Source organism: Anolis sagrei, chromosome 2 (genome assembly GCF_037176765.1).
Source record: "Anolis sagrei isolate rAnoSag1 chromosome 2, rAnoSag1.mat, whole genome shotgun sequence".
NCBI lineage: Eukaryota > Metazoa > Chordata > Lepidosauria > Squamata > Dactyloidae > Anolis > Anolis sagrei.
In genome coordinates, this window is record NC_090022.1 from 18,897,225 (window position 1) to 18,958,172 (window position 60,948).

At 42.6% G+C, this 60,948-nt stretch overlaps 4 protein-coding genes and 1 non-coding gene across 5 annotated transcripts; 4 read left to right on the forward strand and 1 right to left on the reverse strand.

The window, feature by feature from the left end:
• The first annotated feature begins 436 nt into the window (after positions 1-436).
• Positions 437-15,317, forward strand: LOC132765692 (zinc finger protein 436-like). The gene is made up of 8 exons (XM_067465308.1): positions 437-553; positions 4,151-4,233; positions 4,693-4,819; positions 6,095-6,193; positions 7,245-7,327; positions 8,692-8,818; positions 11,069-11,167; positions 12,313-15,317. The coding sequence occupies exons 1-8, from the start codon at positions 523-525 to the stop codon at positions 13,488-13,490; spliced, it is 1,827 nt and encodes a 608-aa protein (XP_067321409.1). The 5' UTR covers positions 437-522; the 3' UTR covers positions 13,491-15,317.
• Positions 15,318-22,400: 7,083 nt separating this feature from the next.
• Positions 22,401-32,914, reverse strand: LOC132765258 (zinc finger protein RFP-like). Its single transcript, XM_060759518.2, has 7 exons — positions 32,498-32,914; positions 31,048-31,137; positions 30,137-30,367; positions 28,567-28,589; positions 27,685-27,800; positions 25,754-25,786; positions 22,401-22,925 (listed from the first exon to the last, which is right to left on the reverse strand). Exons 1-7 carry the CDS (start codon positions 32,912-32,914, stop codon positions 22,408-22,410), a joined length of 1,428 nt encoding a protein of 475 aa, XP_060615501.2. The 3' UTR covers positions 22,401-22,407.
• Positions 32,915-35,725: 2,811 nt separating this feature from the next.
• Positions 35,726-42,123, forward strand: ATP6V1G2 (ATPase H+ transporting V1 subunit G2). Its single transcript, XM_060759468.2, has 3 exons — positions 35,726-35,883; positions 38,342-38,442; positions 39,964-42,123. The coding sequence occupies exons 1-3, from the start codon at positions 35,802-35,804 to the stop codon at positions 40,135-40,137; spliced, it is 357 nt and encodes a 118-aa protein (XP_060615451.1). The 5' UTR covers positions 35,726-35,801; the 3' UTR covers positions 40,138-42,123.
• A 2,787-nt stretch (positions 42,124-44,910) lies between these two features.
• On the forward strand, positions 44,911-59,972 carry DDX39B (DExD-box helicase 39B). The gene is made up of 11 exons (XM_060759467.2): positions 44,911-45,018; positions 49,018-49,257; positions 49,390-49,517; positions 49,678-49,770; positions 49,930-50,113; positions 51,427-51,545; positions 53,216-53,347; positions 54,240-54,349; positions 56,470-56,614; positions 57,075-57,222; positions 59,132-59,972. Exons 2-11 carry the CDS (start codon positions 49,047-49,049, stop codon positions 59,146-59,148), a joined length of 1,287 nt encoding a protein of 428 aa, XP_060615450.1. The 5' UTR covers positions 44,911-45,018; positions 49,018-49,046; the 3' UTR covers positions 59,149-59,972.
• On the forward strand, positions 54,391-54,460 carry LOC132769554 (small nucleolar RNA SNORD52). Its single transcript, XR_009630879.1, has one exon. It is a non-coding gene; the product is annotated as a small nucleolar RNA SNORD52 (small nucleolar RNA).
• Positions 59,973-60,948: the final 976 nt, after the last annotated feature.

Here is a 60,948-nt window from a genome sequence, read left to right on the forward strand (position 1 = left end):
AAACAGAGGCTGGATGGCCATCTGTCAGGGGTGATTTGAATGCAATATTCCTGCTTCTTGGCAGGGGGTTGGACTGGATGGCCCATGAGGTCTCTTCCAACTCTTTGATTCTATGATTCTATACTATGATTCATTGGCTTCTTTTGCTGCTGCATCACACAATTGGCTCCTTTTGGCCCAGCTCTCCAGTCTGTTCAGATCTGTTATGGCTATGAAAAAGATCACAATACAACCTCCCCTTTCTCTCCCCTTTGCAGCTGGAGCAGCCCCCCAATGCCCTGGAGTGGATGAGCATGCAGGAGGCTGCCAAGCAGAAGCAAGCCTTAAGGTGGAAAGCCTGCAGCTGCAAGCTTTGCAAAGACAGCCACCCAGATCTGCAGTACTCCTAGGGTTAAAGGACTAGAGCTTAGCTTGCTAGAAAGGCCAGATCTATGCGGAAGGCTTGGTGCCTTGCCCCACCTCTTTTAATTTTCCGGGAAGAGGCTTTTCTCCCCCTACTTCTGGTGGAGGAGTGGAAGGCCCATGTTGCTGCAAAAGGGCAGGAGGGAGAGAGGTAAAAGGATATGCATCCTGAATGCTGGGGGACAACATATGAAGAGACACCTTAAAGCTTACCTGGTTTATTTCAGCAGATGCCTTGCTGGACTGCAGCTTGCTTTCAGAAAGGAAATCTAGGTGGATGGAGAGAATTCAAAAAGGGGCAAAATTAGGGACAAGTTTGGAGACCCTTCCCTAATTTGGGAGAGAGGGAGATGCATGCAAACTAGCTGTCAAAGTGGAGCTTCCTGGCATGTTTTCTTTCTCATTAGCATCATCATTTATATATTAAATGTATATTATTATTAATTTGTATTTGATTTATCTATATGTATGAGCCACTTTGAAGCCCCGTCTACACTGTCCTAATATCCCAGGATCTGATCTGATCTGAACTGGATTATATGAGTCTCCACTGCCATATAATCTGGGATAAGTACAATATGGGATCAGATTCTGGGATAGAAGGACAGTGTAGAAGGGGCCTGAGGGCCCTTCCAGAGAGGCCCTATATCCCTGGATCTGATCCCAGGTTTCTGCTTTAAACTGGATTATATGAGTCTGCACTGCCATATAACCTGGGATAAACACAATCTGGGATCAGATCCTGGGATAGAAGAAGAGTGTAGAAGGGACCTGAGGGCCCTTCCAGACAGGCCCTATATCCCAGGATCTGATCCCAGGTTTTCTGCTTTAAACTGGATTATATGAGTCTGCACCGCCATATAATCTGGGATAAGAAGATAATCTGGGATCAGATCCTGGGATAGGACAGTGTAGAAGCGGCCCGAGGGCACTTCATTTGTTGTCCCCCAGCATATATCCCTGGATCTGATCCCAGGTTTTCTGCTTTAAACCGGATTATATGAGTCCGCACTGCCATATAATCTGGGATAAGAACAATCTAGGATCAAATCTTGGGATAGGACAGTGTAGAAGAAGGGGCCTGAAGGCACCTCTGAACAGACACTATATCCCTGTATCTGATCCCAGGTTTTCTGCTTTAAAATGGATTATATGAGTCTGCATTGCCATAGAATCTGGAATAAGCAGATAATCTGGGATCAGATCCTGGGATTTAAGGACAGTGTATAAGGGTCCTGAAGGCACTTCCAAACAGACACTATATCCCTGGATCTGATCCCAGGTTTTCTGCTTTAAGACTGGATTATATGAGTCTGCACTGCTATATAATCTGGGATAAGAATGATCAAATCTTGGGATAGAAAGACAGTGTAGAAGGGACCTGAAGGCACTTCCGAACAGACACTATATCCCTGGATCTGATCCCAGGTTTTTTGCTTTAAACTGGATTATATGAGTCTGCACTACCAGATAATCTGGGATAAAGAGAAAACTTGGGATCAGATCTTGGGATATAGGGCCTGTCTGGAAGGTTTCCGGGTCTTGTTTAAGAGAGGAAAGTTTGGTTTAAATATAATAATGATAACAATAATAATAATTCACAAACATGCATGACAATACAAAAAAATAAGTAAAAATAGTTATGTTGGTAAGGTTAGTCCAGAAGATGAAGCAATACAGTTGTCAAAGTATGGGATGGTTGCATGTCTTCTTTATCATCATTGGTTATGTTGATTGATTTATATTGATTTATATTATTATTAATTGTATTTGAGCCATATATGTGAGCCACTTTGAGCCTTGTTTACGAGCGGAAAGTGTGATATAACAATAATGCACAAACATATATAGCAACACAAAAAATCAGTAAAAATACTGGTATGGTTGGTCAAGAAGAAGAAGCAATCCAGATGTCAAAGTGTGGGATGGCTGCGTGTTTTCCTTATTATCAGCATTCATTTATATTTCATTTATATGTATTATATTTACTATTAATTTGCATTTGATTTATCTATATGCATGCCTGTATATTTGAGCTGCTTTGAGTCTCATTCCAGAGAGGGAAGTAGGGTGTAAATAAATATAACAACATTATTACTATGCACATACATACACGTTCCATGGTTGTATATTGGCAGATTTTAAATAGTATTGAAATGCTTTTAAAGTGAGTTGCGTTGACTTGCCTTGCGGAGAGAAAGAAAAAAATAAACACGATAATAAATACATGCTTTGAGTCCCCCCAAGGGTGAGAAAGGCGGTCCTCCATATAATGACACTAAAAGCAAATCAGTAGAAATACATAAGTTGGTATGAAGGGATGCAATGCAGCTGTCAATGAGGGGGCATCTTTGTATGTTTTATTTATTCTCAGTCTCATAATTTTATTTATTAATTTATTTTATTCATTACTAGCTTGGGTACCCGGCATTGCTCAGGTTATTAGAAGAAATCATTTTTTTTTTTTTTACAAAATGCATAAGGTTGTGAGTGTACTACAACTCACATCATGCCAGATTAACCCCCTGAAACTCCATCTACACAATGTATTGTCGAAGGCTTTCATGCAGAGGTGAGAGGATCCCTTTTGTCCTTTGCTGAATGTAGCATTTGTTGGATTTTCTTGGTGGGTCTGTAAGTGGTTTGTATCTACACAGTCAGGAAGAACTTCCTGACTGTGAGACCTATTCAGCAGTGGAACTCTCTGCCCCGTAGTGTGGTGGAGGCTCCTTCTTTGGAAGCTTTTAAACAGAGGCTGGATGGCCATCTGTCAGGGGTGCTTTGAATGCAATATTCCTGCTTCTTGGCAGGGGGTTGGACTGGATGGCCCATGAGGTCTCTTCCAACTCTATGATTCTATGATTCTATATTGGGCAAGCTTGCTCTAGAGCAGAGGTTCTCAACCTGTAGGTCCCCGGATGTTTTTGGCCTTCACCTCCCATAAATCCTAACAGCTGGTAAATTGGCTGGGATTTCTGGGAGTTGAAGGCCCAAAACACCTGGGGACCCACAGATTGAGAACCACTGCTCCAGATGTATCATTGGTGGGGTTTGGTATGATCTCTGGCTGCAGGATAAACTACAGCTCCCACCGTGGTGGGTCAGTCCCCTCAAATCCATCTGGTAGGTTCAGTTGGTCATGGGGGTTTAGTGTGCCAAATTTGGTCCAGATTCATCATCGGTGGTGGTCACAGTGTCTCTGGATGTAAGTGAACTGCAGCATCCAGAAATGAAAGTCAGTTCCCCCAAAACCCCTCCAGTATGTTCAATTGGTCATGGTGGTTCTGTGTGCCAAGTTTGATTCAGATCCATTGTCGGTGGGGTTCACAGCTTCTCTTGTTGTAGGTGAATTACAACTCCAAAAATCAAGGTTACTCCCTTCCAGTATTCAAATTTGGGCATTTCAGGCATGTGTGCATCATTGTTTGGGTTCATGGTGCTCTATGGATGTAGGTGAACTACAACTCCTCCAAATCAATCTGTATTTTATATGGCAGTGTAGAAGGGGCCTCAATTAACTGTCAGCCATGGAGGATGGGAGGCCCCTTTACGCTGCCATATACAATCCAGATTATCTGCCTTGAACTGGATTATATGGCAGTGTGGACTTCAACAACCCAGTTCAAAGCAGGTATTGTGGGATTTTCGGCCTTGATATTCTGGGTTATATGGCTGTGTGGAAGGGCCCTGAGGTAGGAATTCCAGGTCTTGCTTTGTTTGTACCTCTGTTGTGTCTCTTTCTTCACAGACGGTGCAATGGCGTTGGCGATACAACCGGGCGCATATTCATTCAATGGCAGAGTGAAAGGCATCACCAAGCAGAGACCACAGGTAACAGAAATGATCGGAGATAGCAAAGCGAAGGGGAGAACAGAGCTGCTTTTCATTGTGTTCATTGCAACATTCACACTTGCCTCAAGCGGGCAAGAGTTTTTTCTTCCACCCTGGACATTATCCCACAGACAAATAAACCTCACTTGCCTAGTTTCCAACAGACCTCACAACCTCTGAGGATGCCTGTTATAGATGTGAGTGCAACGTCAGGAGAGAATGCTTCTGGAACATGTCCATACAGTCTGGAAAACTCACAGCAACCCAGAACCTATATCTCTCAGCAGAATCAACTAATTATTATACATAACAGTATTTTTTAATGTTTTCAATAACAACTGAAAATGTGTTTCTTTCTACTCCTTTTTGGGGCTCATTTCTCCGCAAAATCTTAAACAGTCCAATAGTAAGACCACTTAAAATATATTAAGGAAGATGTCCTTCTTTTTCTTATTATAGTTTCTGGCGTCTTTCGAGAAAGTGGCGGTCTATTTCAGCAAGGAAGAGTGGGATTTCCTGGATTCATCTGAGAAGGCTCTCTACACGGAGGTGATGCTGGAAAACTACGGCAACGTGACTTGGCTGGGTAGGATCTGCTGAACGAAACGCTGTCTTCCTTCTGTGTAACGGGGCAAGCAATTCGGAAAATTAGCAATCCACCATCATGGACGTGGGCAAACTTCAGCCCTCTTTCCAGGAGTTTTGGACTTCAAGTCCCACAATTCCTAACAGCTGGTAGGCTGTTAGGAATTGTGAGACTTGAAGTCCAAAACACCTGGAGGGATGGCTGAAGTTTGCCCAATCTTGCAATATAGTCTGCAAAAACTCCTCAATAGTTTGCAGAACCAACTCGAGGGCAGCATAGCTTTGTATAGAGGACTACAGTAATCCCTCATTTATTGCAGGTATTCCGTTCCAGGATAAGTGAAAATCCACGAAGTAGGAGTGAGGCTTCTCTCCTGTGTGGAGTCTTTTGTGGCTCACCAAATGTGAACTGCGAACAAAACATTTCCCACACTCCTGGCATTGATATGGCTTCTCTCCTTTGTGGAGTCTTTTGTGCCTTGCCAGGAACTGTGAGCAAAATATTTCCCACACTACTGGCATTGGTAAGGCTTCCTTCTTGTGTGGAGTCTTTTGTGGCTCACCAACGCTGAAGTGTGAGCAAAACATTTCCCACACCCCTGGCATTGGTAAGGCTTCCTTCTTGTGTGGAGTCTTTTGTGGCTCACCAACGCTGAACTGTGAGCAAAACATTTCCCATGCTCCTGGCATTGGTAAGGCTTCCTTCTTGTGTGGAGTCTTTTGTTGCTCACCAACACTGAACTGTGAGCAAAACATTTCCCACACCCCTGGCACTGGTATGGCTTCCTTCTTGTGTGGATTCTTTTGTTGCTCACCAATGCTGAACTGCGAGCAAAACATTTCCCACACCCCTGGCACTGGTATGGCTGACAGTTTTGTGAGCCACAAAAGACTCCACACAGGAGAGAAGCCATACCAATGCCAGGAGTGTGGGAAATGTTTTCCTGTTTTGCTGTGAGTTCAGCCTTGGTGAGCCACAAAAGTCTCCACACTCCCCCTGCCTAGCTCCTGGTGTAGATCATCAACGAAGGCGACCAAGACTGTCTCTGTTCCATGTCCCGGCCTAAAGCCAGATTGCGCCGGATCCAGATAATCGGTGTCTTCCAAGAATACCTGGAGTTGTGAAGCCACCACACGTTCCAGGACTGTATAGCACCAAATGCTGAGAATCTCATGTCTAGAGGAGTAGGAACAGTAAAGGTCAACTAGAAAATGAAAGAGCAAAGGAGTGGTTGGATGTTTCTAGTCCCTAGCTTGTTGTCTTTCTCTTTGCCAGAATTTCCCAAGCCAGTCCTCATCGCCTGCCTGGAAGAAGGAGAGGAGCCATTTCTCCAATGCTCTGAAGACGAGGAGAGATCAGGCATTGTCTGCGCAGGTACAGACAATGGAGATATTCATTATTTCAGAACTGAAGGGGTTGCAGGGTGAACTTACTGCATAGCTTGTGTGCATTCATTGCAATTAATCTGCGTCAAAGTATGTCTAATGGCCGGATCCGTCCTCTGATTCACATTTAGGTCCCATTTACATTACGAATCTTGAAGGAAGTTGTACCATGAGAGACAATACATCAAAGAGCAGGAAATAGTATTAAACAGTATGGTTCATATATATTTCTCCACATTTTATGGTTTTGACTTTTTGTAGATTTGATTGTTCATGAATGTGGAGGGCTAACTGTAATTGAATCTTGATCTTCCAGGATTAACTTTGGTGGATTTAAATATTCATGAGTTTGCCATCAATACTTAATGGGAATTTCGTGGCCTACTGAGGAAAATTGCAATGGCACCTGTAGACCACAAACTGTAAAGAAAAACAGTTTAGTAAATTAGAAATTCATAAAATATATGTACTGTACTCTTTATATGTTTATGAAAAATGGTCAACAGTATTAAGAGTCAAGGCTTGGCATGTTTTATCCACTATCATGAGGGCCCACGACTGAACTCATAAACACACATGGATGGATGACTGTATTGGTTATATATGAATTTCCTCTCACATGTTCCTCTCACAAGTCTTTGCAAATCCTATATCGATATAATTACCTTTTCTACTTGCAGAGCTAGTTTACTAGTTTTCTTTGAAATATGGTAAATATTCCAAAACATTTAGCCTCCTGATGCCTCAGTTAATGTAATTTTATTGGTATCTATTTTTATTTTGAAATTTACCAGTAGCTGCTGCGTTTTCCACCTTCAACTTATGCTCACATCAATAAGTTTCCCCAGTTTTTTGTGGTAAAATTAGGTGCCTAGGCTTATATTCGGGTTGGCTTATACTCGAGTATATACGGTAGTTTCCCTCTGTGCTGCCTTGAGAGACAGGACAGGATATGAAGGTTTTAATAAAGAAACAGCTATGGAAGCGAAAGGAATTTGCAAGATGATCTGGTTTATGCCTCGTTTTTTCCCCCCCAACAGACAAAACAGTGGAAATGAAGTCAGGCTTTGGATCACTTCGTTTTGGTGTTGGGATAGAAAGAACTGTCCTGCAGCGGCCTCAGGTAAGTCAGGGAAATAACCCGGCTGATTTCCTCTATGTTGTAGTGTTTTGCTATCAGCCGTATTGTGTGTGTTAACTTGAGTAATTGAGTGCAAAAGTGTGGGACTCAGGGTGTTCATCTCAGAGAAGTCGCAGAGCTAAAAATGCTTGATGGTTTTTGTGTAGCTGTCTATTGTATTTTGCAATTATTTATTATTATTATTATTATTATTATTATTAATTTTATTTATACCCCACAAAATCTCCCGAAGGACTCGATGCGGCTTACAAAGGCCAAGGCCACCAACAAACAACAACATACAGATACAACAGTAAAACTCATAAGCAAATAATAAAACATCAAGCAAAAACAATAAAACACTAAAAACAATGACACCATGACGCATTAAAAACCTTTGTTTGCTTATTTAATTTAATATACAATCTGTGCTGCATAGAATTGCCCAAACGTATCCACAAAGAAGCTTATACAAGTGTTGAATGAAAAGTAATGCCTCCACCTTCGTTACTTGGGTTTGGATGGGAATATTTTAATAAATCAAATACAGAAATAATCCTTAGAATGTGCTCCTTAACTACTACCACTATTCACTTTTCCACATAATCACCAGACAATTGGATACATTTCTGCCAATGTTGAACAAGTTTTCTGAAGCCGTCATGGAAGAAGTCGACACTCTGCTTCCGCAACCAGCATCAGCATCCTGGGTACCCATCGTGCACAGATATTTAGATAGCCAAGCAAAGCAATAATGTGACCCACATGTTCTTGTGAAATGCCGATTATGCTTGAAATTTCTCTCTGAGTGATACGACGATCATCCTGAATCAATCTGTCAACCTTTTGCTTGTGAAACTCGGTGGTTGCTGTCACAGGACATCCAACTCTTTGTTTGTCACGCAAGTCAGGTGTTCCCACCTCAACATCTTTAAATTTACTCGCCCAACGACGCACAGTACTCACATCAACACAATCACCATAAACAGCTTGCATTCTCTGATGGATCTCCTTTAGGGTGACACCTTCTGCTGTCAAGAATTCAATGACTGCACCTCACTTAAGTTGCATTGACTGATCGTCTGTGCCAGGTTCCGTACTTTGAACTTTAACAACACAACCATTCAATGCTAAGGCTTCCTGCCAAATTGGAACTGTAGAGGAGAGTCTACTGAACAGGCCAGTACCTGCCGCATACCAGTACTGCCATCTGTTGAGGAGTTACGAAGGTGGAGGCATTATTTTTCATTCAACCCTCATATTATTGGAATGGCTTGATCTCACAACCATATTAATATAACTCTGAACCCTAGCTTATATGTAAATGGAATATTACAGACTGAAACTCTATCACTCCTTGTTTTCAGTGGCTGACGTCCTTTGCAGAGGTGGCTGTGTATTTCAGCAAGAGAGAATGGGATCTACTGGATCCAAACCAAAGAGCTCTCTACAAGGAAGTCATGCTGGAGAACTATGGGCTTGTAACTTCTCTTGGTAAGGAGGCTGTTTTCCTTGTTTGATGCTGGAGAATTTAATTCCTTCTCTCGGCCAGCTGAAATGACTAGCTCTAATACATTCTGTTGTAATTTAAACTCCAAATGACCAGGATTCAAATCTCCACTAAGCTCTTAAAATCAGAAAGTTCTTCCTAATTTTTAGGTGGAATCTCTCTTCTTATAATTTGAATCCATGTCCTGGATTCTAAAGCAGCTGAAAACTAAGTTTTTCCCTCCTCAATGTGACATCCTTTCAAATATGTAAACATAAGGTTGCTGTGAGTTTTCTGGGCTGTATGGTCATGTTCCAGAAGCATTCTCTTTTGGCGTTTTACAGGCATCTTCAGAGGTTGTAAAAGGGCGAAAGATTTCTACGATCTGAAGATAAAACAGAGTATAGGCATCCTCAGAGGTTGTGAGGTCTGTTAGAAACTAGGCAAGCAAGGTTTATCTCTCTGTGGAATGTCCAGGTTGGTTCACCATGTGCTCTGCTATGGCTGACTTCTCTGGACATATTATTTGAGAACACATAAATGCTGGATCACTCTCACAACCATCATGTCAGACTACACAGAGAAGCCATTGAAATCCACAAACATGTGGACAATTTCAACAGAAAGGAGGAAACCATGAAAATGAACAAAATCTGGCCACCAGTATTGAAAAAAACTCTAAAACCAGGGCAGTAAATAAAGAGCAACACTAAAAAAACATGGGAATTCCAGACAAGAATCAATCAAGGCCAACTAACACCTCCCAACAAATTATCCCCAGGCAGGAAGCAGCCAGGCTTTGAAGCTGCAAGGCAATTAAATGCTGATCAAGGTGGTGTGGCCATGTTCTAGAAGCTACAACAACCCAGTGATTCCGGCCTTGAAAGCCTTCGACAATGTACTAATCAAGGTGGTCAGTTTGCAACATTTAACACATGCCTCAAGCAGTCACATGGCTCATGTTTAACTTGTTGTCCACAAGGACCCCAAGATCTTTTTCACACGTACTGCTCTCGAGCCAGGCATCGTCCCCTATTCTGTGTCTTTGCATTTCCTTTTTTTCTGCCAAAGTGGAGTATCTTGCATTTGTCCCTGTTGAACTTCATTTTGTTAGTTTGGCCCATCTCTCTAATCTGTCAAGGTCGTTTTGAATCCTGCTCCTGTCCTCTGGAGTATAGGTTATCTCTCCCAATTTGGTGTTATCTGCAAACTTGATGATCATGCCTTCTAACCCTTCATCTAAGTCATTAATAACTCTATGTTGTGGGAGGGGCTGCAGACTATGTGATCAGATCTGGGATTGTTCAGGACTCAGACTCCATTTTAGAAATGGTATGCTTTCAGATATTAGTAGAAACAGTACATTTAGAAGTCATGTTTTAGAGAACAGAGACTCTATTAGACTTTCAGACCAGAGAGATGCTTTGAACTGTTAAAATTCCAAGAAAGATGCCCTGTGTTATCTACATAGAGAAAGTACTTCAAATTCTTTCTGTAACTGGGCTGATAAGCAATGTACCTGTATGCTGAATACATGGAGTTTGTGAGTAAACCAACTATGTCATTTTAATGAAGACTACTTTATTTTGGTCTCATGAGAGCATGATTTAAACCAAGATGTTTTTTGGGCAACAGAAAAGAACACTTCTGGAACTCTGGTATATACATATGTCTTTTGTGCATTGGCATGTCTTTCCCTAACAGTTCAAAGAGATATCTAGGTATATCAGTTTAACAACGGAGATACCTTATTGTCTTACATGAATACTAGTCAATATCTACCACTAAAGAGAAGGTTGACTCAAATGTGTTTTTGACTCTTCTTGAGGAGATTCCAGATTTTCCCAAATGGTAATCATAGAATCATAGAATTGGAAGAGACCTCATGGGCCATCCAGTCCAACCCCCTGCCAAGAAGCAGGAATATTGCATTCAAATCACCCTTGACAGATGGCCATCCAGCCTCTGTTTAAAAGCTTCCAAAGAAGGAGCCTCCACCACACTCTGGGACAGAGAGTTCCACTGCTGAACGGCTCTCACAGTCAGGAAGTTCTTCCTCTTGAAGGCCATTTTCCAAAAGGTTATGGAGATTTCCATTTCCCAAAAGGTTATGGCACCATTTTTCGAAAACCACTTCTTATAGAAGTTGACTTTCACCCTAGATTAACAGGTAATTGTAAATAAGTAAAGCAGCAATGAATGAACCTGGAATGATAAATGTATTGTGGTTACCAACCTCTCTCTTGTTTTCAAAGAAATACCCCAATCAGACCTCATCTCGTGTCTGGAAGAAGGACGAGATCCATTCATCCAGGAATCCGAGGAAAAGAAGAGATTGTTGGACACCTGCTTGGGTGAGTAATGAGACTATTGAGGGGACTCAGTGAAGTTTTGAGCTTGTTTTAAATCAATCAGATTAATTAGATGACTAGAATTAGGTGCAAGAATTGAGCATCTTGTAGATAGTTCAAATAGGAGATGCAGTGAATCAAGTTCCTACTCTGGTGCACAACGCCCCTATAAAAGCAGCTCCACTGGCTACTGATAAGTTTGCGATCCCAGTTCAAGGTATAGGTTATGACCTACAAAGCCCTAAATGGTTCAGGCCCCACCTATCTTTGCCCAGCTTATCTGTCTGAACCTGTCAATTTGTCAAGTGGTTTTTGAGTTATGTTAATCCCACAAATGAACATTACATTTTTATTTATATAGACTAGCCGCCCCCTGCCACGCGTTGCTGTGGCCCAGTCTGCTGATCTTGAAAATAAAGTAATGAGAAAGTTGGTTTCTAATATATGTCATTTCTTTATGATTGTGGGTAAACAGTATTTGAGTAAGTTTTCTTGCCCTGGTGAAGGGGGTTGAACTGGATGGCCTTAAGTATTTTCTATTAGTCATGGGGGTTCTGTGTGGGAAGTTTGCCCCAATTTTATCGTTCGTGAGGTTCTGAATGCTCTTTGATTGTAGGTGAACTATAAATCCCAGTAACTACAACTCCCAAATGTCATGGTCTATTTCCCCCAAGCTCCATCTGTGTTCCTAGTTGGGCATATAGAATATTTGTGCCAAGTTTGGTCCAGATCCATCATTGTTTGAGTCCACAGTGCTTTCTGGATATAGGTGTACTACAACTCCCAAACTCAATGTTAATGCTCACCGAACCCTTTCAGTATTTTCTGTTGGTTGTGGGAGTCCTGTGTGCCATGTTTGGTTCAGTTCCATCATTGGTGGGTTTCAGACTGCTCTTTGATTGTAGGTAAACTATAAATCCCAGCAACTACAACTCCCAAATGACAAACTCAAATTTTTGAGTGATGGTCACTCCTTGGGTTAGTAGGTGTCTTGTGGCCAAATTTGGCAGCAATTCATCCAGTGGTTTTTGAGTTATGTTAATCCTACAAACGAACATTACATTTTTATTTATATAGATTGCAGCCTTTGTTGAAACTCTGTATCACTATCTATCTAAATCTATCTCTCTTGTTATCTCCCAAATCAGGTTGGGACAGTGAGAAATATAAGAAGCCTCCTCTGCAGCCAGTGCAATTTTCCAACTCTGGAGAGGAGAAAGAGTTATTTGTGAATCCACGGAGAAGCAATCCTCACGAGCCAGTTAAGAAAGGGAAGACACCATCTCCGCAGGCCTACTTTGCTGAACTTTTCGCAGAAGACGATGATGAGCAAGGAAAGGAAAAGAAGAAAGTTTCCATTGTTGGGAAGCTACAGAAAGATAACCCTAAATTAAGTAAAGATTGTGGAACGGACACAGGTGAGAAACCCCAGGAACAAACGGAGCCTGAGAGTAAGCATTCGAGTAGCGGTGGAACGGATGGTAAACAACAAAAAACTCAGACTGGGGAGAAGCCATATAAATGTTTGGAGTGCGGAAAGGGTTTCAACCAGAACTCAAGCCTTACCGCCCACGTGAGAATTCACACCGGGGAGAAACCATATAAATGCCTGACCTGTGGAAAGAGCTTTTGCCGTAGCTCCCACCTTACGAGCCATCGGAGGACTCATACGGGCGAGAAGCCTCACAAGTGTGCAGAGTGTGGCAAGAGCTTCAGTCAGCGCTCACACCTTACTAGCCACCAGAGAACCCACACCGGGGAGAAACCCTACAAATGCACCGAGTGCGGAAAGGGCTTCAGTCAGTGTTCAAGCCTTACGAGTCACCAGAGGACTCACTTGGGGGAGAAGCCGTACAATTGTGCGGACTGTGGGAAGAACTTCAACACAAAGTCCAGCCTGACGGTCCATCAACGAACGCACACTGGGGAGAAGCCATATAGTTGCACCGTGTGTGGGAAGACCTTCAGCGACGGGGGGACGCTAATTAAGCACCAAAGGACTCACACGGGGGAGAAGCCGTACAAATGCACAGATTGCGGGAAGACCTTCACCCGGAAAGTACACCTCACTCGACATCAGAAAGTGCATACGTTGGAACTGCCGTATATATGCATGAAGTGCGGAAGGATCTTCAGTAAGAACTCAGGCCACGTGACATTTCAAGGTCCGGACACAGAAGGAAAACCGTATGAATGCATGGAGTGTGAAAATAGCTTTTGGTTCAGCTCCGATCTTAGTAATTTTCAAAAAAGCACACAAAATGAAGGAGCTGCGCCGATGCATCATGTTTGGAAAGGTCTTCAGCATGAACTTCAGCCTTATTGAACTCAACAGAACCTCCATTAGAAACCAGATTCAGTTCATCTCCACATTTGATGTAGTTAGGAGTGGAAAACCCATGATTTTAACAAAAATACTTTTTTTAACCCAAAATAACATCTCACTTGGAGTCTCTGGTAATCCAGTGTCACTCTTTGACCAACTTCCCATAGAATTGCTCTAAGGATTTATTATCATAGAGTTGAAAGAGTCCTCGTGGGCCATCCAGTCCAACCCTATTCTGCAAGAAGCGGAAAACTCACATTCAGAGCACCCCCATCCAGCTTCTGTTTAAGAGCCTCCAATGAAGGAGCCTCCACCATACTCTGGGGCAGAGAGTTCCACTGCTGAACAACTCTCACAGTCAGGAAGTTATTCCTAATGTTCAGGTGGAATCTCCTTTCTTGTAGTTTGAAGCCATTGTTCCATTGTGCCCTAGTATCCAGGGCAGTAGAAAACAAGCCTGCTCCCTCCTCCCTCACATGGCACTCATCATGTCTCCTCTCAGCCTTCTCTTTTGCAGGCTGAACATGCCCAGCACCTTAAGCTGCTGCTCATAGGGCTTGTTCTCCAGAGCCTTGATCATTTTAGTCACCTTCCTCTGGACACATTCCAGCTTAAAGTCAACATCTCTCTTCAATTGCGGTGCCCAGAACTGGACACAGTGTAATTCCAGATGTGGTCTGACCAAGGCAGAATAGAGAAGTAGCATGACTTCCCTGGATCTAGACACTAGACTCCTATTTATGCAGGCCAAAATCCCATTGGCTTTTTTTGCCGCCGCATGACATTGTTGGCTCATGTTTAACTTGTTGTCCACGTGGACTCCGAGATCTTTTTCACATGTCCTGCTCTCGAGCCAGGCATCGTCCCCATTCTGTATCTTTGCATTTCATTTTTTTCTTCCTAAGTGGAGTATCTTGCATTTGTCCCCATTGAACTTCATTTTGTTGGTTTTTGGCCCATCTCTCTAATCCGTTAACATCATTTTGAATTCTGCTCTTTATACATACCTAGATGAATGTTCTTACTAGGGATTGGAGAGTTTTTGAGCTTGACTCTATTATATTAAACATGAAACTCATGGAAGTGAAATCTGCAAATGTGGAGAGCTATCTGCAATCTGTGTGGTCTTGCATCAGGTCAAAGGTTGATGCATCTGGCAGACCTTGGAGGTCCTTCAAGAGCTCTCCGAACAAAACAAAACTTGGGATTTTTCAAAGTACCGTTTCCGCAGAAGCAGATATTTCAAAGAACTTCTGTTTTCTTTCTGGGACAAGTGCCATACATCCTAACTAAAAACAAAAGTAAATGTGTGAAACAGACCAAAAAAGTGGGGGGAGGAAAATAGACCTTTCGGTATGGGTCTATTTCTTCTTCATAGAAAGCCCCTGTACTATTTTATTTGATTCCTTTGTTTTTGTGCTGCTAGTAATTTAAGGACTGCTTCTTTGATCGTGTTGTGCTGACTGCCGAACAAGAATTTTTTTAGGGACCAGTTGGACTCGGGTCTCGCTTATGAATATAAAAGTACAATTGTCTTCATGATGCAGATCTGAACTATCAGCTCAGCGATTTGAATAGTATTGATACAAACAAGCTCCAAAGAAAAAGTGAAATGTGGACAAAAATGACAAAGAGGGGGATTGTTTTGTGGATGCTAAGCACTGAAGGATGACTCTGGAGTCACCATGTTGTAGAAGGCCTTCCATTTTTCCTTGGGCAAGACTAGTAAGAAACAGACAAGTGAGGAATGGATTTTTGACTCTCCTAGGATTGTATTTTTTTCTGAAAATAGATCAATGGTACAATGCAGAAAAGACCCCCCCCCCCCCCCCCACAAAAAGCCCTTATTTGTGGTTTGAACTACATGTATCCTTAGCCGATTTTCAACTCTATAACAAGGGGTATGAACAAAAGCAAAACACTATGTTTGACTGTTTGGGGTAATGTGTGAACATCCAGGGTAGTGTTTCTCAACCTAAGAGTCGGGTCCCCTGGGAGTGGGAGGGGGGTTGCGAGGGGGTGTCAAAGGGGTTGCCAAAGACCATCAGAAAACACAGTATTGTCTGGGTTGTTTTAGGTTTTTCTGGGCTATATGGCCATGTTTTAGAGGCATTTTCTCCTGATGTTTCGCCTGCATCTATGGCAAGCATCCTCAGAGGTAGTGAGGTCCCCACTACCTCTGAGGATGCTTGCTATAGATGCAGGCGAAACGTCAGGAGAAAATGCCTCTAGAACATGGCCATATAGCCCAGAAAAACCTAAAACAACCCAGTGATTCCGGCCATGAAAGCCTTCGACAATACAGTATTGTCTGTTGGTCGTGGGGGGTTCTGTGTGGGAAGTTTGGCCCCATTCTATCATTGGTGGGGTTCAGAATGCTCATTGTTTGTAGGCGAACTATAAATCCCAGCAACTGCAACTCCCAAATGTCAAGGTCTATTTTCCTCAAACTCCACCAGTGTTCACATTTGGTCACATTGAGTATTCGTGCCAAGTTTGGTTCAAATCCATCATTGTTTGAGTCCACAGTCCTCTCTGGATGTAGGTGAACTACAACTCCAAAACTCAAGGTCAATGCCCACCAAAACCTTCTAGTATTTTCTGTTGGTCATGGCAGCCCTGTGTGCCAAGTTTGGTTCAGTTCCATCATTGGTGGAGTTCAGAATGCTTTTTGATTGTAGATTAACTATAAATCCCGGCAACTACAACTCCCAAATGACAAAATCAATCCCTCCCTCCAACCCCACCTGTATTGAGATTTGGGCTTATTGGGTATTTGTGCCAAATTTGGTCCGGTGAATGAAAATACATCCTGCATATCAGATATTTACATTACGATTCATAGCAGTAGCAAAATTACAGTTATGAAGTAGCAACAAAAACAGTTTTATGGTTGGGAGTCACTACAAGATAAGGAACTGTATTAAGGGGTTGCAGCATTAGGAAGGTTGAGAAATACTGCTTTAAGGGAGTCGGGAAAGATGGAAAGATGTTGAACACAGTTTGGAGCCTCAATCTGGCCCTTAACTTGCACTTTCTCCAACTATAAAGTCAAGTATGGCCATTGTAATCTTTCCTTATTCTGCTGTGGGAAGTAAAACAACTCTTGGGCTTCCATGTTACAACTATGTTGAGACCTTTAGGACCGACTCACATCATGCTGTTATAACCATAATGGAATTTGATGTCATAGATGGTAAAAGCCACACTGTTATATGTCTTCAGATAATCTCTTAAAGGAAATCTTAGTTCAAATCAAAATCAGTTTCTGACTGGAACTTATGTACATGCCATGATAACAACATTTTATTTTTAACCTCTCTCCCCGAAGGGATTCATCCCTATTTATCCCTAATTGAAGTTTGGGTGTATAGAGGGAGGGCTATGATTTTTGGGCTGCTATTCATTTGTGGGTAATGCCTGATACATTCCTTAAAGACACCAGACCCTGTCTGATTTTAGAAGCTAAGCAGGGTCAACCCAGGCTAGTACTTGTATGAGATATCACCAACAACGATGAAATATTGCATAATATATATTATGTTAAGCCACTTAGAGTCTCCAGCAAGAAAGATAAGGCGGTGTAATAATAATAATAATAATAATAATAATAATAATAATAATAGAAGAAACTGGAAAAGCCAACACAATATGAGGATTTAAATATTGAACTGAAAAGACTGGCACAAGCCAGTAAAGGTGAGCCCAGTCATGATCAGCACACTGGGTGCAGTGCCTAAAGACCTTGGCCTGCACTTAAAAACAATTGGCACTGGCAAAATTGCCATCCGTCAGCTGCAAAAGACCACCCTACTCGGATCTGCATACATGATTCGCCGATACATATTGTAGTCCTAGACACTTGGGAAGTGTCCGTCATGTGATCCAATACAACAGCCAGCAGAGTGATCTTGTTTGCTGTGTACTAATCTTGTTGTGTATCAAATAATATATTATAGGTGGCCGAGTATGCTTGTCTTCCAAGGGTAGAGTCTTAAAAGTAAGTCCATAAGTGGCTGTAGAGAGATCTTCATGGTCCTTCACATTGAAGCCATAGGTTTCCAGGTGGAAGCCATTCCAGATAAGGGTTTGCTTGACATGCCTTCCTCTTGGCACATTTCTCCCTTTCGTCCTCTATTTGGGCCTCTTGAAAATCCATGGCACTGTTGGTACCCACTGCCCATAAACTGGTCTGTAGCTAGGGGCAATCACCATGGGACTTGCGTTGTCCATTTCCAGGAGATGAAGGTGAGGGATTTCTGCTCAACCTGTGAGGTCCATCCTATTACACCCTGCTACTTAATATCTACAATCAGCCCTTTCGTATCCGCGGATTCTGCATCCAGAGATTCAACCATCCATGGCTTGAACATATGTCCTATATTTTGTTAAAAATCCCTGTGGATTTTGCCATTTTCTATAGAGGTCCCCATTTTATTATGGCATAGTATATATTGGAATCTGAGCATCCACGGATTTTGTTGTCCATAACCAAACTCCAGTGGATACCAAGCGCCCACTCTACATGCAACTGTGTCATAAGTAGGGGTGTGATATTATCACTGTTGTTGAACTGATTGCTGACCAAAAAATGGCTTAAATACTTCGGAGATAATGAAACCTTTGCTAAAAATAAAACCTCACCTCTAACATTGGACCTTGGGCATATTTTTCTGGCATGTTCCTCCTGCCTAGACTGCTTTGGCCCTTACTCATTGCTTGAGCTCCAAAACATCGATCTAGAACTCTTGGGAAAATTATTAGTTCTACTGCTGTCTTGATACCCACAAACTCCCAGTATTAACTTCTCTCTCTTCAGACAATTCGCTTGTTTAACCAGTTCTGCATTGACATGAGTTGAGTCCAGTATGGAGCAGGGCACCTTAAGTGTTTGTTTGTTACCAGCTTTGGCTGGATTCTGAACTACAAATCCCATTGGTTGGCAGATAACTTGGCTTTAGCGATCCTTTCCCTAGGTACCCCCTTTGGATTACAGCTACCTCAAGATGGTTTGGATTTTCACTTGTAAAACCTTGTACAGTTTGTGCATCCAGGATCCAGAAGAACTTTTCTTCCATTACTTACCTCTCCATGCCTTAAAAGCATTGGTGGAAGCCCTTCCAAGAACAACTCTCAAATGCCTGATGAATATGGGAACTAGAGACAAAGCCTCTTTAGTGGTAGTTCCCTGGCATTTGATATTCTTTTCAGAGAGATCGGTATTGGTAGGGATATCTTTTGAGTGCTGGGCAAAAGCCTTTCCCCTCTTTTCATGTTTTCAGTATTGATGGTATAATCCCTGATCAATATTTGGTTACGATATAATCTTCCATATTTGTAACAATTGTACCGATGTAGTATGTGATTTTATTTGAGATTTCCTTGTATTCTTATGTATTGCTGTTTATGTTGATTAGATTTCTGTATGTTGCCAAGAGAACTATATTACTATGTGGCTAATAAATGTGGATGGCAAAGTAATAGTATTTCATGTTCCTGGATTTTTCTAGACGCAACTGCATGCTTTCCCCCCTTAACTACCATAGTTCTTCAATTCTAAGATGCCATCAATTGTGAGACGCAACAAGAGAAAAAACTTCGATTATATACATAAAAAGCACCCACTATTTTAAGGCACACCACATTTTTAGAGATGTTTAAATGGGGGGAAAGCAAGTCTTAGAATTGCAGAAATGAGACTAAAACTCCTAGATTTTTTCTTAGGCTGTTGACTTCTATTTCTACCAACTGATGAGTGAGCAAGTTCAACCAAAAGGTTGGCAGTTCAAGCCTGGGTTGGGGTGAGAACCCACCACCAGCCCCAGCTTCTGCTCAGCTAGCAGATTGAAAACAGAAATTAGATAAATAGATAAATAGGGAGGTAATAAAAGGCACCCATAAGGACATGTTGGTAATTTAATCGGGATGATGTCTATGGACAACAAAAAGCTCATCGGCATGGAAGATGGAGCAACAGCCTCGAGCACCATCTCCAGGTGCCAGAAATGGAAAAGATGGGAAAAGCTTTTATCTTGTTTATATATTGTCTGTCCCTGTAAACTGTATAATGGCATTGAATGTTTGCCGTATATGTGTTCTGTAATCCGCCCTGAGTCCCCTTGGGGAGATAGAGAGGAATATAAATAAAATTTATTATTATTATTATTATTATTATTATTATTATTATTATTATTATGGATGACAGAAGTTTTAAGCCAAGGCATCAGAAAGTACCCCTGACTATATCTACATCTAACTTAATTTGCTAGACTGTTGTGAGATGAAATAGGAATAACATCCTGAGCCTTATGTTAATTGCAAAAAGAGTTGTGTAGATATCTGGCTGTTGTGCCTCATTGGAACAGGCACAAATACCATTGAGCCTTTAAAATACAATAGTTAGACCAACTTTTAAGAAGGTGTCCATAGATTCCTAGGTATTGAATAACTATCAGCCAATTTCTAATCTTCCCTTTTTGGAAAATTATCTTGATCCATCACAGTCTGGTTTTAGACCTGGTCATGATATGGAGATGACCACAGAGAGCTCGACACGGGGGAGTGTGTCCTTGTTTGTTCTCTTGGATATCTCAGCTGCTTTTGATACCATCAACCATGGTATCCTTCTGGTGCGGCTACTTGGAATAGGTTTTGGGGGCACTGCTTTGCAGTCGCTCTGCTCCTCCCTGGAGGATTGAACTCAGATGGGGGACATCTGCTCAGACCCTTGGCCATTGACCTGGCCATTGAGCAGATGGGAGAAATCTTCTCAGACCCCTGGCTACTGAGCAGATGGGGGACATCTGCTAAGACCCCTGGGCACTAAGCAGATGGGGGACATCTACTCAGACCCCTGGCCATTGAACAGATGGGGGACATCTGCTCAGACCCCTGACCATTGACCTGTGGGGTCTCACAAGGTTCCATTCTATCTCCCATGCTTTTTAACATATACATGAAACCACTGGGTGAGGTCATCCAGAGTTTGGTGCCATCTGTACGCGGATGCCACTTAGCTCTATTACTCCTTTCCACCGAATTCCAAGGAAGCTCCCGGATCCTGGACCAGTGCATGGCAGCTATGATGGATTGGATGAGGACTAACAAGCTGAAGCTTAATCCACACAAGAGAGGACCTCCTGGTCAGTTGTGGGGCCAATCGGGGTATAAGGTGGCAACTCCCCCTGAGGACAGAGGTCCCCAGACTGGGTGTCCTAGACTCAGCACTGATGCTTGATGCTCAGGTGTCATAGAATCATAGAATCAAAGAGTTGGAAGAGACTTCATGGGCCATCCAGTCCAACCCCCTGCCAAGAAGCAGGAATATTGCATTCAAATCACCCCTGACAGATGGCCATCCAGCCTCTGTTTAAAAGCTTCCAAAGAAGGAGCCTCCACCACTGTCAGGGGCAGAGAGTTCCACTGCTGAACGGCTCTCACAGTCAGGAAGTTCTTCCTCATGTTCAGATGGAATCTCCTCTCTGGTCAGTGTTTCAATCTGCAGAAAGGCACAAGACCAACTGAAAAAAATACATCTTTAATAGAAATATATGTGTCAAAACATTTAAAAACATTGTCCAAGGTGACCAAGCATAATGTATAAAATGGTTAAACAAAAGCACTATCTAAAAACACCAGTATCTAACTGGTTGGTAGCAAACTTTAGGTCTTCACGTTAAATAAAACTATATATTTCTGTCCTTGGGGGGGGGGGGGGCATTCCCTGGATTGGTTTATAATTTTCACATTGCAGCTCCATAAATTCTAGATTTTTGAGAGAATTGTTAAAACAATTTGGAACATATCTCTTTGAATACACACCGTTTTTTAAGCTTAAAATATAGTATCACCTTTCCTGAGTGAATTTTGCAATCTGCATCTGTTCAGCAACTGAGAAAAAAAGGACACATCGCAGATTTGTATTCCTGAGGGGTTGATTTAGGATTAAACCACACTAGACGAACAGCAAAATGCAGTCCTTCAGAGATTGTAATCACAACTTATGACAATCCTAGTCAATAGATCAACAGGTGAAAAATGCTAGGAGTTGCAATTTTCAGAGCAATAGCATGTCAATTCCTGATTACACAATGTTAAAAATTATATTGTCCAGCCAAAGATACTCCTTTTTGCTGCAGCGAGTTTAAGTGATCCATATTTAGAGCAGAACCAAATTGTACGGGTGGGGAAAACTTCAGTGTTCATTCTCATATTTGCTTTTGCCTTTGTGCCCGTTACTCCTCTTTTTAATTTAAATCTTGCCACTAAGAGGGTGTGCACATTATTATTAGAATTAGATTGTGAATACGTGTGTGGAAGTGAGGACAGTGGGAGATTCATGACTCTATGATTCTATGCTTTGCACATCCAAATTTCGGGCCTGTTTGTTTACTAGGCGCTAAATAAAGGACAGGATGTGCTAATGACATATTCTATGGTTTGCTCATTTTTGGATATCTTAGTGGTTGCTACTGCACTTTGAAATTTGGCAGGGCTTTGTGACTTGACACAGAAAACCCAGATTTACAAAACAATGATCTGAAATGGTGGTCAGGGACCTAAAGGACCAAACAGTCACTGCTGTGCAAATGTGGCTTCCTGAAATAAAAGGATGCATTTGCTGCTATGGAGGTTGCACATCAGGCATGGGCAAACTTTGGCCCTCCAGGTGTTTTGGACTTCAACTCCCACAATTCCTAACAGCCGGTAGGCTGTTAGGAATTGTGGGAGTTGAAGTCCAAAACACCTGGAGGGCCAAAGTTTGCCCATGCCTGATGTACATCCATCAAAACAGCAGTGAGTTCCCTTTATTAAGGAAATAGGACACATGAACACCCCGATATTATAGTACTGCAATTCCTCTTGTTCTGGATTGGAGCTCATAGAAGTTATCCAGAAGGACATACATTCTTCATTTTCAGTCGGAGAGTGTCAGGTGTGCTCTCTTGGCCACATAAAACCATGGACGAAGTATTTCCCTGTCAAATGATGTCTCTGTGAACTCACAAAGCAGGTTTGCTCGATCTGCATCATAAAAGGCCACTCGTCTCCCCTCACAGTTTAGAGTCACGTAGACTTTTCTGGGCTTGTCCCGCAAAGAGAGGACAGGGTCAGCGGGTGGGTTGAAAGTCCGATACTCGCCAGCCCAGACCCCCATTTCCCAGATCCCTTCCGCAGGACCACAGACGACATCGCCTTTCCTCTTCACCGACTCTTTGGCCACTCCGACGGCCCACTGCTCCTGGTTCCCCACGTGGACCTCCCAAAAGTGCCTGCCTGTTGTGAATCCCTCCTGGGCCAAGACAAAACTGCACGTGTCAAACCTCTCAGGGTTGTTGGTCAAAGCTTGGTACCGGTCTCCCTCTGACATAGTTTTACAATCCGCAGACAGGATGACCCAAGGGCCTGATGTGAGTGGATCAAAATGGAGGTTTGCTGTAAGACAAGACAGGGGTAGAGGAAGATTTTTTTAAAGCAGCATCAGTTGGGATCTATACCAAAGGTACAGTGCCATCATTATGGTTGGCATCACAAAAGGCTGAGGGAATATGCTTGTCCACTTTCCCCCAGTGTATTTCCGTGGTCAAGTGAAGATTCAAATCTGTACAGCCAGTCTTAACAGGATCAAGTATGTGTGTGTGTGTTAAAGAAAACCTTATGCTGTTAGTTATTATGTGCAGCTGCTAATGTAGGTCAACTGGTAAGTTTGGACCACACCCGGTGGGGTATGACTGCATGGTTTTTAGAATACAGTTCAGCTTTTGCTCTGAGGAGCCTTTGCTTAGGTATTTTGCTCAACCATTTCTACTGCTCTCTCATTTGGATGAAGAAGCCTTATTCTGTATTACTTACAAAGACTATGTAAGTTTGTTGCACTGTTTCTAACATTGCAAGTGTATGTTTTAACTCTGCTGATAAGAATAACGTTTTTCTGTTCTTTTTCCTCTTTCCTGGGTGCAATGTTATTGTGTCTTCTGCTTTGGACCAGAATAAATTCCACTTAAATGCAACAAAATCCTCATCTCCAGAGTCATAGTTCAGTGTTCAAACATAGGTAAAGGTTTTCCCATGACATTAAGTCCAGTTGTGTCCGATTCTGGGGGTGGCCCCTCGGCTATGGAACATCCTCCCCAGGGATATCAGATCGGCCCCCACCCTCCTAACATTTTGCAAAAAAGTTAAAACATGGCTTTTTGAGCAAGCATTCCCAAATGCAGTGTAGCAGACAAACTCTGATCAATGGAACGACTGGACAATGCGATTGGATAATGATTTTAATAATGAGACACTGAGGATTCGTGTTTTTATTGGTTTTACTGTTTCATGTGATTTTATTTATGCTAATATTTTAATTGTTTTTATGTTGTTGGGGGCATTGAATTGTGCCATTTGTAAACCACCCTGAGTCGCCCTCGGGTTGAGAAAGGCAGTATTATAAATATGGTAAATAAATGCGGTAAATAAATAAATAAACTCTATGATTCTGTGACCAGGGACCACTCTCCAAAATTAGTACCAAATTGGTTTTTGGTCAACTTTAGATTCGTTTGGTTATTTGAGGTGCTGATTAAGAAAATTGCATTGAACAGATCGCATCAGCTACAGTTTCTGATACAGAAATATAGCCATCCAGTAGTCACCATCTGCTCACCCACAGAAAACCATATTTAATCATCTAGAGCTGCGGATCTTATTTTAGGTCTCGCGGCCCACAGGTTGGGAACCAGTGATAGAAACAGTTCCACTTTTTGCTACAAGAAGCACTGCCTGAACATCAAGCAAAAAGTGGGCGCTAGAAACAACATCATACGAAAGCTGACTGGCACAACCTGGGGATCACAACCAGACACAGTGAAGACATCTGCCCTTGGGCTATGCTACTCTGCTGCTGAGTACGCATGCCCAGTGTGGAACACATCTCACCACACTAAAATATAGTGGATGTGGCTCTTAATGAGACATGCCGCATTATCACAGGGTGTCTGCGCCCCACACCACTGGAGAAATTACACTGCTTAGCCGGTATTGCACCACCTGACATCCGCCGGGAAGTAGCAGCCAATAGTGAAAGGACCAAGGCAGAGACACCTCCAGCTCATCCCCTGTTTGGGTATCAGCCAGCATGTCGACGACTTATATCAAGACATAGTTTTCTTAGATCTACAGAAACACTCGCTGGAACACCTCAGCAAGCAAGAGTCCAAAAGTGGCAGGCCCAAACCCAGCACCTCAATCCATGGGTGATACCAGATGAGAGACTCCCCCCTGGGCACATAGAAGACTGGGCGACTTGGAAGGCGCTGAACAGACTGCACTCTGGCACCACGAGATGCAGAGTCAACCTTCAGAAATGGGGCTACAGGGTGGAATCCACGGCATGCGAGTGTGGAGAAAAACAAACCACTGACCACCTGCTGCAATGCACCCCGAGCCGTGACACATGCACAATGGAGGACCTTCTTGCGGCAACACCAGAGGCACTCCAAGTGGCCAGATACGGGTCAAAGGACATTTAACCAACTACCAAGTTTGCAAAATCTGTGTTTTTGTTTTTGTTTTTAATCTGTGTGTTTGTTTTGCTCTGTTAGAAATGTAATACAATGGTATGGTTGCTGATGACACGATAAATAAACTTTTTGCTAGCCATAAAGCAACACTGGAGGCACTGAAGAGATTTTAGGCTATCCAACAATCTCCATTTGAAATGGCCACTTGGGATTTACAGAAAGGTACAAGTCCCTTAGTTATGGGGAGCAAACTCCTTGATCTGTGGTTTGGATAGACGATGTACAGTACAAGCTCCGTATCCATGGGGGATACCTGCCAAGGAGCCCTTCAGAGATACCTGAAGCTGTGGATAATAATAATTTTATTTCTTACCGGTCCCTCCCTGTGGCTCAAGACAGATAACAGTGAAACCTATATTTTTTGTTATGATATGCAGAAAGCATATCATAGAATGCTCTGGAGAACCTAGAGAGTGTGGTTAAGTGAAACCATTGATACTAAGGGGGTCATGCTGTATATTATTGGTGAAAACACTCTACCTTGAAACAGGATAGTCAAGTATACTCAAAATCACCACAAAACCCTATACTTTTAATTACACAATGCAGGAAAAATGGGATGCATCCCAGATACTATTCCCTAAGAGAAATGTCTAAGCAAGGCTTGGAAGTCCTCACCAACACCAATGGCTTGATATGTTTAAAAATATATCCTATACCTTTAATCAATTAGGACAAGTAAACCTTGGTATTTACCTCTCCGTAGGCAAAATCCAGATATCAGGTGGTCTGGAGAAGAAGAAAAAAAGGAATAGAAATAAAGCATCACACTTTTACACTTACTCTAAAACATGAATTAAGGAGAAATTACACCTTGTTACAAAATTTGAAAAAAAAATCTGTTCTTGGTTTGAAAGTGTTATTTCTTGGGTTGCTGTGAGTTTTCCGGGCTGTATGGCCATGTTTCAGAAGCATTCTCTCCTGACATTTCACCCACATCTATGGCAGGCATCCCCAGAGTTTGTGAGGTCTGTTGGAAACTAGGAAAATGGGTTTATATATCTGTGGAATAATGTCCAGGGTGGGAGAGAGAACTCATCTCTGTTTGAGGCAAGTGTGAATGTTGCAATTGGTCACCTTGTTTAGCATTTAATGGCATTACAGCTTCAAAGTCTGGCTGGTTTCTGCCTGGGGGAATCCTTTGTTGGGAGGTGTTACCTGGCCCTGATTCATTCCTGCCTGGAATTCCCCTGTTTTCTGAGTGTTGCTCTTTATTTAGTGTCCTGATTTTAGAGTTTTTAAAATACTGGTAGCCAGATTTTTGTTCATTTTCATGGTTTCCTCCTTTCTGTTGAAAGGATCCCCCCAGGCAGCAACCAGCCAGGCTTTGAAGCTGCAAGGCCATTAAATGCTAACCAAGATGCCCAATGGCAACATTCACACTTGCCTCAAGCAGACAAGAGTTCTTTCTCCCATACACAATGTTATAGCATGTGAGAGTTAGGGTAGGAACAAGATCGTTCTAGGTTTATTAGACCTTATCACACAAAGCCGGCGAACCAGTATCGCTTTACATGTTATAGTTTTCTTTGATGGTTTGTTTTTAAAAGGGGAATCGAGCCATTACAAAACCTTATGCTATCAACTTCTTTCTCTCAGTCTCAAAGAGCCCTTTGCAGTAAAGGAGAAGACAAGGTGAAAGAAGAAAATGCAAAAGCTAAGTTGCAGTTGAACATAAACAAAAAACGAAAAACAAGATTATGGCAACCAGAATGATTGATAACTGACAAATAGAGGGAGAAAACGTGTTGGGAGTGACAGACTTTATGTTTTTAGGCACAAAGATTACTGCAGATGCTGACTGCAGCCAGGAAATCAGAAGACATTTAGTTCTTGCAAGGAGAGCAATGACCAATCTTGATAAAATAGTGAAGAGTAGAGACATCACATTGGCAACGAAGATCCACATCATTCATGCAATTGACTTCCCCGTAGTCACCTTTGGATGCAAGAGCTGGACAATGAGGAAGGCTGAGCAAAGGACTGTGTTGCTGGAGGAAAATTCTGAGAGTGCTTTGGACCACAAGAAGATCAAACCAGTCCATCCTCTAGGAAATAAAGCCTGGCTGTTCACTGGAGGAAGGATATTAGAGGCAAAGATGAAGTACTTTGGTCACATCATGAGAAGACAGGAAAGTTTGGAAAAGACAATTATGCTGGGGAAAATGGAAGGAAAAAGGAAGAGGGGTCAACCAAGGGCAAGATGGATGGAAGGTATCCTTGAAGTGACTGGCTTGACTATGAAGGAGCTGGGGGTGGCGATGGCCAACTGGGAGCTCTGCTGTGAGCTGGTCCATGAGGTCATGAAGAGTCGGAAGTGACTGAACAACCAACCAACAACAACACAAACATAGTATTCTCATAGTGTGTTTGTGTAGTGTATTGTTTTGCTGTTTATATGTCAGCAAAGACTTTTCAAAAAGATTTTCTCTCAAAATACCTATCTTGTGGCTGTAAGTGTTTTCCAGTCTCAACATGTGCAGTTCTCTAAGTCACAACAAAATAATACTTTGAACCTAGCTAAATCTATTTTTTGTCCTGTGCTTCCTTACCTTACAAATGACATGGAGCCACACATACATTTAGACCAGCAAAAGTATAAAATCCTTGCAGCTTTTCTAAATTACCTTTGAATTGTTCAATTACATTCTTCAGATACGGTGTTATATCACAGATGTCCCAGATGCTCCATTTCAACTCAGGGCCGAAAGCCACAGGATTCGCCAGCTTCCACTTCCGACACCTTGTTAAGAAAAATCAGAACCAACTCAGCACTCTTGGTTGGAGTCCTGTGTATTGTTATTCTTGTAAAGAGGCATATTAGCCAAGGGCCAGAAATGTAAATATTAACCATTTATTATTCAAAAGTCAAAAGATATTACTGCTTTGTATTGGTCTGTTTGTGCACCTTCAAGCCACCTGTTGACATGAATTGCATATGGTTTTCAAGAAATATTCAGAGATGATTTGCCCAATCTTTCCTCTGAAATAGAGTCTATAGCAGGCATGAGCAAACTTCAGCCCTCCCATTGTTTTGGATTTTAACTCCAAGAATTCCTAACAGCCAGTAGGGCCAAAGTTTGCCCATATCTGGTCTATAGCACCTAGCATTCTTTGGAGGTTCACCATCCAAATACTAACCAAGGCTGACCTTGCTTACCTTCCAAGATGAAACAATTAACATACACATTGAGCCTTTGGTACCTGCTCAGGTTTGATTTCAGGACCCCATCATAGATACCAATATCTGGATACTTATGTCCCATCAGACACAATAACATAGTAAATTGGTGTCTCTTATATAAAATGGAAAAATCAGGGTTTATAATTTATATTTGGGGTGGTGGTGGTAATATTCTCAAGCAAGTCATTGAAAAAAGAGAGACGCTTGTATTACACTTTTCAGATGCCCTATATCTTAAATTCTCTCCCAGAAGTCTGGAGAAAAGATATCTGTTTTCACACATGAAAAGAAGACTTCTTACTATCATGATAAAGGTGTCACTTACCTCTCCAAAGCATTTCCAATATCCTGGAAGAAAGGAGGGGAAAGTGTCAACAAAGCTATTCCTGAAAGGTGTGTTTTAGAGTCCAGGAGGCCATTTTCCCAGGACTGGAGAACAAGCCCTATGAGGAGCGGCTTAGGTTTAGCCTTCAGAAGAGAAGGCTGAGAGGAGACATGATGGCCGTTTAGAAATATGTAAAGGGAAGTCATAGGCAAGAGGGAGCAAGCTTTTTTTCTGCTGCCCTGTAGACTAGGATGTGGAACAATGGCTTCAAACTACAGGAAAGGAGGTTCCACCTGAACATTAGGAAGAACTTCCTGACTGTGAGAGCTGTTCAGCAGTGGAACTCTCTGCCCCAGAGTGTGGTGGAGGCTCCTTCTTTGGAGGCTTTCAAAAAGAGGGTGGATGGCCATCTGTCGGGGGTGATTAGAACACAATTTTCCTGCTTCTTGGCAGGGGGTTGGACTGGATGGCCCACAAGGTCTCTTCCAACTCTGTGATTCTATGATTCTAAGGATGGACTAAGCACTTGCCTTTTGCCATTATACTCAGATAAGGGAAAGGGTCCTTTGTTGACATTGAACTTCAGATTAGGTTGACCCTATTATTTTACTGAAATTTCTAGATTTATACATATATGTGCTCCCTATATAGGGAGCAGATGTGCCTTCTTACTTTGAATTTGTACAGACTTAAGGTATCAGGGAGGGCCCCCTGGTAATTCAATGAGTTAAACTGCTGAGCTGCTGAACTTGCTGACCAAAAGGTGGGGTGAGCTCCTGCTATCAGCCCCAGCTCCTGCCAACCTAGCAGTTCAACAACATACAAATGTGAGTAGACCAATAGGTACCACTCCGGTGGGAATGTCATGCCAGCCACATGACCTTGGAGGTATCTAGGGACAATGCTGGTTCTTCAGCTTAGAAATGGAGATGAGCATCACCCCTCAGAGACGGACTCCACTAGACTTATTGTCAAGGGAAAACCTTAGCCTTTTATACAAGGTACATTCCTCACTTGTTGGACACTTTTGTTTGTTTACATGGCACACTGTGCAGCTAGATTTGATTCCAAAAAGATGACACTACTCGAGCCACTCGCTGTGTCATTACAAAGTTCCTCCCTAGGTGTAATGCAGATATCCTGTGACCCTCCAGTTCAGTGGTTCTCAACCTGTGGGTCTCCAGATGTTTTGGCCTTCAACTCCCAGAAATCCTAACAGTTGGTAAACTGGGATTTCTGGGAGCTGTAGGTCAAAACACCTGGGGACCCACAGGTTGAGAACCGCTGCTCCAGTTGTTTGGACCTCTAACTCTCAGAGACCCTAGCCAGCTTTTGAGATTGATTAGGAATTCTAGGAGTTGAAGGCCCAAGCAGCTGGAGTGCCACAGTTTGAGGATGCCGGGTCTAATGTTTTGGCCCCCAAATCCTAAAATCCCAGGCAGTCCTAAACCTGGCAACCCTTCCTCTTGATATTCCAGCTGTTTTCTTGTCACTGGCTATTTATTTTGAGGGCATCCTTTGACTTCAGTCCAAAGTTGGTATCCTCAACTTCTGGAGAATCGGGTCTTACCTCTAGGGGTTCATCCGCCGGCTGCTGCTGCTTCTCTTCCATCTCTCGGATGAGAGTCTCAAGAGAAGAAAGTTCCTGAGACAGCCTTGCCATGTTCTCATCTCTTTCCCTGGCAATTTCCTCCTCCACCTCGTCTATCTGGGACAGCAGATGCTTCTTTTGCTCCTCTAGAAACAGGTGCAAGCTTTGGAACTCGACAGCGGTCTCTGTCCTCTCAGCTTTTGTTTGTTTCTTCAAAGGAAGAATAGAAAGAGAAGAGATTTAGTCCATCCAGGAGGGACTACAGCAGTTTGTTTTTGCCCGAGCCTACTGGGAAGGACAAAATTTTACTCTTCCTCTCCTCCCTGCTGAATTAATCGAGCGCAAACTACTTTTGCACTTGAACTCAGTTTGCAGAAGCCGAAGTAAGGCGAGGACAAAGTGGAAGGAGAAAAGAAAAACTGGGACATGTTCAGATTAGCTGAAAAAGTGGGATGACAGAGGGTTAATCAAAGAGTTGGAACAGACATGGGCAAACTTCGTCCCTCCAGGTGTTTTGGATTTCAACTAACATAATTTCAAATTGTGGGAGTTGAGTTGTTGTAGGTTTTTTCGTGCTATATGGCCATGTTCTAGAGGCATTCTCTCCTGATGTTTTGCCTGCATCTATGGCAAGCATCCTCAGAGCTGTGGGAGCTGAAGACTAAAACACCTGGAGGGATGAAGTTTGCCCATGCCAGAGTTGAAGGGTATGTGGCTAATGGTATGCTTATTGGGGAAGGTGAGAGTTGGAGATCCAAAATATTTAAAGGCACGCCGTTGCCCATCTTCGCTTAAAAATAAAACCTTTGCATTACATGTTTGGTTTCTGAACATCACTTTTTTTCTGCAGTGCATTTCCTCTTTCCCAACATAATAATGGCAACACATACCAGTAGATCTTGGCTCTCCTTTTCTATGAGTGTTTTGCATGCCATTATTTTGTCTCTTTCTTCTCTTAGAGTCTCCAGGCAATTCCAGATCTGATTGCAAAATGAGGGATTGAAAGATAGAGAAATGTAAGTGCAATCTTAAGTACCCAACATGATGGGAGTTGCAGTTTACACAGATCCTTATGCATTTTCTAATGCAGTATTTCCCGACCTTCCTAATGCCGCAAACCCCTTAATACAATTCCTCATGTTCTGGCGACCGCCCAACCATAACATTAGTTTTCATAACTGTAATTTTGCTACTGTTATGCATCGTAATGTAAATATCTGATATGCAGGATGTATTTTCAGTCACTGGACCAAATTTGGCACAAATACCCGATATGCCCAAATTTGAATACTGGTGGGGTTGGAGGAGTGACTGATTTTGTCATTTGGGAGTTGTAGTTGCTGGGATTTATAGTTCACCTACAATCAAAGAGCATTCTGAACTCCACCAATTATGGAAATGAATCAAAGTTTAGCTTTCTCTGCCAATGAGTGTTGTTGTGGCCTCACCAAACTACAAATCCCAGGACTCCATAGGACTGAGCCATAGCAGTTAAAGTGACATCAAACTGCATTATTTCTACAGTGCAGATGCAGCCCATCAAACCTGGCACACAAAACTCCCATGACCAACAGAAAATACTGGAAGAGTTTGGTGTGCATTGACCTTGAATTTTGGAGTTGTGGTTCACCCACATCCAAACAGCACTGTGGACTCAATGATGGATCGGAATCAAACTTGGCACGGATACTCAATATGCCTCAATGTGAACACTGGTGGAGCTTGGGGAAAATAGACCTTGACAGTTGGGAGTTGTAGTTACTGGGATTTATAGTTAACCTACAATCAAAGAGCATTCTGAACTCCACCAGTGATGGAAATAAACTAAACTTGGCACACAGAACTCCCACGACCAATAGAAAATACTGCAAGGGATTGGTGCTCATGGATCTTGAGTTTTGGAGTTGTAGTTCACCTACATCCAGAGAGCACTGTGGACTCAAAAAATTATGGATCTGGACCAAACTTAGCACAGATTTTCAATATGCCCAAATGTGAACACTGTTGGAGTTTGGGGAAAATAGACCTTGACATTTGGGAGTTGTAGTTGCTGGGATTTATAGTTCACCTACAATCAAAGAGCATTCTGAAACTCACTGACGATAGAATTGGGCCAAACTTCCCACACTGAACCCATGACCAACAGAAAATATTGTGTTTTCTGATGGTCTTTGGAGCCCCCTGACACCCCCTCGCGACCCAACCCCCAGGTTGAGAACTGCTGTTCTAATGGGACAATTCGTAAAATCCAAATCAAAACAATATTGATTGTTCCAAAATACCCAACCTGGGCATTGCTGGGTACCTAAAGTAGTTAATGCATAGAATGTCTGCCTTTACCTTGTATTCCTGGTCAGCCTCCTCCATTGGAACAACGTGATGTTTGAGGTGCTGCTTAGACCTGTCACATACCAGGCAGATGGGGGTTTTGTCATCTTTACAGAAGAGCTTCAGGGCCTCCTGGTGCTTCTTGCAGCATTTTCCTCCATCTCCTTCTACTTTGATCTGTTTGCCCAATGCTCTGGCTATCTCCACCATGTTTGCCAGCTGCAAGTTGGCTTTGAAGTTTTGCCGATGCACCACGGCCGTGCATTGGGGGCACCTGGCCATCACTTGGGGCTCCTTCCAGATGTGGGAAATGCACCGGAAGCAGAGGTTGTGGCCACAGTCTAGGATCATGGGGTCGATGAAATATTCCAGGCAGCTGGGGCACGTGGCTTCTGTTTGGAGCCTCTTTCGTGGGCTCCTTGAAGACATGGCTCAAACTGCAAAGAGGTAACAATCTAGGGTTCCTCAAAAAAGAGAAAAGCTTATGGGGTTTTGAAACAATTCCCAACCCTTAGATCAAAAGCAGCCAACTAAATCACAACTAAAGAACAAACCTTTGTTCTTTTTAAATAAATATATAGCAATGCAACTGAGAAGCACTGTTAGCTTACTTTCTCTGCTCACCTCTTTTGTGGATAATGAGCCCACTTGTGAAGATTATATAGCCAGGAGATTTGGGATAGCTGTAAGAATCAAAGCTAGCAAGGTTCACGAACCAATCACTACCAAATTCAGGTATATTTAAAGGCACCTATATGTAAAGAGGCACATGTGGTTGCACATGCTGGTGTTTTTTTTAAAGCAGCAGCTGAAATGAATGAACTACAGCCTAATTTTGGCTGCAATGTTGCCTTTAAAATAGTTATACAATACACTCTCAGTTAACCAGCACTCATGGGCATTGGTAGATGCCGATAAATGTAGTTTTTGGTTGCTTGAGAGTTGAGTAAAAAAGGCTTAATTTATATTATAACCCAGGCATGAACTGATGCAGACTGGTTTTGGTTTTCGATTTTAATGGATGTGTCTTAATTGTTTTGATTGCTGTTTTAATATTTTTAATATTTTGATTGTACTGTTGATAGATGCCAGCATCATATCATAGAATCATAGAATCAAAGAGTTGGAAGAGACCTCATGGGTCATCCATTCCAACCCCTGCCAAGAAGCAGGAATGTTGCATTCAAATCACCCCTGACAGATGGCCATCCAGCATCTGTTTGAAAGCTTCCAAAGAAGGAGCCTTCACCACACTCCGGGGCAGAGAGTTCCACTGCTGAACGGCTCTCACAGTCAGGAAGTTCTTCCTCATGTTCAGATGGAATCTCCTTTCTTGTAGTTTGAAGCCATTGTTCCGCATCCTAGTCTCCAAGGAAGCAGAAAACAAGCTTGCTCCCTCCTTCCTGTGACTTCCTCTCACATATTTATACATGGCTATCATATCTCCTCTCAGCCTTCTCTTCTTCAGGCTAAACATGCCCAGCTCCTTAAGCCGCTCCTCATAGGGCTTGTTCTCCAGACCCTTGATCATTTTAGTCGTATGATGCATATGTTAGGCTGCCCTGAGTCCCCCTTTGGGGAGGGGAAGGGCGCAGTATAAGTATAGGAAATAAATTAAAAAAAATATCTGAGTCTGCACTGCCATATAATCCAGTTCAAAGCAGATAATCTGGATTTTATGCAGCTGTGTGAAAGGGGCCGTGGTGTAATGACCTGAATGATGGGATACTACTGTGGAGATCAGAGTTCGAATCAACATTGTGCCACAGAAATGCATGACGTTGAGTAAGTCACACTCTCTCAGCCTCAAAGGGTGGCAAAAACAATCCTTCCTCTAGACAAATCTGGCCAAGAAATCCTCATGATAAGACTGGAAGGCACACAACGACTTGCTTTTGGCCACAAGATGGATACAGGATAAAGTGGAGAAGCGAGCCTCACTGCAAATCAATTATGTCTTGCCAAACTGTTGCAGCAAATCGATTAAGTCTTGCAGAATTATAGCAAATAGCTGCTCTCGTATTTTGCTGGAGGTTTCATAGAATCATAGAATCAAAGAGTTGGAAGAGACCTCATGGGCCATCCAGTCCAACCACCTGCCAAGAAGCAGGAAAATTGCATTCAAAGCACCCCTGACAGATGGCCATCCAGCCTCTGTTTAAAAGCTTCCAAAGAAGGAGCCTCCACCACACTCTGGGGCAGAGAGTTCCACTGCTGAACAGCTCTCACAGTCAGGAAGTTTTTCCTCATGTTCAGATGGAATCTCCTTTCTTGTAGTTTGAAGCCATTGTTCCTTGTCCTAGCAGTAAACAAGCTTGCTCCCTCCTCCCTGTGGCTTTTTCTCACATATTTATACATGGCTATCATATCTCCTCTCATCCTTCTCTTCTTCAGGCTAAACACGCCCAGCTCCTTAGGCCGCTCCTCATAGGGCTTGTTCTCCAGACCCTTGATTATTTTAGTCGCCCTCCTCTGGACACATTCCAGCTTTTCAATATCTCTCTTGAGTTATGGTGCCCAGTTGGAGATTATTCACAAAAACTGGAGATTCAGGATCTGACATCAGTAAAGTGGACATAGCAAAATGGAGAGCTGTTAAAGTAGGGCTGTTTTAGACTTGCTACTTATTTATCGTGTCATCAGCAACCATACCATTGTGTTACAATTCTAACAGAACAAAACAAACACAGAGATTAAAAGGAAAAAGAAAAAACCCCACAGATTTTGCAAACTTGGTTGTTGGTTAAATCTCCTTTGACCAGTATCTGGCCACTTGGAGTGCCTCTGGTGTTGCCGCAAGAAGGTCCTCCATCGTGCATGTGGCAGGGCTCAGCGTGCATTGCAGCAGGTGGTCAGTGGTTTGTTCTTCTCCGCACTTGCATGTTGTGGATTCCACCCTGTAGCCCCATTTCTTAAGATTGGCTCTGCATCTCGTGGTGCCAGAGTGCAGTCTGTTCAGCGCCTTCCAAGTCGCCCAGTCTTCTGAGTGCCCAGGGGGGAGTCTCTCATCTGGTATCACCCATGGATTGAGGTGCTGGGTTTGGGCCTGCCACTTTTGGACTCTCGCTTGCTGGGGTGTTCCAGCGAGTGTCTCTGTAGATCTAAGAATACTATGTCTTGATTTAAGTCGTTGACGTGCTGGCTGATACCCAAACAGGGGATGACTTGCTGCAGAACAGAGACAAAACAGGCAGAAAGTAGGAGGCACTAGGACCTGGGAGGAGCTTTGGCAGGAAGTGGTACCCAACTCATCAGATGCAGGAGGAGGAGGAGGAGGAGGAGTATTAGCTGATCTGAGCATCCTTGCTAAGGAGTCATGGCCAGCCAGACCCAGGGAATCCAGCAGCTGCTGCAGGCCGAAAAGAGGGCCGCCGAGAAGGTGGCAGAGGCTCGGAAACGTAAGCCGGGGTCCCTCTTTTCTGATTATAGATTTGGCTGATAATCACTATCATCATCCTCATCATCATCTTATGGGCATGGGGGTATATTATTATACAGAGTGGGATTGGGAAGAAGCGACTTTGAAAATCACTCAATGCCTTTCCTTTTTAGAAAAGGAGAGATGATCCATAGGTTTTTCAAGACACTTAAATGCCCAGAGGATGGCTGCTAATGTAAACACAGCTTTTCTCCCCACCTTCAGAGCAAGGGCAGGGAATATCGCCCCCTCTGATGTTTTGAACTACAGTTCCCATACTCCCTTGCCATAGGCTGTGTTGAATGGGGTCTCTGGGAGGTGAAGTTCACAATATCTGGAAAGAGAAAAAGGTCCCGCATCTGTGTCCTGTAGTGTATTAAGATTGTCAAAATTAATGTAGCATATATATTTATTTTAGTCAGTAACTAGCACTAAAACAAACAATATATGATAAATAAAGCATAAGGTGAGTATGTCTATGTGTGTATATATAGAGAGACAGAGACAGAGACAGAGAGTGTCAGGGTACATTTGTGCCACAAAGGCTGTTGCCAGGTGAAGTGGCCATTTCTGATTTCACTAGATGACATGTGTATAAGAGAGTGGGAGGGAGGGAAGAGCCATAAAGAGAGCCATTTTGCCATGGAGACACTGTGAGGTAGACTCTCTCAAAGCTGGAGAATTGAAGGAAAGAAGGAAGGAAGGAAGGAAGGAAGGAAGGAAGGAAGGAAGGAAGGAAGGAGAAAGAAATAAAGGAGGAAAGGAATGGAAAGGAAAGGAAGGAAAGAAGGAAAGGAGAAGGGAGGGAGCTCCCCCACAGACACATACTTCTCAATTTACTTATCTCATCCAGGGTTTTATAAATCTTATTCTGTGCCTTTGGCTCACCCACCGTGCTATTATTTTATTCACATTATTTTGCATCTGTTTATTTGATTTTCTGTTATTTTGTATATTTTATTTTGATGTTATTAGTTGCTGTTTGTATTTTATTCTGTTTTGCTGTACTGTAATTCTGGGCTTGGCCTCATGTTAGCTGCCCCGAGTCCCCCTCGGGGCAATGGTGGTGGGGTATAAATAATAATAATAATAATAATAATAATAATAATAATTGTATTGTCGAAGGCTTTCATGGCTGGAATCACTGGGTTGTTGTAGGTTTTTCCAGGCTATATGGCCATGTTCTAGAGGCATTTTCTCCTGACGTTTCGCCTGCATCTATGGCAAACATCCTCAGAGGTAGTGAGGTTTAGGAGTGCAGACCTCACTACCTCTGAGGATGCTTGCCATAGATGCAGGCGAAACGTCAGGAGAAAATGCCTCTAGAACATAGCCATATAGCCTGGAAAAACCTACAATAACCCATTATTATTATTATTATTATTATTATTATTATTATATCATAAGGAAGAGAAAAGAAAGGGGGAAGATATAAAGGGAGGGAAATAGAAGAAAAGATGTAGACCCTCTCAGAGCTGGAGAATGGAGGAAGAAAGGAAAGAAGGAAGGAAGGGAGAGAAGAATAGAGGGAAGGAGGGAGAGAGGAGAAAGAAATAAAGGAAGGAATCATAGAATCATAGAATCAAAGAGTTGGAAGAGACCTCATGGGCCATCCAGTCCAACCCCATTCTGCCAAGAAGCAGGAATATTGCTTTCAAATCACCACTGACAGATGGCCATCCAGCCTCTGTTTAAAAGCTTCCAAAGAAGGAGCCTCCACCACACTCCGGGGCAGAGAGTTCCACTGCTGAACGGCTCTCACAGTCAGGAAGTTCTTCCTCATGTTCCGATGGAATCTCCTCTCTTGTAGTTTGAAGCCATTGTTCCGCGTCCTAGTCTCCAAGGAAGCAGAAAACAAGCTTGCTCCCTCCTCCCTGTGGCTTCCTCTCACATATTTATACATGGCTATCATATCTCCTCTCATCCTTCTCTTCTTCAGGCTAGACATACCCAGCTCCTTAAGCCGCTCCTCATAGGGCTTGTTCTCCAGACCCTTGATCATTTTAGTCGCCCTCCTCTGGACACATTCCAGCTTGTCAATATCTCTCTTGAATTGTGGTGCCCAGAATTGGATAGGAAGAAGGAAAGGAAGGGAGAAGGGAGGGAAGGAGGGGTAAGAAAGAAGGAAGGAAGAAAGGAAGGAAAGAAGGGAGGGAGGGAGGAAATGAAAAGAAAAGAAAGGGGAAAAGATATAAGAGAAGGAAAATAGGGAAAAGGTATGAAAGCAGGGGACTAGTGGTCCCTCACACACCAGGGCAACTCTTGTGCGACATATAAACGTTAAAACAGTATTAAATATTTATAATACAAACAATGATTACCACTAAGATCAATACCTCTTGAGATTCAGATATCAAGACTGATGTAATTTGGCATATGTGCTTCCAGCTTGTCCTGTATGTCTCTCTCTTCCTTTCTCACCTTGACCTCCATCCTAGGGAAGGCTCGGCGGCTGAAGCAGGCCAAAGAAGAAGCCCAGGCTGAGATTGAGCAGTACCGCATGGAGCGCGAGAGGGAGTTCCAGCAGAAGCAGCAGGCGGTAAGATGTGGGGAAGGCACAGGTTTTTTTATGGGTGTTATTTGGGGTTTCATGGGGTCGTTGGAAAGCTTGGAGGATGGGTCTCAGAAGTAATACAGTCAGCCTTCTGGATTTGCTGGGTTTAGGAGTGCAGGATAATAATAATAATAATAATAATAATAATAATAATATATTTTTAAAAATGTTATTTGTACCCCGCTACCATCTCCCCAAGGGACTCGGTGCGGCTTACATGAGGCCAAGCCCACAACACATCAATAAACAGAAGCAATAACAATAAATCAATACAAAACAGTTGAAATAAACTCAAAAACAAAAAATGCACAATAAGCAATAAACGATAACAATATCAAAAACATACAGCATTTAAAAACCAATGGCCGGGCCAAATGTAAAATTCAAATTTAAAATTTAAAAAGTGCTGGGCATGAATAAGGTAAGACAAATTAGGACAGGGTTTTTGGAGAAAGATGAGGGCGCGCAGACAATCCTAAGTTAGTATTAAAGTGCGTTATGAGGGCATATTGCTGAGAGATTCTCCTTATTCTGGAAAGGCACACTGGAACAACCACATTTTCAGGCTCCTCCTAAAGACTGCCAGCATTGGGCATGTCTGATGTCTCTAGGGGGTGAATTCCAGAGTCGAGGGGCCACCACTGAAAAGGCCCTCCACAAGTGTGGAAAATTAGGGGAAGAAATCTATTTTTAAAAACCTGAAATAATTTCTAGGTTTTCCAGTGCGTTTCTATGCTCAATTGCTACCATACATGGGCCATTGAGTTCTGCTGGAGGATGTAGAATTTGCTAGAGAGGTGTGAATTTTTAACTGTGAATTTTAACCTGCATGTTATTGGTGTTGGGTCTTGTGTGTATTTTGTTGTATGTATTTCAGTGGTGTTGGGTTTTGTCTCTCTGTTTTGGCTGCATTGTACCCTGCCTTGAGCTGCAAGGAGAGGCAGGTAACATAAATTGATCATGATGATGCAAGTAATCTCTCTCACACTATGGTCAACTTCCTGCAAAACCTAAACCTGCAAATGTGGATGGCCGAATGTAATCAAGGGCAACAACAACAGGGACAGGATTTATTGTAATATAGTTAAGGAATTATGATGATAATTCCATACCTTCTAGCATTCTAGAGAGGAAAATCAGGACATGTGATACTAAACGTAACATTGTGGTAAAGATAGCAAAGTTTCTTTAATAAGAAAGAACAGACAAGCTAAGAAATGCTGCAGCTGATTGCTTTTGCCTCAGCCTCCTGGGAAAGGCGTATTTCTGCTACTTTATCTCCCTTCTCATTAATTAAATGCAAAGTATTTTTCTATTTTTTACTCAATCTGCAGCCACTGAAGCGAGATGGGTGCAAAGGAGGAACATGGGAGGAGGAGACTGAAACTGGGTCATTTTAAAAGCTTCTGACCAAATACTGAAACTGAATGAGCAGAGTTGGGAGAAACATGTCTATCATAATTTGGGACTAACCTAACACTTCTCCTTCCTTCCTTCTCCCTCCAGGCTCTGGGATCTCAGGGGAACCTGTCTGCAGAGGTGGAGGCACAGACCCGGAAGAAACTGCAGGCGATGCAAGGAGGACAGGCCCGGGGCAAGGATCGGGTCCTGCGTCAACTTCTCACCATTGTTTGGGATGTGCGGCCCCAAATACACCCCAATTACCGGGCAGCTATTTAGGGGGACCCACTGACCCAGGCCATCATCTCCACTTGGTTGTCAAGCAAACCTTCCTGGCTCATATCCTGCGTAAAGCCCTGCCTAGTATTAGTCTCCTGACCGCTGTGGGTCTGTCTTGATGTCCCTCCGACAATATAAAACCTTCACCTATGTCCAAAATTGAATCCTACCTGATTGAATGATCTCTACCCCAAGAATATTTCCATCTATTGTTTTTAATAATTTATCAGAATTCATAGCAAAGTTGTGAATCTTGCTTGATGGGGTTGTCTTCATAATCATAAATATTGGGAGGGATTGTCTGCAGAAATGTCAGGGTTGCCTTCAGGCCTCTCACGAGAAAGATACCAGTAGGCTTAAATCCATTTTGAAGGATTGTTTGCATATACTAATGTATGTATACATAAGACCCCTAAAATTGTGGAATCCATGTTAAGCATCTCCTGGATGCTTAATCGCATCGAGGAGAAAATCATATTTTTAGAAATCTGATGAGCCACAGTGGCTCAATGGGTTAAACCTGTGTGCCAGTTGAAGTGCTAACCTGAAGGTCTGCAGTTGAAATTCACAAGATGGGGTGAGCTCCCATCTGTGAGCTCCAGTTTCCCATGTGGGGACATGAGAAAAGACTTCTACAGGATGGTAAAAACATCCAGACATCCCTGAGCAACGTTCTTGCAGATGGCCAATTATCTCACACCAGAAGTGACTTGCAGTTTCTCAACTCGCTCCTGATATGAAAAAAAAAGTAATTTGATAGGTCCTTCAGGTGATTCTGAAGTAAAGTTATTATATAGCTGCATTGGAGGTACCTAACAAAATGCTAGAGAAGATTCCTCTCTAGAAATGTATAGGTTTTCCAATTGCATTCTATGGTATGCTGGGACTAGAATTTAATGGCATTCAGTCTTATCCACAGTCATCATCTAGCACTTTGCAATTTGGCTCCCTCATTATTAGCTATTACTCTATGGAATGAGTTAATGCCATTTCGCACTCCATTGTTGTGGTGGTATGATTCCACCTTATCTGTCCTGTCTGCACCCTATGGAATCTCCTGATTTGCAGTTTAAAAGAGGTATTTTATATCCTCCTCAGCATTTTACAAATGAAAACAAGGACACATGTGGCCAGACAACATCATAGTGGGAAAATCATATTAGTAAGGAAGTACAGACAAAATAGGAGAGCTGCAGCAGTTTGTATTTGCCTGAGCCCCCTTCTACACTGCCATATAACATCCAAATTATCTGCTTTGAACTGGATTATATGGCAGCGTAGACTCATATAATCCAGTTCGAAGCAGGTAATGTGGATTATCTGCTTGATAATCTGGATTACATGGCAATGTAGAAGGGGCCTGAGCCTACTGGGAAGGGCAATATTCTGCCACTTCTCATTCTGCTACTGAACACACTACTTTTGCACTTTGAACTTAATCTGAAGACGTTGAAGTAAGTGGAGGGCAAAGGGGGGAAATGGAAGGAAAGGAGAGAAACTGGGACATTTTAGAAGTGGGACGACAGAGGATTAATTGGGACCTTACTGGCCAATTTAGGACCGTTGGTAGGTATGTCTTTAGAACTCTTATCCAAAGGGCTGTAGTACCTCACTAAAGAACAAATCACAGGATTCCATGGGATGCAGTTGAGATCGGATCATAGTGCTCTAGCTGAATATTTTGAAAAGGCCCCTAACCATATGATATGGATCTGCCCTGGTCCACATAACAATTCTGGATGCCTTTCTCCATAATACTCTCCCTTACTATGGCATAAAGGGGTATTTCTCGTGAATCTGAGCCTTTACAAACACCCCTTCTGTTTTGCTGGTATGTATGTGCGCTGAAAATGTGGTTCCTTGTCTTTGTTCTCCGGTACATGCTGCTTAATTCTTTCTAATCATCCATCCCACAAAGGGTATCTGTTTACAACTGAGCACATTGTCAGTTTTGGTCATGATGAATAAAAAGTGACATGATTAAAATGGAGAACCTGAGATTTTTTTTAAAAAAATGTATTTTTGTTTGGTTATATAAGTAAATTATAATATAATTACAGTCACCTTTACAAAAATATTCCCATATATTCTCATAATATTCCTATGATTCCTGTTTTCCTCACCTTTACATTTCTATACTTATTTACTACTTATAGCTTCTGCCAACCTAGCAGTTCGAAAACATGCAAATGTGAGTAGATCAATAGGTACCGCTCTGGCGGGAAGGTAATGGCGCTCCATGCAGTCATGCCAGCCACATGACCTTGGAGGTGTCTACGGACAACGCTGGCTCTTCGGCTTAGAAATGGAGATGAGCACCACACCCCAGAGTCAGACATGACTGGACATAATGTCAGGGGACTACCTTTACCTTTTTATACATATCAATTTTTTTCTCTTCCTTCTTCCTCCCTCTGGGAACAGTTGTTTCTCTGCTCTTTGTATTATTTTATTTATTCAATCATGAAGATTGTCTAATTCAATTTCTTATATTTCCCTTTCCCTTTGGTGATAAGCCTTTTCCATTTCGACTCCCAGTTCTCCTTAGGATGTTCATTCGTATATTTAATTCTCCTTTCAGTGATGTAATCTTGAAGCATGTCATCTGATAAATATTCATACCATTTTTAAAGTTCCCATTTCCCTTGCTCTTTCCATCCTAAGGTTACCGTTGTTTGGGTTGCTGCTAAGATATAGTCTACAGTTTCTACTCATTTTTTATTTCCACCTTTACATTTTAATAAAATATGGGTTAGATAATATTACTGTCAAGTGGATTGGAAAGTGGTTGACTGGATCCAAAGGGTGCTTCTATCCAAAGGATCATCATCTTCCACCTGGAAATAATAATAATAATAATAATAATATTTATTTATACCCCGCCACCATCTCCCTAGTGGAGACTTGGAGCGGCTTACATGGGGCCAAGCCCAGACAACATATTACAGCAATAAAATCAATACAAAAACAACAAATAACAACAACATCATCAAAATTACATTTTAAAAAAACGCAGTCATAAAATAACATTCTAATAAACACAATCACAATAACTATAACAATGGGTAGGCCGCATATACAGGATAAAAACAAAGGACTGAAATGAGATAAAATAGGAGCAGGACATTTACAGGGAACTCATAAAATACATAGAGTTGTGAGGCTAAACTTCCCATTTGGGGGGCGCAAGCTCCAGTAGCAAAAACGTTGAGGGGTGCAAAATGTCGTGGTGTGCACCTAATCACTAAAGGCGCAGCAGAAGAGCCAGGTTTTAAGGTTCTTTTTAAACATTTCTAGTGAAGGGGCTTTCCTGATCTCTCCAGGTAAAGAGTTCCAAAGTCGGGGAGCCACAGAGGAGAAGTTGCCGTAAGTTGGAGGTAACAAAAAAGTGCATTATATAATATAATGTGGGAATCCAGTTCCCACAAGATGGGCTTGTGAGATTGATAGGGGTGAAAGGAGGACCTCCACCGAAGATCGAAGGGCCTGGGTTGGTACATGGAGGGAGATGCGGTCACGAAGGTAGGCGGGTCCTAGACACGAATCAAGGAACATGAAAAGCACTACACTACAGAGTAATTCAACTAATTGATTCAAGAAGTGACCAATGGGTGCCAGAGAGTCTGTTCTGAGCCCAGTGCTATTCTATATCTTCATCAATGACTTGAACAATGGAATAGAAGATGTGCTTATCAAGTTTGCAGATGACACCAAATTGGAAGCGATAGCAAATACCCCAGAGGCCAGGATCAGAATCCAAAATGACCTTACTAGGTTAGGGAACTAGGCCAAAACTAACAAGATGAATTTCAACAGAGAAATGTATGGTACAACACTTTTGACAATAAAGCCAGAGGGGGATTAGCCGAGTGGGTGAAGGTGGTGGTGAACGCCTCCCTTCGAGAAGGCAACATTCCAGTGAGCTTAAAATAAACTGTAATAAAACCGTTATTGAAAAAACCATCACTGGACCCCACTTAATTTGTCAACTATTGGCCTGTTTCCAATATCCCCTTTTTGGGCAAAGTCCTGAAACATGTGGTGGCCTCACAACTCCAGGTATTCTTGGAAGACACGGACTATCAGGATCCAGCACAGTCTGGCTTTAGGATGGGACATGGAGCCGAGACAGCCTTGGTCACCTTAATGGATTATGTACACTAGACATGTCCCCGTTAGTTCTGCAGGACCTCTCTGCTTGGTAAGGGTCACTCGCAGAAGCCAGAAGCAGTTGGTACCGGGTGCAGGGGCTCCACGCCAACAGAGGCAAAGACAGACTGCCCAGATTAGAAGTTAAGGATTTCCCCATTAGGTAAAATACAGTTATGAAGATAGTGCCTGTTCCCTGTGGACAAGATTGAGAGAGAGCCAACAGACTATTAAGAAGGCCTTAAAGTACCTGTTTGTTTTCAATAATAAAGAATTTTGTTGAACCTTTAAGCAATCTAAAGACTCTGTTTTAAGGAAATCCAAAGGCCTTTAATCTGAGGCAGCCCTGGCGTCCCATTGGGCACACAGAATTTATGTCCTGTCTTGTACTGCATTACATTTCTCCTATTTGGTGTCCTTTGCAGACGCCTCCCTCAAAATCTTATCATAATCTTGGATATTTTTGAATAAATGCCATAAATATTGAAATAACGCGCACGTGATTTTTTTTCTTAAAAAATGCTTTTTCGAACCAGAACACGAATAACCATCCTTATTGCCATTGTTCTAGTTAGGCACTGGTTTAGACAAAAAGCCCGCGAGAATGCCGCGGGGTCCTCACATCAGGTCCCTTTTGGAGCTTCCGCCGTGCTCTGCGCTGGCCGGAAGTCGTTTTCACTCGACTGTGGCCGCCTCTTCGCGCACTCGACCAGCTCCTCCCCTTTGCCAGAGGTAAGATGCTCCTCCGTTATCTCCTCTCCATCGGCGCACCGTTGTGCCATCCGCTCCATCACGGGGTCGATATCGATTTTAGAAGCGATTGCGCGTCCGATGGTTGTCTTTTTGAGGGCCTTTTCCCGACTCAAGTGCCTTAAAACCGGGTTAAAAGATGGAGGGGGGTAGTAACGCATTCATTGTTATTGAGTGAATCCAAGATGGCGGACGTCTCGGCGCTTTGGCGTTGTTTTCACCGCGCTGTTTGTAATCTTGAAACATCGGCTGGATGCTGTTAGGCAGCTCTTCAGCGCCTGGTTGGGTGGCGAGAGGGAACTCTTCTGCAACCTTTCAAGCGGAAATTGGTGGAGAAATTTGAAATATAAAGGATTTAAGTCTGGCATTTCCATCGCCCCTCCCCCTTCCATTCTGTGCTCTTAATAGGATTTTGATATAGTTTCAACAGAAAGGTTTTTTGCTGGATGATATCTTAATGCAGCTTCATATTTTGCTTCTTTGAGTCATTTTGAAGGAAGTTATTCCAAACAGTTTGGCACCGCCTTTTATTCCATTTTGAAATTGAGGTTTTTAAAAAGATAGTAAGTATTGCTTACTATTAATTGAAAATGCAGCTATAATGCAGATACTTTTTGGTGCATTTTGGTATTTCTGGGTGATAAAACGAACCGAGGAAAGCTCAAAGCAATGAATGGTGGACTCGAATAGGATAGCAAACAGTTTAAAAAGAATATATATACATACTATATATATATACACATATACATATACATATACACACACACACTCTTAAAGAGGCCCTATAACCTCATGTGGCTTTGCTTGGTTTGCATTTAGGACTAATGTGCTGCAACCATTTTAATAGGAAGAGAGAGAGAGCTCCCTCTTGTTATGTGTTCTTTTGTCCTTTGGATGGGCGTAACCTCTCCCATCAGAGATACCCATATGGAGGATGGCTGGGTCTATGCTGCTGTATAATCCAGTTTCTGGACCCAGATTATCTGTTTTGAACTGGATTATCTGTATCTACACTGCCGTATAATCCAGTTCAAAGCAAATAATCTGGATTCAGAAACTGGGTTATATGGCTGTGCAGATGAGGCCTGTGTTCCTAAGACTAGAAGGTCAAATTGTCAGAGTATGAGAAGAATCCTCAAGAAATATGTAGATAAATTCCTCATAGAATTGCCCATCTAGTCCAACCCCATTCTACCATGCAGGGAGACACAATCAAAACACCTCGACGGATGGTCATCTATCCTCTGCTTAAAAACCTCTAAATGTTCCAAAGCAGAGAATGTCAAGCCCTTAGAATAGATAACAGATTATTTTTATTTATTTGAGAAATGTATATTCCGTCTTTCTCTAACCCAGACCCAAGCCAGTTACAATAGAATAAAAACATAAAATACAAAAGTTAAAACAAACCCATCTATATAAATAAAAATGTAATGTTCATTTGTGGGATTAACAGAACTCAAAAACCATTGGACAAATTGACACCAAATTTGGACACAAGACACCTAACAACTCAAATATATGTCCTTCACTCAAAAAAAATGATTTTGTCATTTGGGAGTTGTAGTTGCTGGGATTTATAGTTCACCTAAAATCAAAGAACATTCTGAACCCCACCAACGATGGAGTTGAACCAAACTTGGCACACAGTTCTCCCATGATCAACAGAAAACACTGGAAAGGTTTGGTGGACATTCACCTTGAGTTTTGGAGTTGTAGTTCACCTACATCCAGAGATCACTGTGGACTCAAACAATGATGGATCTGGACCAAACTCTACAAGAATACTCAATATGCCCAAATGTGAATACTGGTGGAGTTTGGGGAAAATAGAATCTTGACATTTGGGAGTTGTAGTTGCTGAGATTTATAGTTCACCTACATTCACAGAGCATTCTGAACCCCACCAACGATAGAATTGGGCCAAACTTCCCACACACAGAACCCCCATGTGGACCACAGCAACGTGTGGCAGGGGATGGCTAGTTAAACATAAATATTATAAACACTAAACACAATTAAAACCTTGTGAACATTAAAACCAAGATCACCACCACCACCACTTGTTTGGTTTAATTAAACATAAAAAGGAACATATTAATGCCCTTAATGTTTTTGGAGTTTTAGGATGTAGTAGTAGTAGTGTTCTAGAAAAAGTATTTCAAATCTTTTGTTTTTTATATTATTTTGTATGTATACCTGTATGTAGGTTTTGTTTTAATCTATCTAAATAAAAATAATTTTTTAAAAACTCCCAGACATGTGGCAATCCACCTTGTGCTAAAAAAACCTCCAGATGAGGGGATGATTCCATCACACTCCAAGGTAGCATATTTACTGCCAGAAACCTCGTATCACCGGTTTTTCCTAAAGTCTTTCCTTCTATGTAGGAAGCCTACAAATATTTGTACAGGGGAAATGTAGGGAAATTCTTACTGTATTTGCTCTAATATTAGAGCTGCTTCTTTAGCCTTCTTTTCCCACCATCAAAAGTATTCCAAGCAGATACTGCAGGGCACCTTGTGTGGAGCTGCTGATAGCCCAGGAAAAACATAATTTCATGATAGTATTTATTCATCCTTTCTGCTGCTGTTATGTTAGAATCCCATCAGTTTACAAAAAACAAGTCATGCTCCTGAATGAAGTAGGGGAAAATCTGGCTATCTAGTCGCATTTCATACACTCAGAAAGTTAAGAGAGACTTCCAAGGGCTCTCTAGTCCAAACCATTGTGGTATTTAGGAATCATAACACAAAATACCCATACGACACAGTATGTTTCATCACATTTCAGAAACTATGTCTCTTTGGTACTTAGAATCATAAAAGTTGGAAGAGACCAAAAGGCATTCCAAGCCTATCCCATTCTGCCAAGGCAGAAGTACACATACCGTAATTAAAATAACCCTTGACAGATGGCCATCCAGCTTCTTCTTTAAAATCCTCCAGAAAAGGAAACCCATTATACTTTGAGGTAGCATATTTCACTGCCAAACAGCTTTTACAATCAAAAATGTAAAATTTCATTTACAATGAAAAATGTTTCAAAAGTACTTCCTAATGCAGGGGTCCTCAAACTTTAAACAGAGGGCCAGGTCACAGTCCCTCAAATTGTTGGAGGGCCAGACTATAATTTGAAGAAAAAAAAACATGAATGCCTATGCACACTGCACATATCTTATTTGTAGTACAAAAAACACTAAAAACAATATAATAATTAAAATGAAGAACAATTTTAACAAATATAAACTTATTAGCATTTCAGTGGGAAGAGTGGGCCTGCTTTTGACTGATGAGATAGGATTGCTGTTCTTGTTGTGTACTTTCAAGTCATTTCGGACTTAGATTGACCCTGAGCAAGGGCCGGGTAAATGACCTTGGAGAGCCGTATCCAGCCCCTGGGCCTTAGTTTGAAGATCCCTGTCCTAATGTTTGAGTGGAATCTCTTTTTTCGCAGTTTGGATCTATTGCTCTGTGTTCTTGTCTCCAGAACAACAGAAAACAAGTGTGCCCCCTCCTCAATGCGTCCTCCTTTAGGTGTTTATTTAGAGTTTGGGTAGCCTGTATACTGGGGAAAGTATGCTGTTAGACACCTTGGGGATCTGTATGTTTTGACATCAGCTATTATTCTGCCCTTTGAGCTCCATTATTGAAAGGGCATGGTACAAATGAATATAATGATAATAATAGAATTAGGAGGTTTGGTGAATGTGACCCTCCATATATGGTTAAAACTGCTGTCCCCATCATTTCTCACAATAGGCCATGTTGTCTAGAGCTGAAAGGAGTTGCAAACAAGCAATAGATCAATTAGTGGTTAAAGGACCTAGTAATCTCTCTGCAGCAGATAAGGACAGCTAACTCTATGGCAGAAAGAAGCCACTGTTTGAAATGAGTACTGATTTGGTTTGTGTGGAGTTGCTATATCTGATGTGTGCTCTTAATGGTTGTTGCTCTAGTTTCACTGGAGTATTTATCTCAGTTTTTAGAGCAACAGAGAGAGCCATCATAATGACTGAGAACGACGTTGACAATGAGCTGTTGGATTATGAAGATGATGAGGTGGAAAACCAGGCAGCTGGAGAAGGAGTGGATGTCCCATCTAAGAAAGACGTCAAGGGGTCCTATGTCTCCATTCACAGTTCCGGTTTTCGTGATTTTTTGTTAAAACCAGAACTCCTCCGTGCCATTGTTGACTGTGGATTTGAGCACCCCTCAGAAGGTGAGCCCAAATCAAACCCTTATTTTGGGAAAAGTCTGGTGGGAGTTTATAGGGTAGAGGGCAGTTAAAAGCAAGAGCTTTCGAGGTCTGCAGAACCAGGAGGTGTTGATTGTATTCTCATTTCCAATACAGTGCAACATGAATGCATCCCCCAGGCAATTTTGGGCATGGATGTCCTATGCCAGGCCAAATCCGGTATGGGCAAGACTGCCGTCTTTGTTCTTGCCACACTTCAACAGTTGGAGCCAGTCACAGGACAGGTATGTTTAGGAAAAGCAAAACATTTTTTTTGTGGGGGCAGAGGGAAGGGTTGGGTGGGCACATCAGGGGCATGATAATCTTCCTAGTAAAATGACTTGAGGGAATATGTAATCTGTGATATCATGAGGAATAACAAATGCATTTCTGCTTCTTTGGCAGGTGTCTGTGCTCGTGATGTGTCACACCCGTGAGCTGGCCTTCCAGATCAGTAAGGAGTATGAACGCTTTTCCAAGTATATGCCCAGTGTCAAGGTGAGCTTCATGAATTATTTCTATCTCTTTCTGGAACCAAAGCCCACTTTTTACTAGCACAAATGAAAAATGTTTCAAAAGTAAATCTAGAGGATTGTGGGAAGGAAAGTGTGAAACTTATATATCTCTCTCTCCCTCTTCCTCCCTCCTGTAACCCAGGTGGCGGTGTTCTTTGGGGGCCTGTCCATCAAGAAGGATGAGGAGGTGCTGAAGAAGAACTGCCCGCATATCGTGGTGGGAACCCCGGGCCGCATCCTCGCTTTGGCCCGCAACAAGAGCCTCAACCTGAAACATATCAAGCATTTCATCCTGGACGAATGCGACAAGATGCTTGAGCAGCTTGGTGAGAGAGGGGTCCTTACTCTGGTGGGGTAAGATGTGAGTGTGGTGCAGAACTAACAGTATGAGGAGTGGTCAGGTTATGGAAACTGATGTTCTGAACTTCTTAGGCATCCATAAGCAGAAGTAGCAATGTTTTCTACTTTTGAGGCAGTACAGTGATCCTTTGCTCTAGTTGTTCTTTGAACTGGTTCCTATGAGGCAAACTGAAGAAAATTTTGATCATGAGCCTGACATGGAAGGAACTTTGTCTTGTCCTAAGTTCAGTTTCTTCCTGCCTCAAGAATAATACAGATGCTCTATTTTTCTAAAATGAACCAGAAAGGGAAAAATTGAGGTTGTGGCTGGAAATAACATTTCTAACATCACAATTTAGTTTGCATCATATATTGCTTTTTATTTTTCTCACCAAATAGCTGGTGCATTGGTTGCAGCTAGGATGAAGTTGTGTGAAAAGAATTCCCATCTTTGTAGCTTTTTAGAGAGGTTGAGAACCTCTCCTCTCTAATCAATAGATGTACTCTTAGGACTGCATGGAAATGTTTGCTGTGGGGAACCAGCCATGGTAGTTCCCTCCCCACTAACTTTAGAAATGGTTTGCAGAAAACATCTGGCCACCAGGACTATTTTTGAAGGGCGTGACTCCCTTTAGGACAGAGAAAAGTTGGGGATTTTCAGAACCTAGAAGGTCCTTTAGACTAGAGCAGTGGTTCTCAACCTGTGGGTCCCCATGTGTTTTGGCCTTCAACTCCCAGAAATCCTAATAGCTGATAAACTGGCTGGGTTTTCTGGAAGTTGAGTAAAACTCACAGATTGAGTAAAAATATTCATAGGCATCTGTTCCTTTCCTTATTCAGGAGCTCCTGGAATTTATGGGACTGGAAGAACTACTGAATGTAGATGTGGCCTAGTAGGGGAGCTTGAAGATGTTCCCTTTTTTACCACAACTTTTATCTCCTTTCCTAAACTGGTCATGTTTGGGAAATTCTGCAAGCTATACTCTATTCATTCCCCCTCCAGCTCTTCCTATTTGAGGAGTATCAGATTTACTGGGTATTCACAGTAGCAAGACAATAATTTCTAATGTTCTTTGTTGTCAATGTTCAATGTTTTATAGTTTACTGGTTTTAATCCCTTGTTATATGCTATTTTAGTTATGTGTTGTATTTTATATTTTGTGAGGCATTGCATTTTGCCATTTACTTCGTTGTGAACTGCTTTGAGTCCCTCCAGGAGTTGAGAAAAGCAGTATATAAATGAAATAAATAAACAACAATAATAATAAATTCGAACCTGTCTGTTCTTTCATCTTTGTAGATATGCGCCGGGATGTCCAGGAGATCTTCCGCATGACCCCTCATGAAAAGCAGGTCATGATGTTCAGTGCCACTCTCAGCAAGGAAATCCGCCCCGTGTGCCGCAAATTCATGCAAGACGTAATTACACCCCTTCTACCTTCTTTATTCACCTGGCTGGCCAGCTGACCAGCCTCCCTCTCTCCCTCCCTCCCTTCCATCCAGGGAAGGAGGAGGGGATCAGAGCTTAGAGAGAGCGCCACCGCCGTTGACAGCACCGTTGGGTTGTGCTGCTGCCGCCCATCACTTACCCCAGCCCCCCCTCAGGCATCGGTAGGGCACATAACTTCCGGAAGATCATTCGGGTTACATTAGCCAGAATAGGCACACACATGACACAAGTGATAGGCCTTTCCCAATAGGGCTAGAGAGCAATCACTCATGAGATCTCGTTCTATTTTTTTGACGCTGCTTGGCATATGGAGCGTCAATGTTTTGTTCAGAAGGGGATCCATTCCAGAAGGATCCTCTTGTACCGTCACACTGGGCAGGTGGTGCAGGATTAATTGCACCCCTCCTGCTGTCCTGTTTCCCTGCATTCCCTGCGCATGGGACCCATCTCTGTGCCTGCACCGTGTTCAGAAGATCCTGGCCCCCATGCACCCAAGATCGGAAGATCCTGGCCCACACACACACAGGCAAGTGGAGCCTTTTTCTTCTCACTACCATGCTCACCCGCACACAACATGCAGATACGTGTTCCTGCCCTCCCTGCCCTGTCCCTCCTGCCCATTCACTGTGGCTGGCACTCTGGAGACCTGCGGCGAAGGACTCCTTGGAGGATCGGAGAGATCAGCGGCAGCCAGTGGAGCGGACGCCTGGTGACCTGGAGGAGAAGTTTTATCCTTTTTTCAGTTCTGAACTGGCAAAAGCGCGTCATTCTGTTTTTGATTATTCCCCTTTTCCTTCTCCTTCTGCCTTGTGGGAAAGTGGCAATTTCAAGGGCATCCCTGGGCAAGGGGGGGGGGGAGGATAGAAGGAAGGGAACTGCTTTGCGGGAGCCATCTAGTTACACAGCAGGAAAGGGGTGGAGCTCATCTCAGTATTGATCTTGGGAAGATTCAGTGCAAGAAAAAGCATTTCGGCTAGTTATCTCTTTGAGGCCAGTATTCTTTATTTGGGAATGAATCAGATAGAGTGGTTTTCTGTGCTTGTTTAGGAAAATAGAAGGGGCAACTGCCATTGTCCTTGCTCTTTTGTGGCTTTTGATACTAGACAGCTGATACATTTTGGGAATTGGGATGTGAGCCTGGAGGAACCCTTTGATAGGATGGTTAAGGGCAGCATAGTCTGGGTGGCTGCAGCTCTTGGAACAAGCTCTAGTCACTTTCCCTACGCAAGTTCTGTCATTTTTTTTTGTTTTTGTTTCACATATATGAAGGAAGACATGTTCTTTAGTGGGTGGCTTGTTTGTCAAGTTCAGATCCTGCAAAGATAGATAAAACATTAGTGCTTTGCAAAGGGAAAGCCTTTTTTTAAAGCCACAGGGTGCTTTAGAGAAAACGTTAGCAAATGGGGAGAATCTTCCTCCTTAGAAGCTTTGGGCTGCTTGGGTTTGTTGACTGCAGAAAGGGTGGGTTGCCACTTTGCTTACTGCGCATTTCTTGAGGGACTGCAGAAGCCAGGTGTGTCTGTGGCAGGGGAAGATGCTGTTGCTGGGCCCGTCCATGCTTTTCGCCCTCCCCTCACCCCTCCCTCCAAACCCAGGTCTGCCTTGCCCTGGTCTAACCGGCCCTGGGTTTGCTCCTCAGCCCATGGAGATCTTCGTGGACGATGAGACCAAGCTGACGCTGCACGGTCTGCAGCAGTACTATGTCAAACTGAAAGACAACGAGAAGAACCGCAAGCTGTTTGATCTGCTTGATGTACTGGAGTTCAATCAGGTGCCTTGGGGAGGTGGGCCCCACTTCAAGGATGAGGGAGGAGGAACCAGTCTTGGGAGGCGGAAGTAGCGATTTGGGATTGGATCAAAGCAGAGTCCGTGAACGAGGCGTAAATATTACCAATTTGCCGCAGGATGTCAGCTTTTAAAAGCATATCAGAGCTCTTGAAAGTGAGCCTTGATGCATTGATTTTCCAGGCTGCAAACCAGAGCTTACCTTCCATGCCAATCCTGCCTGGACTTTAAGGGAGCCTATTGCTTCCAGTCCCTAAAAATGAAAGACAAATGCTGCTTAATACGTTGGTTTGGATATTGGGAGTAATTTCATCTAAGAAACAAATATAAAATGAGCAGCCACTCTAATGAGTATTTAGAGTGTTTACAATTATTACTTGATTTGTTACCATTTGTAACAAATGATACTTTTGAACAAATTAATGAGTACTAATTATAATTCATGTTTATGAGTCCCTCCGGATTTAAAATTAATGCATTAACACTAATGCTAATCTTTCCAAGCTCTGAACCAAAAGTTACCAAGTCAGGAAGGTTGGATACAAAATTTTAACTAAGCTTTGAGCACGTAGGAACAGACTCTAGGGTAGTTTGCCTGTGGGACATTTGGGTTCTTTCTGTGAATGAAGTTTTGAGGCTCATCCTGACAGGTTTTGTAGTGGGGTTCAGCAGGATGGTAAAAGTATCCCTCCACATTTGCTGGAGCTGGGGTGCACAGGGCTCCTGTGATATTAATTAATCATTAAAGTAATCAGATCTTCACAACTAAAGCCTGCAAATCTGGAGGGCTTACTATATGTGCCATAGGTAAGAAAAACAAGGTTCCTGTCCCTCCTTGCTGCTGACAGTGGTGGTTGACCTTTCCTTTTCTCATCTAGGTGGTCATCTTTGTGAAGTCTGTGCAGCGGTGCATTGCACTCGCTCAGCTGCTGGTGGAGCAGAACTTCCCTGCCATTGCCATACACCGGGGCATGCCTCAGGAAGAGAGGTGAGAGGGCCTAAGGGAGGGAGTCATCTGAGGGTCTCCTCTGCAATGATGAGCTTGCTCAGACTAGAGTCTCTGATTCTGTTCTGTGAAGTTCCTCTTAAGCGCTGAGCAGTGGCCCCTGCAGATGTAATTGATGCTGAGATTCAGCAGGCATTTGCCAACTGTAGGTTGGCAGTAGGAAGACTTTTAACAGATCCTTTCTAGGCCCACGTGGAATGTGACAGATAATTATTTTGATTTGGAAGCAGTAGTGAAAACTTGTTTTTCTGTTGGTCCATGGTTTGTGACTCCAAAGACCTTGTTTGAAATATTGGAAGCCATTAAGCTATGTCCCCCTATTTAGCATGATGTGTCCTATTGCTGTTTTCTGGGTCAGGATCCAGCACTTGAAGCTAAATTCACATTGCTTCTGGAGTGATAGGTTTGGATTGAAAACTTCATAGACTTATTGGGAAGGAATTCAAATCAAACGCTCTGTGAGAGCTGAGCCATGGTGGCGCAATGGGTTAATTTATTTACAGCATTTATATTCTGCCCTTCTCATCCCGCAGGGGACTCAGGGCGGATTACAGTTTACACATATATGGCAAACATTCAATGCCAGTTTTGAGTTACAACATATACAGGCATACACAGAGGCTATTTAACTTTTTCTGGCCACCAGGGGAGCTGTCGCTTTCATCGTCCATCTGCGACACTAATGTACTTCCGCATTCCCCGCATGCTTTTGCTGGAGTCTTTTTATGGACTCGTAAATTAGTTAATTTAGCCTACCCACACTTTAAGGTGATACCTAATTTTCCTACTTGACAGATGCAACTGTCTTTCGGGTTGCAAAGATCGACAACAGGCTACACAATTTGTTGGAAAACCACTCCACCCCGGACTGGCTTCGAACTCATGACCTTTTGGTCAGAGTGATCTTGATGCAGCTGACACTCGGCCAGCTGCGCCACAATCCCGGTGTTAAATGGTTGTGCTGGCTAGACTTCGGACCTGAAGGTTGGCAATTAGAATCCATGAGATGGGATGAGCTCCTGTCTGTCAGCTCCAACTTCCTGTTCAGGGACACGAGTGAAGCAGCGTATAAAATATTAGCAACTAGCATTTGTCTGAACCAGAAATGTTGCAAAGATGTTCCAAATCAAGTAACCATATTATTGTACACTGCAGCATTTCTGTTAGACATGCCAAATGATTGATTGATTGATTGATTGATTGATAGATAGATAGATAGATAAATAGATAAATAGATAAATAGATAAATAGATAAATAGATAGAATGAATGAATGTGTTTTAAAAACCCCACTCCACCCCATAAATCAAACATCATCAAAGGTGCCTGCATGATCAGAGAAAAGAAGGAGGGATTGTGGTTAAGGCAGGATGGGGCTCTATTAAGTGCCCTTAAAGGGTGTAAGAGCGAATTGGCATTGTGCCAATTCACCTGACCCTGCCTCTTTTGGCCCTGTGTGTGTGAATAGACAGAGAAATGCAAAACTTGTGGGTACAGTGATGAGGTGTTAATCTGACCCGAGAAAGTAGACATAGGGCAAATCTACACCAGGCATTGGCAAACGTTTTTATAAAGGGAGGAACATTACTGACTTCAGTGAGCTCCATGTGGATGGTAAAACATCCGGACATCCCCTAGGCAATGTCCTGGCAGACAGCCAATTCTCTCACACCAGAAGTGACTTTCATGATTTAAAAAAAATGAGAGCTGGGTAAAGGTGTGGTGTCCAGATTAGCAAAGCGTGAGTGACAGTTTTCTTTTGGTCCCTTGTTAATAAGAGGTGTCATATTTCATCCATTGTTAAGATAAACCTGCCATTCTAAGACGTCCCTCATTTTTAGAGATGTTTATCTAAGGCAGTGGTTCTCAACCTGTGGGTCCCCAGGTGTTTTGGCCTACAACTCCCAGAAATCCCAGGCAGTTTACCAACTGTTATGATTTCTGGGAGTTGGAAGGCCAAAACATCAGGGGACCCACAGGTTGAGAACCACTGATCTAGGAGAAAAAACTGAGTCTTAGAATTAAAGAAACACAGTTTTTCTAGGGAAGAAGAGGTAGCTAACTTGCTTTGTGTGCATATGGGAGTCTTTTTTTTTCTTGCAGGTTGTCACGGTACCAGCAGTTCAAGGATTTCCAGCGCCGTATCTTGGTGGCCACGAATCTCTTTGGTCGTGGCATGGACATTGAGCGGGTCAATATCGCTTTCAATTACGACATGCCAGAAGATTCAGACACTTACCTGCACCGGGTGAGTTGAGGTCCATAGGTCCTGGAAGTGGGGAGACACGTTTATAAATCCCAAGGTAGAGCTGCCCTGATGAGCTTGCTAGACTAGAGTCTCTGACTTGCTGATGTTTCTTTCAGCCCTGAGCAGCACTCTTGGCCTTGGTGGGCTTTCATAGGTTTGTTTTTTTTATTTCAATAGGGTTTGCTGTTACCTGTCGAATTTTTGGGAGTTGTAGTTTGGTGAGGCCCCAGCACTCTGGGAGAAAAGACTAAAGACCTTAGAAAACTACAACTCCCAGGGTTTCAAAAGCTTTGAAACCTGAAGATTATTTAATGTCAGCCTACATACATTTTTTTTAAATTGTGTCTTGGTTGTCTTTCCTTTTGGGTCCTCTGTTAAATTGTGGGGAGAGCTGGATTGAAGTGCCTGAAGTGTCCTGTGTCGGCACCAAATCTTGATTTTTCTTTTGTGAATCCTGCAGGTGGCGCGTGCTGGGCGCTTCGGCACCAAGGGCTTGGCGATCACTTTCGTGTCGGATGAAAACGACGCCAAGATTCTCAACGAGGTGCAGGACCGCTTTGAGGTCAACATCAGTGAGCTTCCTGACGAGATTGACATCTCCTCCTACAGTGAGTGTTGCATGTTGGCAGGAGGGGGATGAGGAGGGAGGGAAATTTCCGGTGCTTGGTTGAGCTTAATAGTCAACTGGGGCTTGGAGAAGGCATGAACTGGCAAGGGAGATTGAATTAGTTGAATTATTGTTTAGATTAGCTAGAGAAAGGCATGGGCAAACTCCTACAATTCCTAACAGGAAAAACGAGAATTCCATACAAGAACCAATCGGGGTCAGCTAACACTTCCCACCAAAGAATCCCACAGGCAGCAACCAGCAGTGGTTCTCAACCTGGGATCCCCAGATGTTTTTGGCCTACAACTCCCAGAAATCTCAGCCAGTTTATCAGTTGTTAGGATTTCTGGGAGTTGTAGGCCAAAAACATCTGGGGATCCCAGGCTGAGAACCACTGAGCTAGGCTTTGAAGCTGCAAGGCAATTCAGTGTATTTTTAATTCTGTTAATTGTATATTGTTAGGCATCAAATTGCTGCCTGGTTGTAAGCTGCCTTGAGTCACTTTCGGGTTTGAGAAAGGCGGGATAGAAGTATCGTAAATAAATAATCAAGGTAGCCAATTGCAAAATTCGCACTTGCCTCAGGTAAACAAGAGTTCTTTCTCCCACCCTGGACATCATTCCACAGATATATAAACCCCACTTTCCTAGTTTCCAGCAGACCTCACAGCCACTGGGGATGCTTGTCATAGATGCCGGTAAAAGGTCAGGAGAGAATGCTTCTGGAACATGGCCATATAGCCCAGAAAACTCAAAACAACTATGTTTATTTTAATTGAAAGTTTTTGTGGCATTGAATTTTTGCTTATGTGTAAATGCCGCTCTGAATACCCTTTGGGGTGAGAAGGGCGGGATATAAATATGGTAAATAAATAAATAATCTGCAATAGCCATATCAGAATACTTCCTAATGACTTAATTTGCAAAGTACTGGGTAGATTCTTCACAGTGGGCTGTATAGGACCTCTTTTGAGTGCTGAACATCTTCCTAAACAACCCAGACAGCTGCAGCAGGAGCAGAAATACACACAGAGCCACTGCTCTCAAAAACAATCTGCCAGTCATACTGAAAGGAGAAAAAGGTTTAATGTATTGTCAAAGGCTTTCATGGCTGAAATCACTGGGTTGTTGTAGGTTTTTTCGGGCTATATGGCCATGTTCTAAAGGCATTTTTCTCCTGACGTTTCGCCTGCATGTATGGCAAGCATCCTCAGAGGTAGTGAGGTCTGTTGGAACTAGGAAAAAGGGTTTATATATCTGTGGAATGACCAGGGTGGGACAAAGGACTCAACCTGGACGAACCTGGACACGGCATATTATTTGAGAACACAGAAATGCTGGACCACTCCTAACAACCACCATGTCAGACTACACAGAGAAGCCATTGAAATCCACAAGCATGTGGACAATTTCAACAGAAAGGAGGAAACCATGAAAATGAACAAAATCTGGCTACCAGTATTAAAAAAAAAACTCCAAAATTAGAACAGCACAACAACAGAGAGGAAACAAACAAGGACATTTAATCACCTCTCAACAAAGGATTTCTCCAGGCACTGCCAGGCAATCAAATACTAATCAAGGTGATCAGTTTAAACATTCACACCTGGCTCCAGCAGACAAGAGTCCTTTGTCCCACCCTGGTCATCCCACAGATATATAAACCCTTTTTCCTAGTTCCAACAGACCTCACTACCTCTGAGAATGCTTACCATAGATGCAGGCAAAACGTCAGGAGAAAAATGCCTTTAGAACATGGCTATATAGCCTGAAAAAACCCTACAACAACCCAGAAAAAAAGGATGTTTTGGAAATTATAGAAAATCTTTGGAAATGATGAGTAGGAATTGTGGGAGTTGATGTCTAAAACAAGTTTAGTTCTGGCTAACACTCGTCATTGTCTCTTAACAGTTGAACAGACCCGATAAAGGGGGACCCCTTCCCTCTCTATGTTCACCATGGTTTTAGTTCCTGACCTCCTCCGCTTCCCTGAAACTTCACCTTTAATTTCACCTGATGGAGAACGAGGGGACCGGCAGCCTGCAAAACACAAACATGCCCCAATAACCCAAATCCAGCAGCAGGGATGGAAGAGTTGCTGTCCAAGTGAGAACGGGGTCTCCTGAGCTCCCTAGAGTCACGTGGGAAGCCCTCAGGTTGACTGTCCCGTTGCCCAGCCGGCATTTAAGAAGATAACAGAGGGTCCCACTACCGACACCTGCATGCGAGACACATGTTCGAATGGATTCCCACTGCCTGCCTGTCTTCCTGCCAGGACGATTTGGGGACTCCACCTGTCTGTTGGCTTTGCCCTGCTTCCTCTTCACATCAGCACTTACCATCTTCCTGCGACGGGAGGCACAAAAGCAAGAGGAGTTTTGATGGCGGTGCTCTGTGAATTTCTGGCATTTAGAATTATGTTATGTTGTACAAGGGTGAAAAAACTTTTGGGAGGAGGGATTGAGTGCACAGACATCTTTTTTTTGTATGGCCATTCATGACAATTTTTAAGGCTTCTGTATTTTTCTTATGCGTGTTCCCCATCCTTTTAAAAATTTTGTTTGCATGTTAACATATGAAGCCCCTGTCCCAGCTGGTTTCTTCTGGCAGGTAAATTAGTAGTGCAAAATCGACAAATGTTTTAGCCGTGGCTTGTTCTTTCTTCCCCCTTTGATGCCCTCTTTATTTTATTTTTTTGGTAATAAAGGAACCCAGTGTTATGGGTGTTGAATTAAACTAGTCTTGTGAATAACCTTTCCCTGGTGTGGCTTCATTCTTTACAGCATAAGTTTCTTCCCCGCTCCATGTTAGATGAAGGAGATGTGTGACAGTGAGTCAGTGCTGAGTGCTTAAAAATAAACAACAAATGGAGGCTGAGACCGTTTTTAAAGATGTAACGTCTTCTAGTGCGTCAGAAGGGAAGTGTGCCAAAATATAAACATATCAGTCTGAAATTAAAACACAACGGCAGAAGATACAAATCTGCTGTTCTCAGCTGAGTGGATAAATATTAATCCAAATTACTTTCTCATTGCAGAAAGTTTGACCTGGCCAGCTTTATAGGGAAATGTAGTTCTCCAGTGGAGAGAGAAGAGTGTTTTAGTCCCTCTGGTAGATCCCTCATGTATATGCATTGGCTGTTGGCAGTTTCCGATTAATGTATAAATACGATTATAAGCTGGTCCAAATATAAGCCAAGGCACCTCTAATTTTACCACAAAAAAACTGGGAAAATATTGACTCAAATATAAGCCAGGGGTGGGAAATGCAGCAGCTACTGGTAAATTTCAAAATGAAAATAGATACCAGTAAAATTGCATTAATTGAGACACCAGTGGATTAAATGTTTTTGAATATTTACATAAAACCATAATATACATAAAATACAGGACTGTCCAACTGATTAAACCATTATTCTAACCTTCAGTGTAAATGTGCTTATGTTGCCTTCCAGTAATAATAAAAAGTAAAATAATAAATGTAAAAAATAATACAGTAAAAAGATAAATGTAATAATAGAGTAAAACAATGTAACAATAGTTTAATAAATAGAGTTAAATAAAAATTGTAAACGAATGTAAATATAATAAGAGTAAAATAATAAATGTAATAATAGAGTAAAATAATAACAGTAAAATAAAAACGAGTAAAATAATAAATAACTGACGAGTATAAGGGAGGCTTTCTCAGCCTAAAAAGGGACCGAAAAGCTCAGCTTATACTCGTGT

Coding starts and splice junctions, on each gene's coding strand:
- ATP6V1G2 (XM_060759468.2), top strand. CDS start 35,802: ATGGCCAGCCAGACCCAGGGAATCCAGCAGCTGCTGCAGGCCGAAAAG. Junction 35,884..38,341: donor GGTGGCAGAGGCTCGGAAAC/GTAAGCCGGGGT, acceptor CCTCCATCCTAG/GGAAGGCTCGGCGGCTGAAG. Junction 38,443..39,963: donor TCCAGCAGAAGCAGCAGGCG/GTAAGATGTGGG, acceptor TTCTCCCTCCAG/GCTCTGGGATCTCAGGGGAA.
- LOC132765258 (XM_060759518.2), bottom strand. CDS start 32,914: ATGTCTTCAAGGAGCCCACGAAAGAGGCTCCAAACAGAAGCCACGTGC. Junction 28,590..30,136: donor CGGCGGATGAACCCCTAGAG/GTAAGACCCGAT, acceptor CCTTTCTTCCAG/GATATTGGAAATGCTTTGGA. Junction 22,926..25,753: donor TGGATTTTGCCTACGGAGAG/GTAAATACCAAG, acceptor CTTGTCTTACAG/CAAACCTCCATTTTGATCCA.
- LOC132765692 (XM_067465308.1), top strand. CDS start 523: ATGTTGCTGCAAAAGGGCAGGAGGGAGAGAG. Junction 554..4,150: donor AAAGGGCAGGAGGGAGAGAG/GTAAAAGGATAT, acceptor CTTTCTTCACAG/ACGGTGCAATGGCGTTGGCG. Junction 7,328..8,691: donor CTGTCCTGCAGCGGCCTCAG/GTAAGTCAGGGA, acceptor CCTTGTTTTCAG/TGGCTGACGTCCTTTGCAGA.
- DDX39B (XM_060759467.2), top strand. CDS start 49,047: ATGACTGAGAACGACGTTGACAATGAGCTGTTGGATTATGAAGATGAT. Junction 49,771..49,929: donor AGTATATGCCCAGTGTCAAG/GTGAGCTTCATG, acceptor CCTGTAACCCAG/GTGGCGGTGTTCTTTGGGGG. Junction 51,546..53,215: donor GCCGCAAATTCATGCAAGAC/GTAATTACACCC, acceptor TTTGCTCCTCAG/CCCATGGAGATCTTCGTGGA.